Here is a 72,089-nt window from a genome sequence, read left to right on the forward strand (position 1 = left end):
AACAGTGGCCATGTTCTCCACGGAGAACTCAAATACAGTTGCAAACATCTTGGAAACATTTAACAGCAAGGTGTATGAATGGCTGTGGCCCAGACATCTCAGAATTGGATTTGCTGATACGGAAAATGGAAGCAACATAGTCAATGTCATGTCAGAAGGAGGCTATTTCTGGGTCCAGTGTTTGGCCTATTGCATCAACCTGGTGGTGCAAGAGTTTATCAAAAAGTGAGACATAGTCAGCAACATCCTGACCACCATCTCTGGTCTCTGGGCTTTGACAGCAGACCCCATACCTTAGCCGATAGATAGTAGGTCTACATCATAGGTGGTCTTCTCCCGGGAAAGGTCCCTCTTCAAGTCTGTGTTACCTATTCGTGTACCCCACTAAAACCCAAAGTACGTTGTCCAAACAACAGCTGCAGCTGTATGATTTGTCTAAGGGCTAAGGTCTGGCCAGAACAAAATAACAAGGGGCATTGTTATTCAAACTTGCACATAATGTTCAGTCAATATCCCAGGAACATGCAGAGAGTGGGCACAGCGATGAGTTCTCATGTGAAAGCAATCCTTGAAATACTGCAAAAATAAAGATGTGTAGTCAAGTGCACAAAAGCAGCAGGCAAGATGTGACATGCTCATGCTAACTTACTGAAACACGACAATGCCCCTATGGGCCACTTGATACTAACATAGTCAATGTCATGTCAGAAGGAGGCTATTTCTGGGTCCATTGTTTGGCTTATTGCATCAACCTGGTGGAGCAAGAGTTTACCAAAAAGTAAGACATAGCAACATACTGACCACCTGCAGAAGAATCTGCACTCATTTCAGCCACTCTTTTAAAGCCCAGAAGCAGTTGCGGAGTATGCAGCGTACTAATAGGGCACCAGTTAAAGTCCTGACACAGGAGGTGCCAACACATTGGAATTCAACCTATTACATGTTGCAAAGTACCTTTGAGCAGTACAAACATATCAATCACAATGTCATTCAAAGAGGAGGGGATGCAGTTGGGAAAGCTATGGCCACGGATTCAGACAAATGGGGCATAGTTAATTGCCTGACAAAGATGCTACTCCCTTTTGAGGTTTTCGGTCACAAAGGCAGCAAGGAGGATAGTAGAATGTGCCAAGTGATCCCGTTGTTGCATCTGGTACAGGACCAGGTAATGAAGGTGTCGGAGAGGTTCACCCATGCAGGTGTGAATGAAAACACAGAAGCACATGTCTTGGTTGAGAGCTCACATTTTCGCTTGGCTTGTAATGGAAGGCTGCAAAATGACAATCTCATCCAAACATTACATCTGCGCCACACTACTTGATCCACAATACCAAAAATATCTGCCACCCTTCAGTACTGGGGTATCACCTTTAAATTCCAGAGAGGGCAGTCTTGTCTCATACCAGCCAGCACACCATCAACCAGAACACCGGCAATGGAAGCAAAAATAGGACAGGACCCAACCTTACACTGTATTGGTTTCAATCATCAGGGCTTAAGTCCAGTGAAGAGGTGATGGCAAAAGACTTTGAGCAAGTGGCAATGCCAATGACCATCCACAGGATGTTTCAGGAGAATCTGGATGATCCAAAAGAGGTCTATGTAAATCAAAATCCATGCATGTATAGATATGAGAAGATTTGCCAATGACCATAGCTTACCATGTTGGCAATAAAGTACCTGGCTTGCCCTGCAGCCAGGGTGTCTGCTGAGCGTGTGTTCAATGCAGCTGGTGCAGTTGTTACAGTGAGAAAGACCGCTCTCTTACCTCAAGAGAGGTTGACTGTGATCAAAATGAACCAACATTTCATACCAGACAATTGCACTGTTCCTGAAACAACACAGCAGGAGTAGGATGATTTGTCAGAATCAAGCCTGTTAGCTGACCAACTTCTGGGTGAATCACCTGAGTTTGAGGACGGACTCTACTTCCCGGAGTAAGTATCGGTAGTAACCCCATAGAACCATATCACTTTTTATTTGTTTCTCATTGAATTTCTATCTTTCCCAAAAAATAAAGTAGCTATTAGAACATTAATTGTTACACTTATATTGCCAAATTGCAGTTGGACCAGTGTGCATTGAAGAGCCTCCACAATTCCATCATGAGATTGGAGACAATGCCTGCCCCCCTTGAATACCTATCCTTTTTTGCATCACTTAAATTCCAATGTGTTGACTGTGTCTTAGATGGATATTTAATTAATTTCTAAACTGCACGTGCTTGGACTGGAAGAGGTAACTACAACTATTTGAATTGTGAGCGATTATGTGAGTGATGATTGATGGTGGCAGACTATGAGAGAGGGTGTTGCCCTGTAATTTGGGTATTTGCTTGAGATGATTGATTTGGGGTCTTAGTGATGAGCGATAATGTTGTCCCTGATGGTGATCGTCCCTTTCACATTCATCCAGATTTACTTGCAGGTTCCTCTAATTTTTTTCTGGTTCTTCAGTGGCCAGAACAGTCACTTTAATTAACAAACAAAAACCTGTGCAAAACACTGCAATTCTGTTTTCTCTAATTGTTCTTCAACAGCAGTGCACTACACGTCTATCGTGCTCGGGTCATGATTGGTCTGTGATGGAGATACTCAGAGTCAGGAGGAGGATGGAAGATCTCAGAGCAGGAGCTGCAGGACTACCTCATCAACAGGTAAATGCAAGAAGTTATCGACTTCAAAGGTAAAACAAGAGTGTGAGGGATAGTGCTCAGTTATATGGAATGGAGAGAGGTAAGTTTATCTGTGAAATGCTGCTGTGTCTGCGGGTGTGTGTGTTGCACTGGTGGCACAAATGAGACTCTGAATCCTACTCTTGTTTTTTTGCTCTGCCTCTGAGTCTTCTTGATACACTCCTCATAAAGCTTAGCTACATTCTGAACTTTTCCTTGACTCTAAAATACAGTTTCTATTTTGCAATCTGCAGGCCTTCGAGTCTCTTGCAAGAATGAAATGTGAAAGCTGAGCTCAACATTCCTGCTTAACCTGTCCAGACATGCACCTAAGAGTGGTGGACATCCCTGAGGAGATTGCAGATCAACCACCTAATTTTGCAATACAGATTCATTTTTCATTTCACAAACATATTTGCAGAACTGGGTGGGTTGGTTCACTCCCAACATAGAATACAGAACATTTAGAGATCTGATAACTTGGGTCTCAGAGGCAGAAGGACTGTTTGCATCGCATTTAACCTAATTTTGAATTTGGTTAATTATTATTTCTATTATTTACTTATTTATTTATTTTCTTATGTAATTTTATTTGATCGTCAATTTTTATTGAAAATTATTTTTTCCCGTTAGCCACGGTTGATTCATCATCCATCTATCCATCATAGGCTAGCAGAAGCACAACAGCATTCCATTTTTAAGGAATATATTATATTGTTTCCTCCTGGTCAGCCTGGCGGCAAAGCACTATAGAGTATGACTGTGTTATACTCATTAATTTGTTTCCTTCCACCACAGATTGATGATGAATGATGTGCTGCTCATTGCCCAGATGATGTTTGTCCTTGTATAGTGTTTATATTTGTCAAACCTTTACTCAAATCCCCTTTCCCATCCATTCATAAAACCCCAACCCTCTTCTCCCAGGCTGTGTGACTTATTTAGGTGTGGCTTAATTTACACCATCAAAGGATCACACACTTGGTGGGGTGGATGTGATGAAAGCAACACCAACTCTCTGCAGGATCTTCTAAGCAATAACCCGCAGTGACCACATTTACCCACCCATGCAAAAAAAGGGATTTATATTTTAGGTATATAAGAAGAAAGATCATCAGTCATTACTCTTCAGCATCTTCATTCAGGGCTTGTTTTGCATAACTTTAAACGCTTAACCTAAGCTTGTCGACTCCGAACTTTAAGTACATTACGTTATGACTCCAGGATTTCATAAGTTACTAGTAGCTCCCCATTGCTCAAGTTACTACTATTGTGGTATTTTTTGTTATAATTTTATCACTTTCATGAATTCTTGATGTGTCATCATATAAAAGTCTGGTGACAATTCTTTCTAAAGTGTTGATATAATCCACTAAATCAGGTGCATATTTAAAAGGGGATATTGCCACACGAGCATCACTTTTAGTGACGTTCTCGTGGCGATATGCCCCTCCATATTTGCAAAGTAAAGTTAGGCTCCCTTTTGTGGATTAAAGCTGCCTTGTAAATAAGGCCCTTTTACACTCAGTACTTAGCATGAAAGGGGGTTTCAATGAGTGTTGCTGTGGGCGTTCCACTGCAAAACCTATTGTTTTTGATGCTGCCTCAGATTTACAAGGAGGCTTAAATATGAGGCCGCATCAAAATCTAAAGCCATGCAACATTAGGCGATATAATGGCAAAAACGAGGAGAAATACTTTTATTTCTCCTCATTTTTTTTAGTAATCTGTGTATTCTGCATTCTGCCGCACATGTAAAAAGAGAAAAATGCCATTAATGATTGTTTATGTGCAGGAAGGTGTTCCTTCCAGCACATACACAATTATTAAATAATGGTGATTTGCTACTTTTGTGTGTGCTGCATTCTGCAGCACACATAGAAGTAACAAATCACCCTTAGTGATTGTTTATGTGCAGGAAGAAACACTTTCCTGCACATAAATAATCATTCCCTGCAATGCAGGCATTCTTGCACTATTGTGCAAGGGTGTCTGTTTTGGGGCTAGGCAGATAACTATGATGCAAGTGCTAGGGAAAATATAGGGCTACGTTTTGAAAATGTCAGAGTGTGGTGCTCAGCGTCCTGACATTTTCTTTTAAAATGTGCCCCTCAGTGTTTTTATTTCCATTTAGTTGCCTGCAATGGATAATCCTTCTGATTAATCCTACAGTTAGAGCTCACCTGAGTGAATGCGGGACCTCGCTTGTGAAGTTATAATACCTTTCCTGTTATTGCTTCATCTATATTCAGGATAGACAACTATGGAGTGAAGCGAACTAGTTCAGTTAGTAAGTAAGTAGCTAACTGCTACTACAAGTAATCATTTATCTAGATTTTTGTTGACAATATAGGTCATGCAGTATTAATGACCATGGCCACTCTCTCGTGAACTCAACTGTTAGAGCATGAGCAGGAATAACAACAAACATACATGGTAAATATTATTTATAAAACTATCTTATTTGGTCCTGCAATCTTCACGGTAGATTGTAGAGTACCAGAAACGTTGTATTCTTACAGTACCACAAACTGTAGAGGTGAGAGGGGAAGATTACCAACAAAGCAAAAGATAAGTGAACTAGAAACTATGAAAAAGTCCGCTACCAAAAAAGACAACCATATAATACAAGAAAAAAGATGATACAGAGATAAAAGGAATGCAACAAAAATCGGATCCATTGTGGTTTGCACAAGCAGGTTCATATCCGGTCCTCCTCACCACGTTAGAAGGGAGACAGCAGGTAAGGGTGTCAGAGCAACTTTATTTCTCACCAGCAATACCAGTCTCCACACAGCAACTCCCTTCCTGGAACCCAGCACCAACATTCAAATACCCCAAGATTCTACCCTAAGCCCAGGCCAATCATAAAACCCAACATTAGGGAAATAATATGAATAAATTATAGGACTTACTAGGGTTAGCATAGCCCTCAGCAGCAGCACTGGTGGTCGCCGCCTCCTGCTGACCAGCTACTAACGGATCCTCTATAACGTCCCTCTTCTTGCCCTTGGGTGCTGATGTAGATGTAAGATAAAAAAAATGATTGTGATTCAGTTAATCTCCACAAAATTATTATGACAGGCAAATGCAGCCACATAATTGTACTTCTGTAAAACAGATCACCTATTGTGCGATTTGCTAGTCTATCAACTATTGTTGAGTTGCCCTTACTGATCCTAAAATCCCTTCTGCAAATTTCCTTAACAAAAACTACATATGGAACTAATGCATTGAGGTGAATAATCTTTGATTTTAATCTCATTTCTCAATTCTGTGATGAATCAACTGGCTCTCCCTGAAATTACTTGGAACTGTACGTGCTACATAAACAAAGTCAAAGAGAGAATGCTAACTCACGGCTAACATTGATTCACTATTGTGACAAGACGACAATCTGCAATGGTTTCTTAATTAATCAGCCAAAGCGAGTGCCACTGATGAGTATGATTAGGTAGAGCTCAGCACCTGCCCAGCAAAAAACTAAAAACAAGGTCATATAATAATAATATTCAAATGTGAACTAAACATAACTTACCTCTAAGTGTGAGCAGCATGCCATTCAAAATAAAATGTTAGCATTGTAGAACACAAACACAACAAATAATGAATGCTCAACAAGCCCCGAAATCTCGACTCGTAGCAGGTCGAGCAGGTCCTGCTCCAGGTAAAAGATATCCGCCCATCAGTATGTCAGCTGCTGGATGGTACAGCAAACCTGGCTGGTGAGCCACACACCAGCACACCCTCCCCCAGAAAAGCCAATGCTCGAGCAGCGGGTATCCACTGTCGGGCTTGCCACCTGCCGCCAGGATGGAGAGGAGACGGCGTTGCACAAAAAAACTAGTGCTGCCACTTCCTTCTCACCGGAGCTTCACACCTGGGTGGCTTTGCTGCATGCAAGGTAGACGACCTTCTGCCATGGCGCTGGGTGGGGTAAAGAAAGATGAGAAAAGAATGAAAAGGAAGGAAAGGAAGGAAAGGAAAGTAGAAATAAGAAAGTAAGGAGAAAAATAAATAAAATACAAAAAGTCATGAAAAACACAAAACTATATACAAAAAAATCGTTAAATATACAAACACAAAGAAACAGACTAATGTCATGAACAAAAATTAGGGGTTGATACGTTTGATAGGTGGATGATTAAAGAGATTAAAGAGGGCTTGAATATTAGGCCCAGCACCATAACAGAGAGTAGAAAAGCAAGATGGTCACACATATGCAAGCCATGTGGTGCCATTTGCATGTGATTTCCAATGCGAGGAGGCATATGAGAAGCACTTTGTGCCGTTCATGCGTGAATTGCAATGCAAGGATGCACTCTGTATTGCACATGACAATATGAACTGGTGCCAGCACACTGCACTCACTCACATGAAACTCCACGTAGCATGGCAGGGTTTTTTATCAACTTTGTGGAGTTCCACATAGCGCAGCTCTGCGAACTCCACCTGGGCCTATTTGGAACTGGATGAGTTAAATAAACAAAGCAGAGACAACGCTTACTCACTGCTCTCACTGATTCACTATGGTGACACTAGGAGAGTTTGCAATGGCTTCTTAATCAGCAAAAGCGAGTGCCAATGATGAATGCTATTAGGTAGCGCTGAGCACCTGCCTAGCAGAAACTAGAAACTAGATCGAATAATGATATTTTTCTTAACATAAACTAAACATAACTTACTTCTAAGTGTGAGATGCTATCTGGAAAAAAATGCTAACATTGTAGAAACACATCTAATTAATACTCACTGAGCCCCAGAATCTTGACTCCAATAAGGTCAAGCAGGTCCTTCTCCTGGTCAAGAATATCCACCCAGCAGTGTGTCAGCTTCTGGACGGTGCGACAAGCCTGGCTGGCATGCTGCACACACAGTGCACCCTGCCCCAGCACATACGATGCTGCTGCAGGGGGTATCCACTGCCAGACCTGCTGCCTCCTGCCAGCATGGAGAGGAGATGGTGCCACTGTTCTGCTTGGGTTTTCGGATCAGATAGAACCCGCTCATCAGAGCCCCTCTAACCCAGCCAGAACGTTACCCTCTCCCTAGGGCCTATTCACAACAAGTAGCCACCGATATATACCACCTAAGGACAGGGAATTCCTATTATATATATATATATATATATATCTAAACCTCTTATAATACAAGTGGCGGCCTCGCGATCCCAGACGGACCCAGGACTTCCTACCCAGACGGCAGCCTCAGCCTCGCGGTCCCAGACGGACCCAGGACTTCCTACCCAGACGGCAGCCTCAGTCTCGCGGTCCCAGACGGACCCAGGACTTCCTACCCAGACGGCAGCCTCAGCCTCGCGGTCCCAGACGGACCCAGGACTTCCTACCCAGACGGCAGCCTCAGCCTCGCGGTCCCAGACGGACCCAGGACTTCCTACCCAGACGGCAGCCTCAGCCTCGCGGTCCCAGACGGACCCAGGACTTCCTACCCAGACGGCAGCCTCAGCCTCGCGGTCCCAGACGGACCCAGGACTTCCTACCCAGGCGGCAGCCTCAGCCTCGCGGTCCCAGACGGACCCAGGACTTCCTACCCAGACGGCAGCCTCAGCACAAGTTCATCCTATGATTACCATAACATACAGCAGGGGAATCAGTTCTACTATGTACCAGATCACACAAGAACTGCCAGTTTGAGCACAACCTGTTCTCTGGTTCGAGGGGTTCCTCTCTCCCTTATTCAGTTACCACTTACCTGATCAGGGTTAACATCTGTTCATGTCAAGTCACAGCTGACTAGAAGAATAGGCTACCCTCTTATACAAGAACACGCAGCACATGTTGATTCACTACAAACTGGATACTTTATTATTTATTATATACGCAATCACACAACATTACTGTGTAACACATAACCTGCAAAGACAAGTGAAAGATTAGGTTGTACACTCTAATAAGAAAGGGGTCGACATCACCTTAGTCGTGTGTAGCCTGCACTCAATGGTCATCTAGGTTCCCTTCTCGTCTGTGCCTCGGCTCGCCTGGAGATCACACGTCCGTAGCTCCCTTCTCCGAGTCACTGGGACCTCTTCCTCATCGGCTACTCTCTCCTCTCTGACAATTCTGCTAGAAGAGTATCTGTCTCTCGGTTTTTCTCCGCCTTCAAGTTTGTCATCTGTCTTCCCTGGAATAAGTAGTAGCTTTACTGCTAACGGCTAGATGCCGCCTACGGACTGAAGTAAGTGCCTCGTAACTGCCTCAGACTTTTACTAATATAGAGGTGCATTTCCTCATGGAAAATTCCGGCCCGTAACCTGCCGCCCACCAAATTCTTGTACCTCCCCGTGCCAAGGACACTTTCCCAGCCGGCCGGCCTGATGTAGCGTTTTCGGCATGAAGAAAAATACAATCCTTCGATAAGGGCCGGTCTGAACCGGTTCTCTCCAAGCGAATAACACCTCATAACTAAAACATCCCCTTTAACCTAGAAGCATCTCAAGCTGCCGGAGCAGAAAGAAAGATGGAGTCTCTCCCGTTTGAGGCCTACCAGGCCTGAATTCAGCACGGCTCCATGAAATACCCTCACTACAGGGCAGGTTATCCCTAATACTAACGAATCTATCCCCTAGGATATGTGTGCAAGCCCTAATCTATGGGGAAGAACACAGGATCATGTTGAAGTGCCTAGTAAATAGACTTCATTCACTACTCTAACCCTTAGGCTTGAATGGTAAAGAGACTGAAGTCACCCTAATCACCCATCAACACAATAGGGCCGGGAAAATCGAGCAGTACATTTCACCCTTGACTTCAGTCTATTATACATTCATTAAACAGAACTAACATCTGTGGAAGAATAATATGAAACAAAGCTAACTGATCTATGTCTAGTACCAAATGTGCAAAATTGAAGTAGTGAAGGAATACACTGAATAAAGCAACAAATAGAAATCAAAACAGCGATGGTAATTAGAATACCTCCTAATATTCGACGTAACAGATACAAGTCAGGTAACCAATTAAAGAGCCAGTCAAACCAGCCCTGGTCAATGTGTTTTCTAACTTCCTCCGTCAAGTCATGTAGCCTGTCAATGTGAGCGCGAATAGATTGTGTATGATCAGACAAGTTAAAACAACAAAGACCCTCAAAATCGGAACAGTCGTGTCCATGTTTAAGCAAAAGATAATCAATGGCCGCTCGATTTTGCAAGATGGCTCTCCGTTCACCCTGGGCGTCTAACAGCATGTCAGACAGGACTGTAGAAGTATGATTAATGGATTTTACCATCCAGCAGGCCATTTTCTCAATAGATTTAGCATTATAAACCGCCAAAGCAGGAACACCAATAATTGAAATAGCCAGGCTAAGGTATTCAGACTTGGAATATAAATGCAAAGATGAGTCACAATCCTCCTGTAACATCACTGTATCTCGAATCACACGAGAATTGGCATTCGGATGTGACGAGAACATCAGTAAGCTGAGTCTCGTAATGGCACAGGGGCCACCAGAAATATTTGCGGGGACATATGGCCAGGAAGTATTACCACATGAGAAAAGCCATCCGGCAGGTAGCAACATCGTGCGATAATGACTAGGGGTAACTACCAAACTCTTGCAAGTCATATTGTTCTGGACCGAAGCACATGTTTTCGGTGTCCTTTGAAAGCACAAAGTTCGCTCATGAAGGGTGAGGGAAGTAGCACCTCTCAATTTCAGACGCAGACATTCAGAAATTGCACTAGGATTACACGTAAGGAAAAAACACATATCTCCTTGTGTGATATTATAGGTAACTATTTGGGACTGGATGGGGGGTATCTGGTCTGGTAGTTCAGTACATAAGGGGCAATACGCATGGGTGGCAAAATCGCCCAGAAGAACATTGGGGCGAGCCTTTGAAATGTTGAAAATATTAGTTAAAGTTTCCAGCGAAGCAGGGACAGCAACCAGACAGGTCGCTAAGATGTCGTGTACAGATCTCATCGGCGTCAAACAAAAGTGAGGGGCATCGGTCACCCTTTTCGCCAGTAGGGTCCAAAAGTTCGATGACGAATCCCACGCAGCGAGGGAACGCGACACTCGGGTGCCATATACCATTTCCATTTAATCACACTCGCCTCTTGAGCATGTTGACGGGATTCCTCCTCTCTCGTCGAACCAACCCGAAAATAGTCCGACGACGACACATCCTGCAGCAACAGTCCAAAGAATGATCTGAAAGAGAATCAAATACAGGCATTAATCATTCTCGTAAGTAACATTTGTCAGCCGGGACCGCTTCCCAGCTATCTTTCCCTGGTCTCATAACTAAAATGGTGTTATCATGACCGGTGGCAATGACCTCTGCCTGTTCAGGGGGAGTCTTAGGTGACTGCACCCAAACCCTGGCCCCAGGGTTATCTGTGGAGCCAAAACCTTTCTGGCCTCGTACAGTTAGCAAAGTTGGGGCAGTGCCTTTTACCATCCCACCACTGAAGACAGGCATTATGAGTAATTGAGCCACTCAGTCAGTTCGATGGATCAGCAAGTCAGCCTCACTGCTATTCAGCAGGAGCACCTTAATCTCTCCCTGATAATCACTGTCAATGACCCCTCCAAGTACCTGAATGCCTTTTACAGCCAGTCCCGATCTAGGGGCGATTAATCCAAAATTCCCGGGTGGTATATGAACACCAACACCGGTCGCGATGATGACCCGATCTTTACCTTTTATAACGGTGTCATCCATGGCATGCAAGTCTAAACCTGCCGACCCTGGGGTCGCTCTACATGGAGCCAAAGCTCCGGCAGTAATCTCCCAGTACATCACAGTCTCTCTGATTTCATTTGGCTGAGCATTAACATTCGGAGGGAACAAACGCATAAGTGGAGATTCAGCATTTAGAAAAGGACGATTATTCAAAATTAATAGCGCTTGGGACAAAAAGTCTCGCCAATTCTTATATTTGTCATCAGTTAATTTACGCAGCTGCCCCTTCAGCAGACCATTCAATCTCTCCACAAGACCCGAGGCCTGTGGATAGTATGGGACATGAAACACCCAGTCAATATTGTTTTCCACACAGAATTCCTGTACCAATCTTCCACGAAAATGGGATGCATTATCAGATTGAATTTGGAATGGCACACCATAATACATGATAATCAATTCCAATGTTTTAATGGTATTCAATTGGGTAGCTTGCTTACAGGGAAGGGCTACCAACAGGCCACTGTATGTATCAACAATAGTGCAAACATATTGACAATTCCTACTCATGGGATGTGGACCGATGTAATCAATTTGCCAAATTTGAGCGGGCAGTTTCCCGCGATGTAAATGACCTTTAACAATTTGGGGCACTTTGCGCTGTCTGATATGCTGACAAATGAGACAATGTAAAATAACATTCTTGATCAAATCTAGGGGAATATAAATTCCTCGATCAGCAGCCCACCTGCTAGTGGCTTTCTCTCCAAAATGTCCTGCCTTCTGGTGGGCCCATTTCGCCAATCCCGCAATATCAGAATCTTGCCTGTCCACCACTGCCTCAGCAATTTTAGATTTCTCATCTGCAATGTTATGAAAAAATTTGTCAAGAGAATCTATAGGGGTGTGAGCATCCACATGGAAGATTGTAACAGTACTCTGTGGGAGCATCTCCCAAATCTCCTGCCATAATTCTTTTCCCCACAACTGTTTTGAATGCAATTCCCAATTATGGGAATGCCAAGTCGGTAACCAAACTGCCAGTCCATTGGCAGTAGACCAAGAGTTGGTGAAAATATGACATGTGCCAGGTAATTCTTGTTTCAGGACTTGATAAACAGCATACAGTTCAGCAAATTGACTGCTCTTACCTTCACCAGTTGTGCTCAGCAGTTTTTGTGTGATCGGATTATAGGACACCGCTTTCCAGTGCCGTTTCGTCCCTATGAACCTTGCTGAACCATCCGTAAACCAGACATGGTTCCTGTCCTCCGCGGACAAATCATCAAAAGGTCTACCCCACTTGACAGGAGGCTCCTGTACTAAAGGTACGGAACATACACTCTCAGTCTCCGTCGATGGCGCTCGCGCCACCTGCTCATGTAAAGATGCAACTCCTTTTTGTCCCACACGTGCCCTGTCTTGTATATACCATTTCCATTTAATCACACTCGCCTCTTGAGCATGTCCAATTCGGTGAGTTTTCGGCGAACTCATAACCCACTGTATGATAGGAATTTCAGGTCGCAAAACTATATCATGACCCAAAGTCAGTTGCTCGGTATCCACCAGAGCCCAATAACATGCAAGTAACTGTTTCTCAAAAGGTGTATAACGCTCACCAGCATCAGGTAACTTTTTGGTCCAGAAACCCAACGGCACTCTACTCCTGCCTTGCTTCTGCCACAAACTCCAATTCGCATAAAGGCCCTGTACAGACACATTCAAATCTACCTCACCATCACGTACGGGCCATAAATCCAAAGCATGTTGAATTGCCTCTTTTGCTAGGTTGAACGCATCTTGCTGTGGTTTATCCCAATCAAATGCATTCTTTTTACGAGTGACACGGTACAAGGGGGCCAATATTTGACTCAAATGAGGAATATGCTGACGCCAAAAGCCAAATAAACCAATGAAGCTTTGGGCTTCTTTCCTATTCCTTGGAACTGCAAAATCAAGAATTTTCTGTTTAACCTGAGGGATCACTTCACGGTGCCCTTCATGCCAATTAATACCCAAAAATTTTACAGCCTGGGACGGGCCTTGTAGTTTATCCGGATTTATTTCCCAACCTTTCTCACGCAGGCACCCACTGACTCTGTCCAATTGGGTCTGAACTTCCTCTTGTGTTTCGCCTTGGATCAAAACATCATCAATATAATGACACATCTGAACTTGCGGATGAACCGGTACCTCAGCCAAATGCTCTGCCACCAGCCGGTGACATATCGTAGGGCTATGCACATAGCCCTGAGGAAGACTTCTAAACGTCATCTGACGCCCATTTCACGTAAAACTGAACTGTTCCTGACACTCAGGGGCAATCGGAATCGAAAAGAAAGCATTAGCAATATCAATGGACGCATACCATGTACCTGGATGTTTTTGGATTCTTTCAAGTAGAGTAATGACATCCGGTACTGCAACGGTCAAAGAGGGTGTGTGTTTGTTCAATTCTCGATAATCAACAGTCATACGCCAAGAATTATCACTCTTACGTACAGGCCAAACAGGATTATTCCAAGCAGAAGTAACTGGGGCTATAACACCTGCATCCACCAACTCCTGAATAGTGGTACTAATCTCCTCATGACCACCTGGAATACGATACTGCTTCTGACAAACCACTTTTGTAGCCTGAGGAACTTTTATGGGGGGCATTCGTAAACGACCAACCCGTATAGGCCTGGACGATATATAATGCGTAGTTCCAAATTGGTAACATCCATCATCTAAATGCAAAGTGATTCCTTTCAAAATATCAATTCCAATTATGAATTCCAAGAGTGGCACCACTAGTACAGAGTATTCTTTTCTAGGGATTCTACCTATTCTCATTTCAAGTAAGGTTTGAACTGCGGGAGTTTCCTTTCCACCTAATCCGGTAATTGTAAAAGGCTGACCTTTAAACTTCTTTGATTTTCCATGAATAAGAGTGGCCTCCGCTCCTGTATCTACCAATGCTCGGGCCCTTTGGATATTACGATGTCTCCAATAAATTTCAATATCTACATAGGGTCTATTATCTCTGTGAGCCCATCTGTGTACTGGAGCTTGACCTATTTCCTAGTCATGTTTACTGCATTCTGTGTACCAGGATAAATCAGGATAAAGACTCTCACGTTTCTTAGGTATCGGTACCTCCTGTTCATATCCATTCCCAGTACGAAATGGATTTGTGTCTTCTGCAGTACACTGCTGGTTTCGATCGGCCAAATTATGACGATCCTCTCTCCTCCTCAACTCAGGGGATTGATCCCTATCATCTCTACGTCTGCTGTAAATATAATCATTTTTTCCCCTCTCTCTTTCCTCTTCTCTCTCTCTGTCTCTCTCTCGACGGGGGGACATATCACGTACATAACGTCGGTCATCACGACGAACAGAGCGCCCACGGCGGTCGTCATCACCGCTACCGTCAGAACCACCACGATCACACTCAGTCATCCGAACACGCCGGGCACCCTCCTTCCGATCCAAGCCACGTTTGCGAAACAACTCCCACAAACGAGCAGTAGTCTCACCGTCAATGTCCTCCCTCCGCACACCATCGGCCAGAAGACCAGAAAAGATATCACGTCTAGTAAGTTTATTGTCACCAGGAGTACGAGTGTCAGGCCGGGACTGACGTTCAGGTTTAAACCACTCACCTAACTCACCGAGTTGGCGTACCGATTCCAGTACCGTAGATAACACGTTACCAGTTTGATTAATCAATAAAGTCATCATGACCTGCTTATAAGCAACAGGGGAAGAACGAATAATACGATTCCGCACAGAAGATGTCAACGAACCATCAAGCAACCTGTCAGCAGTACCCAGAAAAATTGCCGTTTTCATCACCTCCTCTTTGAGACGTTGTGCAGCGTCGCGCAAAGTATACCATGGTTTGTCATTCACAGGCCAATCAGACTCAGTAGGGTACTTTATATTACAACCCTCAGTCGCCAATTGAAGTAAAGAAATTTGACCACCACCATTATAGTTACGAAAATGATCCTGTACAGTAGAATCCGAACTCAAGGAACAAAACTTCAAACAATCGCCATTATCTAACATAATGCCAGCAGCGCCCAGTTCATAAAGGCGCACCATCCATGTGAGTAAGGTCTCACCAGCTCGCTGCCGAAATCGTTGCAAAATATCACTAATTTCCTGTTGAGTAAAGTCCTCTAAAGAGTCTAAAGAAACACCCTGCGGAGCAGCGGGAGACTGCTGCAATTTCCGACGAAAAACTGGATGCACCGAGACCGCGGGATGAGCATCACAAGGAGCTCGACCAGTACACGTAGAGGAACAACCAGTGGAAGAAGCATCAACCCCACTCGAAGGACGAGCGCAATCACGGGGTGCACCATCAGGGGTGCGAGAAGCAGGCTCACAATCATGGCGGGAGCGAGAGGACTCGCGCTTGACAGATTCCTCACCCGAGGAACAAGAATCACTCGAATTCCAGATATTACCATCCCATTCATCAGGATTCCAATCCAGTCCGGCTTTCGCCACGACCAGACGCACCTTTCGCGTCAAAACCCGACCGCGCCGATTCTTGTATTTATAACGGGCAATTCGCACAGCCGCCCTCTCAGCAATAGTCTGGTAAGTCTCAAGTTTGTCAGCAAGCAACTTATTTTGACACCGCAACAAAGTATGAGAATTCTGAATCTCAACAAAGTGCGCTTCCACATCCTTAAGAGATATCTGTAGCTTCAACAACCTCTCATGCAGAATCCTGTACGCAGACAGAACAATCCAACCTCTGCGCCCCAAAATGGGAATCTCCTCACCCTTCGAGATGGGTGCCTTCTGTAAACAAGTAATCACATTAGCCGGCTCCGCCAGCTCCAAAGAAGAATTCCAATTCTCACTCAAACCAGTAGAATCAGCCCACTCACGGGCTAAGGCTTCATAAGGCGTTGAATCCCATCCGGGAATATCAACGGGCAACTTAAAAGTAGATTTTGACTTTCTAGAAAACATCGTGAAAAAGAAAGAAGAAAAGAAAGAAAAAGAAAAGAAAGAAGAAGAAAAACTATACACACAATTATACCACAAATAATATACAAACAAAACCACGCACACGCCGAAAGCAAACACGAGACAACACGACGCACACAGGTTTCGAAAACGGTTCGTGACGCCAAATGTTCTGCTTGGGTTTTCGGATCAGATAGAACCCGCTCATCAGAGCCCCTCTAACCCAGCCAGAACGTTACCCTCTCCCTAGGGCCTATTCACAACAAGTAACCACCGATATATACCACCTAAGGACAGGGAATTCCTATTATATATATATATATATATATATCTAAACCTCTTATAATACAAGTGGCGGCCTCGCGATCCCAGACGGACCCAGGACTTCCTACCCAGACGGCAGCCTCAGCCTCGCGGTCCCAGACGGACCCAGGACTTCCTACCCAGACGGCAGCCTCAGCCTCGCGGTCCCAGACGGACCCAGGACTTCCTACCCAGACGGCAGCCTCAGTCTCGCGGTCCCAGACGGACCCAGGACTTCCTACCCAGACGGCAGCCTCAGCCTCGCGGTCCCAGACGGACCCAGGACTTCCTACCCAGACGGCAGCCTCAGCCTCGCGGTCCCAGACGGACCCAGGACTTCCTACCCAGACGGCAGCCTCAGCCTCGCGGTCCCAGACGGACCCAGGACTTCCTACCCAGGCGGCAGCCTCAGCCTCGCGGTCCCAGACGGACCCAGGACTTCCTACCCAGACGGCAGCCTCAGCACAAGTTCATCCTATGATTACCATAACATACAGCAGGGGAATCAGTTCTACTATTTACCAGATCACACAAGAACTGCCAGTTTGAGCACAACCTGTTCTCTGGTTCGAGGGGTTCCTCTCTCCCTTATTCAGTTACCACTTACCTGATCAGGGTTAACATCTGTTCATGTCAAGTCACAGCTGACTAGAAGAATAGGCTACCCTCTTATACAAGAACACGCAGCACATGTTGATTCACTACAAACTGGATACTTTATTATTTATTATATACGCAATCACACAACATTACTGTGTAACACATAACCTGCAAAGACAAGTGAAAGATTAGGTTGTACACTCTAATAAGAAAGGGGTCGACATCACCTTAGTCGTGTGTAGCCTGCACTCAACGGTCATCTAGGTTCCCTTCTCGTCTGTGCCTCGGCTCGCCTGGAGATCATACCTCCGTAGCTCCCTTCTCCGAGTCACTGGGACCTCTTCCTCATCGGCTACTCTCTCCTCTCTGACAATTCTGCTAGAAGAGTATCTGTCTCTCGGTTTTTCTCCGCCTTCAAGTTTGTCATCTGTCTTCCCTGGAATAAGTAGTAGCTTTACTGCTAACGGCTAGATGCCGCCTACGGACTGAAGTAAGTGCCTCGTAACTGCCTCAGACTTTTACTAATATAGAGGTGCATTTCCTCATGGAAAATTCCGGCCCGTAACCTGCCGCCCACCAAATTCTTGTACCTCCCCGTGCCAAGGACACTTTCCCAGCCGGCCGGCCTGATGTAGCGTCTTCGGCATGAAGAAAAATACAATCCTTCGATAAGGGCCGGTCTGAACCGGTTCGCTCCAAGCAAATAACACCTCATAACTAAAACATCCCCTTTAACCTAGAAGCATCTCAAGCTGCCGGAGCAGAAAGAAAGATGGAGTCTCTCCCGTTTGAGGCCTACCAGTCCTGAATTCAGCACGGCTCCATGAAATACCCTCACTACAGGGCAGGTTATCCCTAATACTAACGAATCTATCCCCTAGGATATGTGTGCAAGCCCTAATCTATGGGGAAGAACACAGGATCATGTCGAAGTGCCTAGTAAATAGACTTCATTCACTACTCTAACCCTTAGGCTTGAATGGTAAAGAGACTGAAGTCACCCTAGTCACCCATCAACACAATAGGGCCGGGAAAATCGAGCAGTACAGCCACACAGAGAAACTAGTGCTGCCACGTCCTCCTCTCTGAAGTTCGTCCGGGTCACCTAGGTTGCGGCATGGCCTGCAAAGTGGGTGACCCTCTGCCATGGCACTCGGTGAGGTAAGGAAAGATTAGAAAAGAAAGAAACAGGAAAATTAAGGAAAGGAAAGAAGAAATAAGGAAGTAAGGGGAAAAATAAAGAAAATACATAAAGTTATAAAAAAACAAATTACAACAAAAACATACAATAGACTAACACAAAGACACACAGTAATATAATAAATAAAAATGAGTGTAGATAAATCTGATGGGGGAGGATTAAAGAGATTAAAGAGGGATTGAAAATTAAGCCCAACACCATAACAAAGTAGAATAACAAGATGACCGCACACATGCAAACCGCATGGTGCTGTTCATGAGTGATTTGGAACGCGATGTCACACATGAGACCTCATTGTGCCATTCGTGTGCGATTTAGAAATCGAGGACGCACTTCGCATTGCTCATCGCAATACAAATGGGCGCGCCGGCAAACTTCACCCTCTTGTAGCATGGCTGAGTTTTTTATTCATTCTGCAGAGTTGTGAGTAGGGCAACTCTGCGAACTCCGCCCGGGCCTATTTCATTCACGAATCCCAAGTTGTCCAATACAGCTACCTAAACAGCTTCACTCCCCTATTAATATATATGTATTATTAATATGTTAAAGAGAGTACTGCAAATGAACAGATCTATTGGAAATGGGGTAAATATTACTCAAATATCTATCATGGGTATGTAACTATCATAAATTACGCTGCTGAGAAAGTGAAAGATCACTATCTTCCAGTTAATAGCTGAAGTACAAATGTGTAATATAGTGCCAGATTTGAAAGAAAAAAACTCGAGTTCCTCATCAACAACAGGAACAATCTTAAAAGACTATTGGAATGATTTACAAAACCCTTGTGCTGTCTCAAATCATGCAGTTTGGAAAAACACAGGCCCTGATTCACAAAGGTAAATTTTGACCAAAAGTCTAACTTTACCACTCTTGAGTATTCACAAAGGTAAATTACTACTGGACAATTTACTACTTGTAACCTTTGTTAATACTGAAATGTAGTAAAGTTAGATTATTGGTCTAAGTTAGACTTCCAGTCTACCTTTACCTTTGTGAATACGGAAAAGTTAAGTTAGACTTTTGGTTTTACTTTACCTTTGTGAATACCGAAAAGTAGTAAAGGTATACTTTTAGTCTAAGTTAGACTGTTGGTCTAACTCTACCTATTGTGAATAAGGCCCACAGAGTTTAAGCCAGCAAAAGGACTTTTCTTACTATACAAATGTAAAATTTCCCTTGTATGGTTTGTAAAATAATTTTTGACTCATAAAACTCCTTTTACCAACATGGGCTGACTCTTTTAAAAAAGTGTTTCCCATTTTTTAAATCAAAAGCAAATGAAGGAAGAGACAGAGGTCTGCTGTCACTTACAGGCCTTCATCCCTGCAATGGGAGCAATTCAACTCCTAAATAATATTAATCAGGTAGGTAGTTTTGCAATACCCTGTGAATAGACAGTTTGCAATGTGACCTATTATTACATAAGTGACATTGGAAAGTGCATTTGCAATCCAGTCTGTGTGTAAATTGCACATTCGTAGTTCGTAAACGGAATAACACTTAAGGCCATTAAGCCCATGTTTATCTAGGTTTTGAGTCACCCTTCAGTCACACAAGAGGGCAGAAGGTGACGCAATACCTAAGTGAGATATATCAAGCCGTGCAAGGCCACCTTGCATGTCCCTACATGGCTTGATAAATCCAGCATAACGGAAGGCAGTGAAAATCACTGCCTTGTGTTACAGGTGGAGTGTGGATGTCACCTTGTATCCACCAATGGATTTTGGTGCATTCCCTGATTTACCATCAGTGGTAGACCTGGGAATGCATCAGAATGCTACACCTCCCCAGATGAGGTAGAATGAGGAGAAATATCTTTATTTCTCTTCATTTTTCTCTTTCTATGTGTGCTGCATTCTGCTGCATTCTGCTGCAGCAAGTCCTTTTCAGCAGTCCTTGGCCAAAGGGGTTTCCGGCCCTAGGACCTCACATCGTACTGCAGTAGATTTCCGAATTCCATAAACGTATTAAGTATGAACGTAGATATCTTTACAACAACTTTGTCCAGCAACTCCCTGATGACTACGCTCCTTCCTCGGACACCGCCTGCAGCCTTGCCATGCTGAACTCTACCTTCTCAAAACTTTAACACTAGAACTTCTTCTGAGTTCAAAGATATGGGCTGACCAGGCCCAATCAACATCTTGTATCCGACACATGCTCTACCGTGGTCGGCCATATTTTTTTTATTTGACCTGGTCTCGCACGACTAGATGTCCACGGTTTACACTTCGATCTTTTAGGTGCTAGTTTTTACTAAAAAGTTTTAAAAGTCCATACATTTGGTACTACAAATTGGATTTTAGGTCATTTTGGTATCAAATCATTTATTAAAATGTACTGTATTTTTCTAGATTAGTGTGGGATTTTTCATGTTATGTTTACACATTATTACTGCTTGGGTGCTGCATAAATACTTTACAGATTGCGTCTAAATTGCGTGTGACTGCTTTGTGTGTCAATGTACCCAGGGCTAAGCACAGGTAAATGTAGTGACTTTTTGTGGTTAACCCTGTCAGGACTTGTGACTGTTGCTTGACCAGGCGTAACGCCCCAGTCAGGCAGCAATGACATTTATCACAGAAAGCCAATAAGAAAAATCTTGGGTAATGCACCACTTCCAGAAGGCATTTTCCAACAACCCTTAGAAATCTGGGGCATCTCTGTCTATCCTTTAAGAAAGAACTAGGCTCTTCTAATTTCACAACGAACATCAAAGAAAGTGCCAACACTCAAGCATAGCAAAATGGTACACAGGCGACACTGGGTCACGTTACCAAACTAACATCTAAGGGGTCTATTTACTATGAATCCACGTTTGGGTCATTTACTTTCCACGTTTTACACCGGCAAATCCCTTGAAAGCAGCGCATAGCACTGCTTCGCATTACTTAGTGCCAAGGGGCTTACCATGGGTGGTCCATGGGCATTCCCATGCAACCACCCAAGATTTCGGATGCTAAGTCCTATTTACTTATAAAAATAGAGAAGGTCTAGCGTCCGAAAATAGCATCCATTATGGATAGATGCTTTGAAGGAGAAATGCTTTTATTTCGCCTTTCATTTCTGACTTTTCATGTGTGCTTCACTGTACAGCAAATGAAGACACCCTTGCACTATGGTGCAAATGTGTGTGTGTGACGCACGGCCGCACATTTCTGCACCGGAGTTAGGGAGGGGTGGAGATAGTGCCATGTTTATTTTAAAAATTTGTGGCTGCATGACAAACTACTAAATTTGGCCCTAAATGTATAAATAAAGAGTTTAAAAAGCAAAATGCTAAAAACTATACACACAGTGAGTACAACTGACAGATAATATTACACATGCTGACATTTGCTGGCAATTGGAATTCTGCCAAATTCAAGTTGCTCATTAGATAAGAATACACAACTAATTGTCTTCAAATTTTTGATTCCCTCATATTAAAAGCACCTGCTCTTGATGTTCCTAGAAGCTGGGATTACTGCATCCCTAATTTACTGGAATTTTCCCCCTGAGACAGTTCCCATCTCAACCAAGACTTCATCGCATTCAAAATCAGGCTTACTGAGATGTGTTTACTTGTCAATTATCGATGTCCTCATAGAGTTCTGTTCATCAAACATTATTCATGCTGTTTTGACATAAATGCAATTTTTCTTCGCTGAGAAAATGGAATGCTATGGGGCTCCTGGAAAATGAGATAAACCAGGCCTCGATATTACTTAAGGTTGTTCAAATTCACTAAAAGATATTGACGTTTGTCCAAACTACTAGAACATTTTCAAATATAAGTGCGAACAAAAGAAACACATTTAGGTTTGCTTCTCTTTTTGCGTTATAATGGTTAATTGCATGTTTGTTTTCCTTCAGAACAATAGTGTTAAACGATATTATGTTTGCCAAAAATGTTTTAGTACTTCCTATACCTTCAGGGAAGGGACAGTTGGAAGAAGTACACTAGAGGTAAGGAGATCTCAGCAAAGTAGGAGGTAGGGGGCAGGTGAGGAGCATTTAATGAAGAGAAGGTGGAGTCTAATAAGTGCAAGGAAATGAAAGAGGTAAGTTTGAAGACAGGGAAGTAGAAAGGAAGGAAGCAAGGGAAGGGAATGATGTAAGAAGGAATGAGGAGAAGCGAGAGGAAGAGAGGGGATGAAGGAAATGATGGGATTCTCAGGGCATTGGGCCAGATGTATGACCTATTTTTGCATGTGCAAATGGGTTTTAGACCCGTTTGCACATGCAAAAATCATGAGGCCCAGGTACAAACCCTATTTTGCGACTCGCAAAATAGTGTTTTGCGACTCGCTGTTAGGAAGGGGCGTTCCCTTCCTAATTGTGACCCCACAAGCCATGTAAGAATGTTTTGCGACCACAATTGCGGTCGCAAAACACCCGCAGTTTACCAAAAGGACTCGCAAACAGGAACCCTTCTCCTTTGTAAATGCCGTGGAAAATATTTTTTAGGGGCAGATAGTGGTCCCAGGGACCACTACTTGCCCTTAAAAAAAGAAGCGAAAACGTTTCATTTTTCTATTTTTAATGCATTCCATTTTCCTTTAAGGAAAAAGGGCTGCATTAAAAAAATGCTTTATTTAAAAGCAGTCCCAGACGTGGAGGTCTGCCGAGTCCAGCAGGCCACCATCCCTGGGAGGGCCAGCCATTCCCAATGGGGTTGCAAATTGCGAGTGCCTCATGAATATTCATGAGGCATGAAATTTTCGACCCCATTGGGAATCGCAAATAGTGTCTCAGACACTGTTGTACATGGCATTTTGTGACTCGCAAATTGAGAATCGCATTCGGGCGCTATTTACCTGTAGCAAATTGTCATGGTCGTACATCTGCCCCTTAGTCATTAATATTTAGAATAGCAGATTCCGTGCTGCATCACTTCTGAAGCCTGACTGATAATTACACAGGGGTTGGTATAATTGATTTGTTGGCGGGTTTGTGTCGACATTCAGCTTTCCAGCACTTGTCAAAAAAAAGGTAGGTTAGAAACTGGGTGAAATTAGTTAAGATCATCTGTATCTCCTATTTTCTTCAGGAAGGGATTTGGCCGATTTTGAGGCAGTCAGGTATTTTTCCAGGCAAGCAAGAATTACTTTAAAATAGGAGTTGCAATGGGTTCCGAAAAATAGGAGGATGGTGTGTTTTTTTAGATGGTTTTCTTGATCTCTGTAAGTGGGAACTGTCTTAATATCGCCCACGAACCCACTGATGTTTTTGTCTGAATGAATCTAGTCTACTCTTCTGACACTGATGTTGCAGTGAAGAAGTTTGTGAATTCCTTCCATCTTTGCTTCAAATCTAGGACATACGGGAAGGTGTGCTTTTTCACCAACTCAAATAGTTCTCTTGGAGTACTTTTTGGCTTTGTAGATGTCCTTTCTGAATGCAATTGATTTAGCCCTTAAGATACTTTTTTGTAGTTTTTTGTAGTTTGCTTTTTATTCTCAGCTCTAGGAGATTCCTTTAAATTGGGTTTTTTCTCCATAAACACTCAGGCACTCTCAAGATTTATCTTTCAACACCGAGGACCAGATTTACTAGTTTGTCCATCAGCGCAGTGCAGCAGGTACAGATGATGTGCTGCATGCAAAGGAGGGAGCTGGAGAGCATCATATTTACAGAAATGTTGCACTCTCCTCCCCTCTCCCTAAATGTGTGGCGCTACGGACGCACCTTGGCACCATACTGCAAGGGTGTCTCTGTGAGTCTAACATGAGTTTTGTACTGGAAGAATACCCTTCCAGTACAAAATACTATGGTTAAACTAATTATACCTGTTCCCACTTTGCATGTGTGATGTAATTAAGTAGGTAAGTAAAATCTTATATAGGGTGCGATTGCCCAAGGGCTTCTGGGCTCTGGCATTCAAAGGAAGAAGACTTACCAACAGATGCCATTATTAGAAATAATTTGATAATAGCAAGGTTTTTAACAATTTCCTGGACCGCAAAAGATTTCATTGAGATCTCATATTTAGAGACAAGGAGTTCCAGAGTTTACCAGCATAGAAACTGAAAATTCTGCCGCCCCTCCTCTCTTTAATTATCCTTGGGATGGGCACTATTTTAGCTGAACCAGATATAAGCGTACGGCCAGGGACATGCCAGAAAAATGTTTTTTTTAAATCCTCCGGTCCTGTCAGATGAAGGGCTTTGTACACAATGCATAGTGCTTTAAAATTAATCCTTTCACTGACTAGTAACCAGTGTAGACTCAGCACAGACTGAAAAACTTCCAAACTGGGAAACCATATATGGGGAATTACAGTAGTCGATCTTTGCGATGACATGTTTCACAATGGCTGTCTTCTGCAAATCCAAGGGCAGTATTTTCTTTAGTATTCTGAGCAAAAAGAAACAGGAGGCGGTGAATTCATTAATTTGATCAGAAAAACATAGCTCATTATCAAATACAGCTCCTAAATTCCAAACTGTTTAACTGGAGAGGGCAGTGGCCCAAAATTGGCAAGCCACCAAGAGGTATTCCAGAAGGCAGTGTCATTTCTAAAGAGTAGTACCTCAGTTTTGTCTGAGTTCAGTTTCAATTTTTCTAGCCACCTGCTCGACCTTAGTTGATATCGACACCACAATTTGTGTGTTGTCCGCGTAGTAGATTACTGGAGAACATAGTTGCCGATTAGGTTGGCCAGAGGGGTGACATGAATGTTAAAAAGTGTAGGGTTAAGGGAAGACCCTTGGGGCACCCCACACAGGAGGGAAACGGGGTCAGAGACCAAGGGCCTCATTACGATCCGCCACCGTAACGGAAAATGGGGCCGACCGCCAGAGGTGCGGCGGTCCCATATGGCCAATTAGGATGCATTCTTGCCTTTAACATTGGGGCGGGCGGTGCTGTAAACAGCACCAGCCGCAATGTTAAAGAGGCATGTATGCACAAAGTGACAGGTACTGCACGGTGCATGCCACCTTGTGTATGGCAATGTAGAGGGGTACCATAGGTACCCCCTAAGTGCAGCCCCCCACCCCCGACCCCCCAGGGGCCTGTAACGGGCCCCCAATGCAATTTCCGCCGGCATTTAAGGCCTTGAAAAATGCACATCATAATATGGATGGCAGTGCCTGCTCAGCACCTCCACGATATTCTGCCCCAGATCCGCACGGCAGGCAATCGTAACGATTGCTTACCTGCGGAAAAGTGGCAGACGGTCTTTCTGTCCGCCGCGGTACCCCCACCATACTAATATGGCGGGGGGTAAATCAGGTACAGATGGCGGGCGGATCACCACCGTCGGGCCGGCGGTGGTGATCCGCCCGCCATCATAATAGGCCCCAAAGTCTCTAGCAGCAACCGCTTGCTCTCTTTCTTTCTGGAAAGAACTAAGAAGTGCAAGCACTGCATCCTTAAACCTGATAGTCTTGAGTCAGTTAATAAGAAGTGAGTGGTTGATCATATCGAAAGCAGTGGATAGCTCAAGAAGAATCAATGCTGCTTTACCTCCCTTGTCAACCAGTATTTTTATTTCCTCAGTGGCTGCCACTAAGACCAACTTCTGCAATGGTTAGATCTTAAGCTATATTGTGATGAATCCAAAAGATGGTTCAAGTCCAAAAAGGACAGAATTTCCTCTACTTTTACAAAATTTTGGCCAGCAAAGGGAGATATGAAATGGGCCAGTAACTCTTCACAACCTGGGGGCCAAGAGAAGGCTTCTTTATGAGTCGGAGTACCGAGGCTTTTTTATATGATTCTTGAAAATGTATATATATATATGTGTGTGTGTGCATGTGTGTGTGTGGGTGTATGTATATATATATATATATATATATATATATATATATATATATATATATATATATATATTATCTACTGGCGGTCGCCAGTAGATAGTTATAGTTAGGAGTAGGACCTATTTTCCATAGGAAATCTGCAACATTCTATTCCCAATAAGTCTGGCGCCGGTTGATGAATGTTTGCGAAATTTTCCAAACATTTGGCCAGCTCCGCTCCGCTCCTACCCTGAAAGTTTCGTAGTGATTCGTCAAGCGGGGGCCGAGAAAAAAGGGGGGTCCCAAAACACGTTTTCCCCATGCAATTTCCCATAGGATCTGTTGTCGAAGCTACAGCCCAAACCGCTGAACGGAATTACACCAAATTTGGCAAAGAGGTAGTCCTCAGTTCAGACTCATGCCTTTTGCATAAATGGTGTGAATCCGTTCAGTAGTTCCTGAGAAAATTAGAGTTAAAAGTACATATATCTATGGCCGGGGAGGATCTGCGCACCCTACCCGCACCGTAAGCGCACCCTCCCTGAACCGACCGCGCACCCTCCTGATCGCCCGCTGAATGCTAATTGGTTGTCGAGTGTCTGTCTACATTCGAAACCAGGAACTGTTGGTGGCCATTTTCTGCCTCGAGGCTGAAGAAGCAAGGGGAATAAATGTGTAAAACATATAAAGGGGGCAGAGTGGAAATACTCTGACCCTCTAGAGGTGCTTAGGGGGTCCCAGAAGGACCCCCTGGGGCTCCCTTTTTTTAAAGAAAAATGGCGAAATGCATGCAGGGTGCGCGCATCCTATCACGTTTGGTGCATGGATCCTCTCGCGTTGGGTGCGCGGATCCAAAAACATGGAAAAAAATATATAAAATAAAGTTTTGAACATAATATTTTGAAAAATATCAAAAAATATGTTTGAAAAACCCATTAAATTCAAATAATATTTTTTAATTTTTAAAAGAATTAATTGAAAAAATAGGTTTAAAAAATGGTGCTAAAAAGTATTTTTAAAAAAAACATAATTAATGAAATTGACACACTGAATTGGAAAAATATAGAAATCCAATCAAAATCATTAAACATGATATCTTTAGAGATAAGTTATAGATAGGAATTAGCATTTAAAAAACCTTTGAAATTCACTGAAAAAAACAAAGGTTTCATGCACATTATAGTTAGGAATTGGCATTTAAAAAACCTTTGAAATTCAATGAAAAAAACATAGGTTTCAGGGGCGTTATAGTTAGCTGGACATTTCCCTCATACAAAACCCTAGAAATTCCCCTGTTATAGTTAGTTCAGCTAACTATAACTCGCGCCCCCGCAATGCACTGCTGATGACGTCACATATTACATCACTCATGACATGGTCAGTGACATCACTCATGACATCACTGATGACATCTCAAATGACATCACTGATGACATCACTGATGACGTCATCCATGTGATAAATTAGTGCATCTTCTCACACCCTAATATAACCTTTGATACACCAACTCAAAATTTCAGACGGCCATTTTGAAAACCATACATACTCCAATACCAATAACTACATACCCACTCATTAACTCCTAGGTCTACATACACCTCCACTCACTCACCTGTACAATCACTCATACTTACAGTCACTCCGTACAAGACTATCATATGCATTTATACACCTATATAGACACTCACACACCGCCAATCATCCATTGAGGTACTGACACACCTAGTCAGTCGTGCAAATAATTAAACACAGTCCAATATACTCACCTATACAGTTAAACACACTCAAGTTCACTTACCCATAAAAATAGTACCACATTCTTACGCTCTTATACACTCATTGATACAAGCACACACTCATCCATACAGCCACTCTCACAATCACACACTCTCACATATACCCACTTATATACTCTTACACACATATATACTGCCTTTCACATATGTTGTTAGTCACACATGTACCACTGAGATATACATTCAATCCCTAACACACCCATACATACACTCACCTAACCATACAGTCCATCACAGATGCACTCTTAAAAAGATGCACCCATAGAATCACCCACTCACACATCTATGCATAGAGTCACACACACCCTACCCACACAAACACTCAGGCACCCATACAGATACTCAGACAACCAATCAATAACCCATATAGACACTCATATAGCTATTAACAAAACCATGCAGCCACTTATACACCAACACACAGACACATACAGACATTCACACAGTTTAGTCACTAGTCTGCAGTAAGATACATTTAATGACTCACTTATAGAGTCAGTTACGCACCTAGAAAATCATCCATTCACACACTTGTACACCCACTCATTCTTCAACAGACCTTTCCCTATATATATTAAACATATTAAAACTGTACAGAAACACATACTCACTGGATGATGTCATCAGTGATGTCACTGACCATTTCATGAGTGATGTAATATGTGATGTCATCAGCAGCGCATTGCGGGGGCGCGAGTTATAGTTAGCTGAACTAACTATAACAGGGGAATTTCTAGGGTTTTGTACAAAGGAAATGTCCAGCTAACTATAAGGTCCCTGAAACCTATGGTTTTTTCAGTGAATTTCTAAGGTTTTTTAAATGCCAATTCCTAACTATAACGCCCCTGAAACCTTTGGTTTTTTCAGTGAATTTCAAAGGTTTTTTAAATGCCAATTCCTATCTATAACGTGCATGAAACCTATGGTTTTTACAGTGTATATATATATATGTATATATGAATAACTTACTTGGACGGACTTGCTCAGAAGCAGAAACATGCCAGTTCCCAATGCCCCTCCAGGAATTCCCACCACTCAATACTGTGCTTGAGCTAGTCTTGAGTTCCTAGGGGGGAAAAGGGGATGGGGAGATAAGAAGAGACAGCTTCATAGTCTTGGTTCTTCTCCAGAAAGGTTACCTCCAGTTCTCTTCTACCTTTTCTCACTCTCAGTACCCTTCTGTGATATTTAAATTACTTTCAAAGAAGAAACAAACAATGTAATCTACTTTAGTGATTACATTATAGTATTATTATTATTATCTATTATTAGTATTAGCATACCCAAAACTACAAAGGCTATTGCTCCTCTTCTATATTTTGATGTATGTACATCTTGTTTTTAGACAATTTTCAATTGAAAAATTTGATCAAGCAGTTTGTACTTTTTCATAACAACATTAATAATTGCATTGTCTTTTTTCAGAGTTTACTTGCATGTTAGGAAGTCTGTCGACGTTTCTCTGGAAAGTTGGTTCATTCAGATAAGATGTTTGATTATTTTAGTCTTTTTGTCTGCTCTGTCAAGTTTTCTTGTAATTGCGGAAGTTCAGAAGAACTTGAAATTATATTGGGATGCTACAACGAAGTCGGGAACTCGGGAACTCGGGCGCTTACAACCCCATAGGTCGACTCGAGTTATTCATAGAATTCAATACGGCTATCTCGCAGAGAGGAAAGTAACAAAATCAATTTATCTGAATTAACTATAACGGGGGAATTTCATTGTTTTTTTACGAGTGAAATATCCACCTAACTATAACATGTGTGAAACCTATGGTGTTTTAAGTGAATATATATATATATATATCGAATTCAAAACATGTTTCGCGATATCCTCTGCCTCAACGGGATGGCGGGCTGCCGGCAAGGACGCGACCCTTATTATTCAATCGATCAATCCTTTACTCAAAAAAGATTGCGCCGAGCCCCAATTTTGTAACAGCGTTTTTTTATTCCATCAGGTTTGTGGCAAACAACTCCCAACGCGTTTCGAAACCCTCCGGTTTCTTGGTCACGGGTCGATACGATGTTGACACTCGTCACATGATATAGTGCACAAAGTATAAATAAACAAAGGACTACATTGCTGCCAGGTTCACATAGCTAGCATGAGCGCCATCTTTAAATGATAAGATGATACTGAATTTCAGCACTTGGTCCACAGCATATCATTTTAAACACATTCCATTGGACATTTGATTAATTGATATGATACAATTTCCAAATAATAATTACAAGTGTACATTCAGCCCAATGATTATATAACCTGTGTAATTAGCGATTACATCATCATAATTAAACTGGTCATGTTATATAACCCTAGTGGGTGTACTGTGGTTTCTGTTGCATTTAACCGCCCCAGTGGGCAAACACTTATCAATTGAAATCCAATTCAAGAGTCCAGTTCATTTTTCAAAATTTCAACAGATGGCTAGCGCTGCATATTTCACAACCTCTGGCAAAAGCTCCGTCTCCTATAAAAATAAATCATAAATGTACATCAATAAAAACTTTTTTTAAAAGACCTTATAAACATCATATCACAGGAGGCAACGTGACTTCATCATAATTCTATTTACATAACAATTCATAATGTTCAGAAAAGCCAGAAAAAACTGTTTCAACCAAGGTGGACTGACAGTTCCTCATCTTTATTGATGCCCACCGGATGCACAGTATCATATTTAATAATTAATCTGGATTCTAACCTGCGCAAATCCTGGATCCTATTCCCTCCCCGTTCGGAAAAAGGAATTCTATCAATGGCACAGTATTTCAATAAACTAGTGTCTTTGTTATGGCATTCCTTAAAATGCCGCGCAATTGGATACTGTTTGTCCTCGTTTGTTATTGCTCGCATATGCTCTAAAATGCGTAATTTGACCTGGTTGATAGTGCTGCCAATATAAACCCGTTCACATGGACATATTAAGGCATAGACACAAAAATCAGACTTGCAACTAAGATGTTTAGAAATGACAAATGGTTTTAAAGATTTTGATAAAACTATCTGTTTGCAGTTCAGACTATTTCTGCAAGCTTTGCAGGAAGCACATTTGTAGAATCCCCGAATTTTAAAATAGGGATCTTTCTCATCAGTCAGCATACTTTTACATAAAAGATCTTTCAATGCTGGACATCGTCGGAATGTAATACTGGGATAGTTTTCCAAACTTTTTTCAAAAGTACTATCGACACTCAGTACATTCCAAAATTTCTTCAAACACTTTCTGACGTCATTCGCTTGGTTACTAAAGGTAGTGATAAACCTTATTGGTTCTGTGTCAGTATTACATTCCGATGATGTCCAGCATTGAAAGATCATTTATGTAAAAGTATGCTGACTGATGAGAAAGATCCCTACAAATGTGCTTCCTGCAAAGCTTGCATCCGGTGGGCATCAATAAAGATGAGGAACTGTCAGTCCACCTTGGTTGAAACAGTTTTTTCTGGCTTTTCTGAACATTATGAATTGTTATGTAAATAGAATTATGATGAAGTCACGTTGCCTCCTGTGATATGATGTTTATAAGGTCTTTTAAAAAAAGTTTTTATTGATGTACATTTATGATTTATTTTTATAGGAGACGGAGCTTTTGCCAGAGGTTGTGAAATATGCAGCGTTAGCCATCTGTTGAAATTTTGAAAAATGAACTGAACTCTTGAATTGGATTTCAATTGATAAGTGTTTGCCCACTGGGGCGGTTAAATGCAACATAAACCACAGTACACCCACTAGGGTTATAGAACATGACCAGTTTAATTATGATGATGTAATCGCTAATTACACAGGTTATATAATCATTGGACTGAATGTACACTTGTAATTATTATTTGGAAATTGTATCATATCAATTAATCAAATGTCCAATGGAATGTGTTTAAAATGATATGCTGTGGACCAAGTGCTGAAATTCAGTATCATCTTATCATTTAAAGATGGCGCTCCTGCTAGCTATGTGAACCTGGCAGCAATGTAGTCCTTTGTTTATTTATACTTTGTGCACTATATCATGTGACGAGTGTCAACATCGTATCGACCCGTGACCAAGAAACCGAAGGGTTTCGAAATGCGTCGGGAGTTGTTTGCCACAAACCTGATGGAATAAAAAAACGCTGTTACAAAATTGGGCCTCGGCGCAATCTTTCTTGAGTAAAGGATCGATCGATTGAATATATATATATATATTCACTTAAAAAACCATAGGTTTCACACATGTTATAGTTAGCTGTACATTTCACTCATAAAAAACCAATGAAATTCCACGTTATAGTTAGATCAGGTAACTATAACTTGCGCGCCCACAATAAACTGCTGATGACGTCACATTTTACATCACTCATGACATGGTCAGTGACATCACTCATGACATCAATGATGACATCTGAAATTACACATTGTGGATTGCGGTCGCGCAAGTTATAGTTACCTGATCTAACTATAACGTGGAATTTTATTGGTTTTTTACGAGTGAAATGTACAGCTAACTATAACATGTGTGAAACCTATGGTTTTTTAAGTGAATTTGCAAGGTTTTGTAAATGATAATTCCTAACTATAACATGTGTGAAACCTATGGTTTTTTCAGTGAATTTGTACATTTTTTTAAATGCTAAGTTATGTATTTATTTTTTATTTTTTTTTTCTGGTTTTTCACTGTGCGTACACCCTGCATGCACGGTGCGCTTCGCGCACGGTGCGCGCGCTGTGGGCGCTCGGTGCGCTTCGCGCTCCGAGCGCCCACGTTGCACAGTCCATGCCGGGCGCGCCTCGCCTTTTTTATAAATGTGATTGTTACTTCTTTATTTTTTTTTTTATTTTTTTTGCCGTGCGCGTACGGTAAGCTTACCGTACGCGCACTCCGCAAACTTTTTTTAAAATTATTAAATGTATTTTTCGTACTTTTGGGTCTTTCTTGGACCCCCTGACAAACACTAGGGGGTCTGCAACTCTCTTCGTTGCCCCCTTTTCACGTTCCCCACCTTTGTTTCTCAGTGCGAGAGACAGAAAATGGCGGCCGACACTTCCTGATTTTGACCAATTCGAATGTTTACAGTCATGTAACCACCAATCAGAATTGAGTTTGCGCACGGCACCGTACGCGTACGGTAAGCTTACGGTAAGCGCGCGGAGCGCGCTTACAGATATATATTGATTTAAATGCTATTTTCTCAGGACCTACTGAACAGATTTACACCAGACCTACAAAAGGCACATCCTTGACCTGAGGACTACCTCTCTGCCAAATTTCAAGTAATTCTGTTCAGCCGTTCGGGCTGTAGCTCGGACTAAAGGTCCTATCGGAAAATGCATGGGGAAAACGCGTTTTGGGACCCCCCTTTTTTCTCAGCCCCCGCTTGACGAATCCCCCCAAGACTTTCAGGGTAGGAGCGGAGCGTAGCGCAGCGCCCCATTAGTTTTAAAAATTTTGCGAGGATTCGTCGACAGGCGCCAAAGTTATTCCAAATAGAATGTTGCGGATTTCCTATGGAAACACGGTCCTAACTATAACTATCTACTGGCGACCGCCAGTAGATAATATATATATATATATATATATATATATATATATATATATATACATATATATTATATATACACACATAAATAGTGGTAGGTCGGTTGGGTCCTGTAGGGGTCAAGTCCAGGCCATCTTCAGGAGCAAGAGCCCTCACACACCCCAAGGGGTGTCATGCTTCATCATTGGGCAGCTCCTCGTTGGGCCAGCACTGCAATGCCCAACGGGCGCCGCAGGGGTGCTCTTTGACGGAGGTCTTTTTATCTGCCATCTGGGAAGTGTGGGTGTTATGGTGAGGGTCTGGTGTGTTAATATTTGGGTGAAAAAGTGTTTAAAACTAACTCTAAAGATACATCAAGGGAAATTTTAGTGTGAGCTGCAGTGGTTACAATGGACCACGTCGGCTCTAGTTGTGAGTGCAGGTCAACATGTTTCTTGCTGCTAAGACTAAAAAGATCGGGGCAATTCTTCAGGACCATGAAATAACCTAAAAACGACTCCAAAATTAACAGTAATGTGTACCAGTGTAGCTTGGTACCTGGCTGTCCCAGACGCTGATAGGCTGTTGTGTACCTTAAAGTACCGACCTAGAAGAGGGGAGAAAGGAGGGAAGGGAAGAGACAAAAAGGGGAACGGGGAAGGTTTTAAAAAAGTGGAGTACACTTTCTCTAAAGCAATAACTGTGCTCATGGGTGTGCATGCCCAATGATTGCATGCATTAAGTAGTGCTCAATATCTGGTCAACAAACTGGGACCTCTACCGCAGTATACTGGTGACGTTGGCCATTGCAGATTAATAAAGATCGAGATCACCGTGTTTGGGAATAACAGAGATGCATCTGGAATGCATCCAGTGACATGCGTGGCTTAAATCAGTGTCATTCATATTCGTTGGTAGAAGGTCATTCAGCCTAATCTGCTCCAAATCATCCCCTTTGAGGGACAGCAGAGATATACAGTAGCATAAGGTGACAATCATTGCCTACATAAGTTCTATTGTACTTGTTAGCAATGGTTCATGCGGCCTATTATCTATATCATGAACCTGTTTCTAATCCAAAAAAGTGTGGAGCGTGTCACTGTATACTAAATTGTGAGGCTCGACTTTAGAGACATACATAGCCCATATAAGTGCCAATCATATTAGTTTAGTAAGGCTCATGTATTCTATTTACACCATATATCACACTTATCAAAATCACAAAACAGGAGCGTATCGCTGTATGCTATGGTTAGAAGCGTGGCTTCTGTGATAGTTAGTCAGTAACTTACCGCTACATGCGGCGTATGGGGCTCCAATGAGCCGATGCGGAGTTGCGCTGATGCGTCCTCCCACCGAGAACAAGGGAGAGATCAAGGAAACACAGGAACAATAAACAGGGTCCCAGTTACAGATCGAGAGAAATAGTCAAAACACACCCAGGGTTGTACTTACGATAAAGGATAAAGGATCGTTGCAGGTACGTGCGACCTACCCATTGCTCAGCTCGGCTCGAGTGGCAGCATTCCCGCAGCACATTGTATTAGAAGTGCCGAGCAATCAGGGCTGCTAGACCGTGTGATGTTCAGTTAGGTGGGTGAAAACGGGTGCCATCTTGAATTCCCATAACTCTTGCGGCCATTTGTAAATGGCACAGTCACTTATCTACAGGCTATGGATATTACAGGGGCAATATTGGAATGATTTGAAAAAAACACCAAAAAAAACATAAGGATCAACATGGATCAAGAGATCATACTCAATGTTTGCGGTCCCATAGGGCATAAAGCTGCTGGAACCGAACAAGGGGACACACGAGGCTGTGTGCTATTTGTAGGGTGGAACCCAATGAGCGCCCTCTACAGTTTGTAGTGATCAAAGTGGCCATATAGTGACGGCCTGATTACCCAACAAAAGACTGTATGTCAGTGGAAGGGTGTATAGATTTTAAAGAAAGTCATGTAGATATGGTAATCTGTCTAAGTGTCCTAACCACACAAGATACACATAAAACACAGAATCCCTCCATCCAACAAGCTGATAGGGCACACAGAGGGGTTTCAAGATTCCATTTATTTTTTTTAACTTCATAATGCGTTTCAGCAAGTGTGCCTTTCTCAAATGCCTTTGACTCCGAGGCTCAATTATACATCTTCTTTATGCGTGCTACCTCACTCTGATTGGAGGAAGCACAACGTGGACTACATATCCCAGCATACCACTGTTTCTCCTGCAAATGCTGTTCTTCATTTAGTGTCTTTCTTTTAGCCCTTAAATAGTGTCCTGTTAAATCCTCATAGTGAGTGTGGGCTCATGTCGTAGTCATCTTCAAAATTCTATAAAAGTCATTCATGTGTTGCCCCTTAAATCATTTAAAAAAATACAATGAATTTCTCAGACCCCTTCATCCATCCACAAGTCGACATCTCGAAACACACCTGGAGGCACTGTTTGAGTAAACTGCTTCTCACCATGTAATTACGGACTGTGGATAACAGCAGGTTTCCGTTTCATTCGGCTACGGCAGTTCAGAGGATTTCAATACCTTGAAACAACACCCATCACGATGCCACTGATGCCTTTGAACAAATTAAGACGGGTTCCTTACGTGTTTGTGACCACACGTATATATTAAGCACAGAGTCCCTCCTTCCAAGAAGCAGATAGGGCACACAGCGGGGTTCCAAGATTTCATTTATTTTTTAAAAAACGGCATAACGCATTTCAGTGAGTGTGCCTTTCTCAAATGCCTTTGACTCCGGATCTCAATTACATGCACACTACCTCACTCTGATTGGAGGAAGCACAATATATATATTTTTTATATATGAGTTGTTTTGCCAATAAGTTTAGTGCTGTTTGATGAATCCTCTCAACATTTTCCCTACTAGTTTGCAACTCACTTTAGCTTCTGTGTTGAAAGTTTCGGGGTGATCCATCAAGCAGGGGCCAACAAAAAAAGGGGGTCCAAAAACATGTTTTTCCCATGCAGTTTCCCATAAGGATTTTGAACATGACTACAGCCCGAACTAATGGACGGAATTACACTAAATCTTTTAGAAAGCTAGCTCTTAGTCTAGAAAGTGTGCTTTTTGTGATTTGGTGTAATCTGATCAGTAGTTTTAGAGATATTAACTGAAAACTAAATGTGTATATCTAGGAACACAGACCCTCCGTGGATCAACCCTCCATGAATTTGTGGCTCCAGGCACCACAGCAGGCCCTGTTTGACTGGCTGCAACCTGAGGGGAAAGTAGTGGCTGCCATTTTATTTACCAGGAAACGGTCCTCGATGCAGAAGATTTCAGGTAAACTAAATAAAGGGTTCAGGTGAGAGCTTTCCTGAACCCTTGTGTGTGATATAAATGTGGCAAAACATGTTTAATGGCAGTAAAATGCCAGAAAACTATTTTTTTTCATTGACAAGGTCCACGGTGCCATCACGGGGCTTAGAATGGCCCAACTATGGTAATCCGTGAATCTCGCCGTGGATCTTTAGATTCATGAAAAATCCAAACAAATTGGGCTTCTTCGCAGGAAATATGTAAATAGTGACCATTTCAAAGTGGTATAACAAACAAGCAAGATAAAAGAAAGCCTATGATTTGTTAACTAGAACATCATACGTAAGAGCACATGGTAAGGGGTAGCCATTTTGACTGATTTCCTACAGAGAGAAGAGATGGTTTGTACGAGGTGTGACTCGAGATTTTGGACTGAAAACAGATGTCACAAGACAGAAATAAAACTGAGAGAACAGTAAACAGGTGTTATTGGTATGGTATTAGGTTCTAGTATATAAAAGCATATCTGAAGGAAAAACTAGTGAGTGTATGTTAGGTAAAAGAAAATTAGTAGCTTCTTAAAGGTATATTAGAAGAAAAATAGTAGGTTGCTTAGATGAGAATATTAACTAGAAATACAGTGAGCAGGAAAGGAGAAAGAGGAATATGTTTGAAGTTGGAAGTGGGTGATTTCTTATATCATGTACTTTAATAGTACAGGTGAGCGGTGAGCTCTGCTGGAGACTTTTGTGGGGTTTTGCCCACTCTGCTCTCCACTAGAAACATGGAGTCTGGAAAAAACTCAATCAGCTGGCACGTGGCGGAGCAGAGTTTACTGGTACCTGACCCTCTTTAGCTGGTGTCTTTGTTCTGGGGTGTAGACCACTTAATATAGGTGAACTGATTCAGTAGACACACATCTGTCTCCCTCCTGTGAGACATCTGGCTGCAGTTTCTTCCTTCTGCAAAGGCATATGACACTTTCTGGGGTAAATGTGAGTAAAGAATAGAACAAGTAGCTGAATTCTGAAGTAAAAAGGAAACCCGATTCTGTGCTGGAAACTTTAAAACATGAACTTCTCACAGCGCCTCTCTTAGGACACTACAGAGACTGCAGCAGGTGCAGCAGTGAGCTTCCACTGGACCTTTATCCCCGACACTGTCCTCTCTCTCAGCAGCGCGACAGTGAGTTTACACTGAACCCTGCAAATTGCTGTATTCCACAGTTCATAAAGTAGACAAGGAGGCCATTTCTTCCTTCCTTGCAATATGACCCTGACACACTGGCCACAACACTGCAGAGCAAAGTCATGCTCCATGGTTGTCTACAACATGCATTAGGCAGAAAAGGTCAATGTTATTGTTATTGAAAGGAAATGATTTCTTTAGGAGACTTTTCTTGTGAAGAGGATTGAGAGTTCTCAGAGTAAACCATGAGCTGCTTGTCATCCATACAGAACAGAGAATACTTTTGACCTTTTCTTTGATTTTAGGTTGAGAAGGCGAAGGTATTCCTGTTTTCATTCATTCGAGCAAAGCAAGTCTCTCTAGTACTACAGATGATCTTGCCATTACTTAACAGGTTCTCTTAGTTGGCTTGACAGCATTCCTGTTTCTCAGCCATATTCACACCCATACAGGTGTTGTTTTCACCCTTGCAATAAGGCACTCGGGCACTGATTGATTTACTTTTGCACAAAGGCTCATGGTGGATAAACGCCTCAAGCGAGTCATTTCAAAACACCAGAAACAATTATGGGCCCTGATTACGGGGTGGTGGGTTAATTCCAACCTGTGAGTAATCCCTGTTTGCGCATGGATCGGAAATATTAGTTAAAAGGTATTGCATGCATCTGATTATTATCTAATGCCTTAAATACATCATGCTTCGTTAAATTTCAGCGGCTCAAACCTGCTGAAATTTAACAGGGCAAATGTGTACAGTATTTACCATACAACAAAAGACCTGATTATGGGGGAACACTATAATTTTAGGGTACCAAGGGCACTCTGAATCTATCTCTGCCTAGAGCCTGGCTTCACCAAAATGCCAGTCAAGCTTAGTTCCCAGTGTTCAAATTTTGGCAATCCACCAAATATCGTCTCATTTAATGAGCAAAACCAGAAAAAAAAGGTGTGAGAGGTCAGAAAGTACCTCACGTAAGCATCATCAAGGGAACTGCTGCTTGGCACTCACCAGTTTGCTCACGCTATCATCATGGGTAGCTTTCATGACTGTGAAGAAAGAAAAAAGGTAGTGCCCTAGTTTTTAAGAGGTGAAGAAAAGAAAGTGGGAAAGAATGCAGTGTCAATGCTTATGTCATTCTTAGCCAATCAGACCCCGTGATAAGAAAGAGGCTTCTCCAAACTAAAATGAGTTGTGATTCACTTGCAGTTATACACACTTTATTGATCGCAGTGATCACATTCAGGTTAAAAGAACGGCATGAGTTAGACCATTTCACTTAGAAAGGCCGACATGTTTCATTGCCACTTATTTTTGACAATTTGATCAGGGCTTGGGGACCGAACTCCACCTCACCGATACTTCAAGCACAATCTTTGGTGATTGACAAACAATAAAAGAAAGTTGGTGGCAAACATTTAAACACATATTAAAATTGTGATTTACTGGCAATATTGCCAAGACATTAATGCATACAAATGTACAAGGTAATGCCATAATTACCCAGTGGCTGCTAAAAGAGCTTGTACCAGCAACACACCATTAGGGGGGCCACACACATTTTTAGCCACACATTCCCTGCAGAAAGTTGGAGTCACCGATCGTCAACCTGTGGATATATGTCTATACATCAACTCTCATATTCATTGATGTACTCTGACTGTGTCTCCTAAGGAAGACCCATAAACACCTCATAATCAGTAAATGTCCACCACACACCCATTGGCATATGCTGAAAGGGAATGGTCCAAAGCCTTCATCAAATGATGAAATCATCACTAACTGTACTGTGTAAGAATCAAGTCTAAGGTGAACTGCCAATTAAGTAGCCCTAGCGCTCCACCATACTTTGCCGTGACTGGTGGTCTCACGCTTCTAAGTGGTGATTACCGGACAGCCCTACTCCCCACATCCGTGGTACCCTACCCTTAACGCATAAATGGTCGTCATTGCCGTGCAATCGTCCCGGATGCTGAGGGTGCTCATGCACTCCTTAATGAGCAAAAAGGGCATCAACGAAGGGACATGCGGAAACCCACCCCCTGACCTCAATCCGCATTCGCACACACAAGGCCCCTCACTCCCACGGCACCAAATGGCTATTGAAAAAAGATCTCCGCCAAAGTGCCCCTCATTGGGTGGCCATTGGGTATTGCAGCGCTGACCCGACGAGGAGCAACCCGATGATGAAGCATGACACCCAGCTGGGTGTGTGAGGGCTCTACATTCAAATAAAATAAATTCCCACCTCTGAATCATTCACAGTCGAGCACATCCAGATCCCTTTTACTGACTCAATTTTTAACTATTAGGAACAGCATAGAAATTGTTTTTCCCAGTTATATGAGTGCCTGATGTCATATAAAGGCATTGAAAACCTGTACTTATTATTCTATCGAGTTGTGTGTATCAGGTGTTAACTACGAAGGATTAGATTGTCCACCACCCCCTGATACCCATGTAAGTCCCTAGGTGACCTCTGTGGGGTGCCTCAAAACGAGTAATCAGGAACCAGGGTGACGTTGGAAGTACTGCTTGCTCCTGTACAGGGCATTTCAAGTTTTTATTTTACAGAAACTCATTGATCAAACAGAGAGACCAGTATAGATAAGGTAGTGACTCTACGCACACGTTGGGTCTATGATTAGAGCACAATCTAAAAGAAACAAACACTTGATTGACATTTTTTGAAGCATTCTTGTTGCCGCAATTGCTGCCGTGCTGATACCGGGAGGTCCAGGGGGACTGCATCGCCCAGCCTGCCTTGCCCCGCATCACGTCACATGAAAGCACATGGAGGTGCTTCAAAATCTGCCGCTGGCTCCTGCAGCGCGGGACCCACTTCTTGAAGCATTCTTGTTGCCGCATTTGCTGCCATGCTGATACCGGGAGGTTCAGGGGGACTGCATCGCCCAGCCAGAGGCGCTCCTGCAGCGCGGGATGCACGCGGGCTCGCACGGGCGAAGACCGGGCCCGTCTGAACCCGTCAGAGGTAGTTTGAGGATGGGCTCGGCCCTCTCTCTTTGCACCCCAACGTTTGTTTGTCTCTGACCCGGGAACTCATAAACCGAGAGGCTGAGATGTACTGTAACTGAAATAGACATTGACTGAACCAAGTTAAGTACATGGTATCTAATAACTTTTAGACCATATCCCATTGCGCTATTTTAGGTATATTTTGCTAGGCTCATCACTACATGCTCTAAGTGCCTCACGCTGTCAAGATGGGGAAAAGGAAATTATTAACCAGTCAGGCCCCACCCATGAAAAAGGCCATTGGAGACCCCCAACAAACATTACTTTCATATCTGACAGGGGCAATGGGAGCAATTGAAAGGCAAATATCCTCTGTAGAGGAGTCGTTAGAGGTAAATCCGCAATCCGCCGGTGAAGGAAATAAAACGCGGAATATGAGAAGACAAATAAAGAGGTTGCTAGCTCTATCCCCCGAGAGAATGGCTCTATACAGCACACGATAGACACGATAGACCAAATATTATCAAGTGACCAGGATTCCTTTAGCCAGCCCCCACAAAAACGGTCAAAAACTCATAATAGCAGAGAAAACCACTTATTACACCAACCAAATCAATCAGGCCAAAAACAACACAAGTAAACTATTCCAGGTGGTCAGTTACTTATCCAACCCCCTCGCACCTCGCCCAGAAGGATCACAAGCTCTTTCTGATGCCTTGGCCAAATTCTTCGAAGATAAAGTCAGAGATATTTTCACTACTTTCTCCCCGGACTCGTCACTCACCTCCACTCCGCAACCTACCGCCGAAATTGTCTCAGTTTTTCCAATTTTTGAAGCCACCACGCAAGATCTCATCCAACCTTTAATAGCCCAAACCAAATCAGGTTCACCTTTTGATCCTTGCCCTCCAGGCATTCTTAATCTCATTTCTGAAGCTATTGCCCCGTCACTATCTACCATCTGTAATGCAATGTTTACAACGGGCATCTACCCTTCTGTCTGGAAGGAATCGACCAATAAACCTCTTTTAAAAAAAAACACCCTAGACCCCCGCCTCCCTGCCAGCTACAGGCCCATCGCATGTCTCCCGTTCCCTGCTAAGATTTTTGAAAAAATCATGAACATCCAGTTGTCAACTTACATACATAACAACAACCTGCTGGACGACACCCAGTTTGGGTTTCGACAGGGCCACGGAACAGAGACTGCGCTCCTAAAAGCAGCGGATGAGATAAGGTCCATTATGGACAACGGAGGCTCAGCGATCCTGATACTCCTAGATCTCTCCGCGGCATTCGACACGGTTGATCATGTCACCTTGATCAACCGTGTCACGGCCATGGGAATAAAAGACAAAGCCAAAGATCTACTTGCGTCATTTTTGTCTAACCGCCCACAAACAGTGAAGATAGGCAACTATATCTCTCAGACTTTCTCTTTGCCTTGTGGAGTACCGCAGGGATCCTCGCTAAGCCCGACACTCTTCAATATATATGTGTCGGACTTGGCGAGGGTCATAAAATCCTATGGAATCTCACTCACTACATACGCTGACGACACCCAATTGGTGTTGTCTGTGTACAATGACGGCACCTCTGTGGCAGCCAATTTCCAAAATGGAATGAGGGCAATAAGCTCCTGGATGTCATCCAATTGTCTAAAATTGAATTCTGATAAAACAGAAGTGATGACATTCGGGAGACTGCAACCTACTTGGTCCCCGCAATGGTGGCCATCTCAGATGGGACAACCTCCTGAACCAGTGACCAAGGTACGAAACCTGGGTGCCATCTTCGATAACAAGATGTCCTTCCAGCAACACGCTAATTCGGTGGTCTCCTCATCTTTCCACATCCTAAAAAGGATTAAAAAACTAATCCCATACCTTCCTCCATCTGCAGGCAAAACCTTAGTCAGCTCACTAGTCTTCTCCAAAGTAGACTATTGCAATGCCCTCCTACTAAATGCACAACAAAAGGTCCTCAATAAATTGCAGACAGTGCAAAATGCGGCAGCTAGGACACTGCTATCCATCCCCAAGTTTGCATCCATCTCCCCTTATATCAAACAGTTACATTGGCTGCCGGTGAGAAGCCTGATCAAATTTAAGGCTTTATGCATAGCATTCAAAGCTATCCACAACCAAGGCCCTCTATTCCTAAGACAAGCCTTCCGCCCGCTTGAACACCTTAGAACATTACGCTCATCCACAGCTCATTTACTAAGGGTCCCTCGAACAAGAAGAGCTAATTGGGGAGACAAGCGCTTCTCTGTCGCTACAGCCAAGTTGTGGAACACGCTCCCCCTCTACATTAAATCTGCGCCAACACTGCTCAATTTCAGGAAAAAACTAAAAACTTGGTTGTTCCCAGCCTAAATACTCCCCAATTCATTGGAAGTTCTACAATTACAGTGCCGAGACACCCTTGGGTATTTGAGCGCTCTAAAAATCGCTCAAATAAATAAATAAATAAATAAATAAAGATGCCACTAAAAAGAACTAAGAGTATAGAGATAACAGACTCTGCAAACCCCACTAAAATTAATACCCCCAAGAGAGCAAAATCAATCCAAAAAGCAGTATCAGGGAAAAGAATGGCATCGAAGGTGTCCATTGAAAAATCTCAGGCAGAGAAAAACACTAAGGCTAAATTAAATTAAAAGAGGCCGAAATTAGGAATTTAACTACCCTGGTACATAACTTAGACCTCTTTCTTAGGGACTCAATCTCAAAGATTGAGGGAAGAGTAAATACGATAGAGCACATCTTAGTGGGTCTTTCAGATAGAGTACCACCCAAACATCTACCAAATACGCAGGATGAAAGATTAGCTGGCAAAGATGATACAGGGGGGGCAGTATGACAAAGAACAAGCAAGGTCAGACCTCCCAAATTGTAGATCGGGTAATTTTGAGTAGGACTCAAGGTAATGAGGAGGACCACCAATGGAGTGTTATCTGCAGAAAAGTTAACACGAAAGTAGAAACGGAAATTCAGCACTCTAGGCTGACTCCCTCTTATAAACAAAGGGACACCGCATACATAAAAGAGACATCTATAGATAATTCATATTTAGACCTACCACCAGCTTGCACCCCGTATACAATAATATTAGCAAACGCCCCCAAGTTGCGACCAGAAGAAAGTGAAACCTGGGAAAGCCTAAGAAACAAAGCGCTCCACTGGCTAAGCAGAAGAGTGGGTTTGACCCACCAACTCTTCAGGGAGTTTAAAATGGCTAGGAGGATAAATTGGGTAGGGAGAGAGTAAAAAACTCTTTCTGGGGACTGAATAGTGTTAACTTTTAAAACACCCGACCTAGTAAAAAGAATTTTATGGAAAGGGGAAAATGGGTGCCTAAGTATAGCTGATATAAACATCCTCCCCTTAGGCTATTTTTGTAAGCCTGCAAATATAACAGGGAGGGATGGCACAGGCCGGACAATCGGAAAAAGCACAGACTATCCCTATAATATCATGCTGCAAAATCGTTACGCACCACTGACCTCCTTAGAGGAGATAGATTGAAATGCCCTGTTGACCATTCTGACATCTCTGTACACGCTTTTCCCCAAAGCCATCAGGCACTTGACAGGACCAATGTAATAGTAAATAGTCTATCTTTATTACAGGGAGTTACTACAAATAGCCCCTGCCCTGAGATCATTTTAGTAACAGACAGAACTCCCGGAATAACATTAATCCTGACGTATTTGTACGAAAAAGCTGTCAGTACCAGAGTGATATGCATAGAGTAAATAACACAAATAGTGGAGAAGAGCTATTTCTTCCACAAAATATAGCACACATCAGGACGCCATCTACTAATTTACATGCACCCTTGTATATTGATAATCAAACCCAGGGAACAGATACCACAAACAGTATCACAGTACTCTTTTGGAATGTTGCAGGACTCCAGTCCAAACTACGGAATCAGCCCTGGCTAAACTTTGTGAGTACATGTGACATATTATGCCTTCAGGAAACATGGTCCTGGGAAGAAATGCACATTGAAGGTTAAAAGACTTTTAACACACTAGCTCTACCATCAGCAAATGGGAGGCCAAAAGATGATTTGTGCATATATGTGTCTAATTTGTTAAGAATAAACAACGTATTTTTGGCCATCTCAGAGCCCAATTACCAAGTACTGGTCATGAAAACAGAAGATCGAGACACTGTTATTTTGGTAAACTTTTATAATAATGCACAGAGGGAATGTGTAATAGATATGTTAAAACAGCTTAGGAACGCAATGTTTAATATTTTGAAAGACCACAGGGAAAATGTATCATTAGTTTGGGGGGCGATTTTAACACTGCTTTGTGTCCACATAGCGATGAGGTACTATGTGGACTAGTAGATGAAAGAGAATGCTTTTCATAGCCCACAGGGAGATGCCCTAAATGAGATCTTATTTTTTCTAGATATGGGCTTCGCCAATGTTTTGACCTCGCCACCTATCCCGTTCAAGCAGATGTTTCATGGAAGGGGGTCGAACACAATCATAGATTTTATAATAACCCCGAATAGGTCTGCCTTTAGGGTCCTAGGCTTTCAAACCCACAACAATGTCCTAAGCGATCACTTTCCCCAAAGCTTGGTGATATCAGTTCCAGCAAAAATACGGACAGCATATCCCAAAAGGATCCTACAATTATAGGGTCTAGCAATAAATAAAATAAACGGGTACTCATTAAAATGGGACCAGGTAGAACCATCCGTAATTATGAAAGTAGTGGTGGAAAATAGTATGGATGATATTCTGAAGTGTCTTGAGGAGACTACATCATATGAAGACATACTAGGGTCCTATACATGTATAACAGACACTTTTAGGAATACATTGAAAAGGGAAGTGAAAAATGGGAAGGGTAAGAAAGATGGATGGTTCGACAAAAATTGTACGAGAGCATATACTAACCTAAAGAACGCTTTACATAAAAAGGAATGGGACAGAGTAGAAATAACGCAATGCAGGCATGCATATAATCAAGCTTTAAAAACAAGAAAGAGGGAAATAAAAATGAACTGTTGGCCCGACTTACATAAGGCAAGCATAGATGGGGACAGTATTGCATTTTGGCGCGTGGTCAACTCTCCTTTTTTGAGGCCTGAGATGACTCCAAGACTAGAAATAGCTATTAACGAAGGGCAATGGGTAGACCACTTCTCTAAAATGTATGCCAAGAAAAAGGAAGTTAGTTACCGAAATGACTGTCCCGCATCTTCTGCTCCCTCAAATGAGCCCTTCCCAATAAATATAGAATTCTCCCTAGATGAAGTTCAACTTGCCTTAAAGATAGTAAGGGTGGAAAGGCACCGGGACCAGAGGGGGTACCCGTAGACATATTCAAACGAAATCTGGAGCTATGGGGCCCATTAATAAAACAAGTCCTTGCAGCAGGCTGCAAAGTAGGACTCATAGGATCGTGGTCCAAGTCATTAATGGTCCCAATTTTTAAGAAAGGCGATCGAGAAAATCCTACATGCTATCGGCCAATTTCCTTACTAGATTCGGTGGGAAAGGTGCTGGGCCGCATTATTTTAAACCGTCTCCAGGAATGGGCCGAAGATAATAATATATTAACTGACCTACAATTTGGATTTAGGGAAGGCTTAGGAACAATAGAACAGGGCCTCAATCTAACAATTTTGACAGAAAAATATACTAAAGTAAAAAAAGGGAAATTGTACCTAGCAATTATGGAAGATCCTCGAAGCGATGGGAGTCGAACTACCCCTAATTCAAGTTGTAAGAGAATGATATTCCGATGCCAGAGCCAGGGTACAGTTTGGACCAAATGGAGAACATACAGCTCCATTCGCAGTAGATAGGGGGGTTAGACAGGGCTGTGTTCTGGCACCCTTCTTGTTTACCCTGTATACAAATGGCCTTGAGCAGGTGATGCTCGAGGGGTGTCAGGACCTACCACAAGTGCACAATCCACCTATACCCACCATACTCTACGCCGATGATGCAGTGATAATGGCCCAAATACCGCTAGAGCTACAGCGGGCTTTACACAAATATAATTACTATATGGAAAGTCTTGATTTAAAAGTAAATGTTACAAAAACTTATATAATGAACTGTGGGAAGGTTAGTAGGAAGGAGAAAACTATTTTCATTGGAAATAACAAACTGGAAAACACAAAAACGTACCCACATTTAGGTATCCTCATGGACAATTAGGGTACTTGGCAATAGGCCATAAGGGCAAAAAAACTGCTATTTATGAGAACTACAACAGCTCTTGTAAATTTTGCACAGAAATTAGGTAAAAGGTCACCATTGGAACTGATCAAGATCTACCAAGCCAAGTGCGTCAGTACAGTATTATATGGGGCAGGGTTCTGGGGATACTATAATGTACCAGAGATACAGAAAGTTGAAAATGCTTTTATCCGCTATATATTGGCGGTTCCTCGCTCTACCTCAACTTTCGTTTGTCAAACAGAGCTGGGGCTACAATATATTACGGACAAAATAAGGGTCCAGCCAGTTTTATTGCGACATCGAATTTGGACCTCAACAAAAACAACATTTAATCAAAGTGTCATAAAAGATTCCCTTAAATTGAGGCAAGCCCTAGCTATAAGATGGCTGAAGTACATCAAAGATTTTATGACAGACTTAGGACAGCCTGTATTTTTTCACAATCCATCAAAGATCAATAATACTTCCACGAAAGATTTCAAAAACAATGTATGTCATACCTGGAAGAACTTAGATACGGCAGTGAAGCCCATAAGCCAACAGTTTGCCTAAATGAGATGATTCTTTATTAAACTGAAATGCAACCGTATTTGACCTATCATGGAACTGGGTACGACAGATTCGTACTTATACGATTCAGACTAGATTCTTTTTATCGTTTAGTATCTTTCCCTACAACAAATGATTGGTCAAAAAAGCTTGCCCTTGCGATGGTGCTGCGTCCCAATAGACAATTCATATTGTTTTATTTTGTAAATAGTATCGGGAACACAGAAAAAGATGGACCCTTCCAATTTAAAAAATTTGGGGTTTGAGGCAATGTCGCCCTGCCTACCTTGCACTCCAACTGTTGGAAAATGAATGTTATGCTAGAAATATTGCATTGTTTTTAAAAGCAGTAATCAAGTCTAGGAAATATATTTGAATTTCGATATACTATATGACTTATATAAATTGTTTTTAGGAATTGAGTCTCATATGGAGAAATGTATTTATTGGATAAATGTGAAAAAAGAAGTACTAATATAAAGTGGTGGTTGGTACTTTTTAAATAAGGAATTTAAATATTTGAAATGTGTATTTTGTATTTTGTCTTTGTGTAACATGCTTTTATGGTTATTTATCTCAATATGAAAATCGAATAAAGCGAATTTGAATTTGAATTTGATTGACATTTTTATGGGTAAACATCTGTTGTAATGGGCACCCCCCTCAGTAACCCGTTTATCAGGCGACAAGAGCCAATATACATGACAAACCTTGTAGATGAAACAACTCATTACTGCTTATTTTAGCCAAATCATAAGACATCTGCAGACTGATCAACGTTTATGTTCAAGTAATTGACATGATATGAATCACCAGTACATTTGATTGAAGGAGTGAAAAGACAAAATCTTGGCTCATAAGGATACTTGTTAACGTCAGATTTTTATAAACACAGGTGAGTAACTCTATGTAGGGTGTGTTTGAAATCATCCTCTCTCTATTTTCAAATATTTGTTTGACGAAAATCCCTGAATAAAAAAATTCTGGTTTCCACAGGCACATGGCACAAACTACAGGGTGAAGATGTATTATGTCACTGTGAAATGGTGCCAATTGAAACTCAAAAACATTTGCCACTTATCTGCTCATTCTACCTTGACCTAAGTTAATTTTTACTTTATTAGCTCTTCTTAAAGCCTAAGAGTGCATATTTTCAATTGTTGTGCATGTTTTTAAAGTTGAAATAGAACCTACTGCTAATGAGTCTGCATCAACCTTGGGGTCATTTCCCTCCCATGCAACTTGAATGCAAGGTTGACGACGACTCGTCAGCAACACAGACACTTTTTCCTCATGGACACTCTTCAGCAGACTGCTTCAACTGACGGTGATAAAGGACTACTCTTGTGTATTCAGTGCATCTGCTGATGCACTGCTCTTTCAACTCAGCCCAATTGTGATGGGTGCGCAGGATGCCTTCCAGCACCCTGCTTCCCTCTGGGCCAATGTTTGGACTTGGGCCCTTTTTTCTGAGAAGGTGAGGGTTCCTTTGACTGTCTCAACACTTATATCGTCAAGCACTAGAGGCACTTACTTCCAGAATTTCTGGTCTTTTACTGTTCTGAAGAGGCACCTACTTGAAAGGACAGAAACGCATCGTCACTTCTTGTTGGAGGAATCTTCTAAAAACGGAAATTTTGGAAAGTAGTCTTTGGGACACACATGAAAGGAACAGAGGACAAGCTTGTCCTCAATGTATGTACTATTCTAAGGACTGACTCCTGATGTGGACTGTCGATTCAACTAAAGAGACAGCTATACTACTCCTAAATAGCTGGAGGATGGAATACTAGCTACTAAACACCATGGGGCATATTCACAAGAAACTATCACTGAGTCAACGGCACTTTATCACAGCCAAAGTTGCCATAAATCTATTGCCCTATTCACAAGCTGGTGTTACCAGCCCACAGCACCAGTTTACCCACAATAGCAGCTACAAAAAACATCGCCACAAAGGACCCCCGCAACTATCGCTAATGAGATGCAGAGTGGGCGTTCCCGTGCCAGAAGCTACGACAACATCACACCTCAACATTCTCAACGACCAGACAAAACTGCGATAAAAACACAAAACAGGTGATAAGGCACGTTAGCACCAGGAAATCTACACCTGCTCTGACTTGGTGTAAAGTCAGACGGCAGCCTGCACAACAAAAGGGAGACCAGCCCAGGGCCACATCGGAGGGGCAACAGATGCCATGGAGCCACCCATCATGTGGCCCGGACCCCCAAGAGGGCCACAACACCCACCGACACCACCCCCAGGACCACCCCTCCCTGGCACCCCCTGACCAAAGACATGCCACATCAGCTACACTTAAACATGTACAAAATAATCCGCCTGACGTCGCACAATCACAACTGGTGACATGCATGTGTTGACACAGAAAATAGCAGCACACATTCACTTTCGAATCAACAAATGAGACTTTATTAAAATGAACACAGAAATAAAATGAAGACACATGGCTGCTCCCCTCGGGACAATCCGTAGATCCCAGCCTGCAAAACAAAAATCATGATGAGAAGGTGTGTCCTCCGCACTTCAAAGGATAGAGAGAGAGTGAAGGGGAGAGAGAGAGAGCGAAGGGGAGAGAGAGTAAGAGAGGGAGAGAGAAGAAGAGAAGGGGAGAGAGAGCGAAGAGATGGGAGGAGAGAGAAGAAGAGAGGGGGAGAGAGAGAGAGTGTCGTCCCTGCGCACCCAGGCCACACTGGTCACCTGCTGCCACCGATGTGTTTCCAACCACGTGCAGGTATGTATCGCAGTTCACCAGGTCACACATCTGAGTAAGAGCCGCCAGCTGAAACAGAGTCCAAATACATGACTGGCACAGTACACACACCTGCACAAGACAACATCATCTGCCTGCCCATGCACACTCAGACAGAGGCACTCCAACCCCTCCTGCCACCCATGTGAGCATGCCCGCCCATGCACACTCAGGCAGAGGCACCCCAACCCCTGCCGCTGCCCATCTGAGCATGCCCACCCATGCACACCCAGGCAGAGGCACCCCAACCCCTCCCACTGTCCATCTGAGCATGCCCGCCCATGCACACCCAGGCCTCACTGCTCACCTTCCGCCACCAGCATGTAGACGGGAGGTCCCAACACGTGCCGCTGCAAGCCACAAGCCCGGGGCCCTCGGACATGGCACCCTCCACACCATGCAGCCACGCTCCGCAGGCCAACAAGTCTCACGTTAGGTGCTGGGTCTTGATTACTTCATGGCAGAGGGCATACCAGTGAACCCGGCACCATCTCAGGCTGCACACCCGCTCAGCCCAATGGATGCCACTAACTCTGGGATCCCAGAAGTGACGCCCTGTGGTGGTAGGCCCATGCTGGCCGCTGGCTCTGGCCTAAACTGCGGTCCAGCAGGGCACACAAAACCTGAGCTGTCCGGACCACCGAGATGGGGCATCATCGCAGGCTGCACACCCACTCAGCAGCTTACGGTGCCACTGACTCAGTGCACCCAAAGTCACAGTCCCGTGGCGGGGTGCCTGTACCGGCCGTAATGCTCCGATTGCCACTAACCCTGTGCAACCCCAGTCAGCGCCACGTGGTGGCAGGCCCATGCCTTCCGCAAGGCCTCGGATGCCACCAACCCTGTACGCAACAACTCATGGCCCTTTATGAATGAGAAGCGTGGAGTGGCCATCATCCAGTCACCACCGGAAGAGGGGAATGTGACATCGTCGGCCCCTTATGTTGGCAGAGTCACATGGCCAGTGATGCCTGTGCTGGATGGGTGTGGTGTGTGTGCAAACCTGCCCTCAGGGTGTGGCTGTGACGTGCTGACGACTAGACCAGTGACCTGCACACCACCAGCGACTACGCCTGCAATGGGTGGCAATGAAGGCCCCCCTCGGAGCATAAGTGGAGTGGTCTGGCCTGCCGTACGCCGGACCAGCGCAGGGCTTGCCACAATGACTCGTGGGCCGAATAGCAGGGACTTTTGGGGAATCATTAACGATCTAAACAAAGGAGCAAGCCTTCAGCAAGAAGCAGGGGTAGGAGAGGAATCCTGGTCTCGACATGTGCAATCATTGTATGGAAACACAGATTCAAGCAGTACTAATAGTCAATGGGGGAGAGAGTTGGCTAATGGGAAAAACATAAGAAACGAGACTCCGGAGAATAAAGAAAAAGAGGACATGGAAGAAGTAAATGGGTTCACGGAAACTCCTCTAACCACCCAAAAAAAACTGAGGGGTATAATAACAAGATTGAAGACAGAAGGAGCGGCAGGTCCGAATGGGCTGCCAAATATGCTCTTTAGAACAGATCCGGACTTCTGGTCAGAGTCCCTAACTCCCCTATTCAACTACATATACACACAAAACAAAGTCCCAGAGTCATGGCAAGGGAATATCATTCATCCCATTTTCAAACAGGGGGACCGTCGTAACCCCGCTAATTACAGGCTGATATCCCTAATAGATGTTGAAGCTAAGCTTTACGCGTCCTGCATCCTAACACAGCTACAAGATTGGATAGAAGAGACCAATATTATCCCGAAGTTCCAAACAGGGTTTAGGCAAGGAATGGGTACCATTACAAACTTGGCCAGTCTGTCGCTCTTAATGGAAAAAGCATTAACTGAGGGCTCCAGACTATATGCTTGCTTTATTGATATAAGGTCAGCTTTCGACCGGGTATGCAGAGAGCGCCTATGGGCAAAGTTGATCACCTGGGGATTCCCAAAACCCATGTTAAATGCCATAGCCACCCTGTATAATAACACATGGGTAAGAGTCAATTTAGGCAACGGCGGCAGTATAACCTCGAGGATTTTGACGCACCAAGGTTTAAAGCAAGGCTGAGTGTTGGCCCCAAGCCTTTTTAACCTTTTCCTCTCGGACATCAGTAAAGTTTTGGTTGCAGCAGAATGTCATCCGCTGAGACTGGCTTACAATCCAATCAACTTTTTACAATACGCGGACGACATAGTAGTATTGAGCAAATCACCAATCGGCCTACAAAGAGCAATCAATAAATTAGCGGACTATTTAAAACAGGAAAAGCTGGAATTAAATAAAGGTATAACCAAGGTTGTCCGACTAGTGGAATCAAGCAAACTCAGCTATAAATGGATGGCAAACGGGGATACGGTAGAAGAACAACCATCATATAAATATCTGGGAATTTCAATTGAGCAAGGACTGAAACACAAGGAGCAAAAAGTAGTAATAAAAGCAAAAGCCCAGTCATTAATCTTTGCATACCGGCTACTGAAATCCAAATTGGACTGTCCCAAATACAATCATCTACTGAAGGTTATGGCCGCGCAAATCCTGCCCACCTTGTCTTACGGGCTGGTTACTTGGCGTGGTAAGGAGGCTGACTTATTAAATGCAATGCAGACAAGGATTTATAAAGCCGTCTTTAACCTGCCAAAATCTGCTTCTCCTTCGCAGATACGGCTAGAATTTGGCCTACAAAATCAAAACTTCCGGAGCATGAGCGGCTTCTTGAAGCTTTGTAACAAATTTCGTTCTGCAAATCAGGAGACCTTGGACCATCCATGCTGGGAAGAAATTATGTATCAGGCGGACAATAAACCCTTGAGCACTTGGGGAAAGCATCTGAAAACTTGCTTGATAGATCTTGATCTAGAATCATCATGGGAAACTAGGATGGACAAAGCTGGTTTAAGTAGTTTAATTAACAAGGCAGCCAAAATGAAATCCTTCTTGGAAGACAAAAATGTAGTAGCCAGACGCCGGCATGGGTGGACAGTTATTGCGTCCTATAAATCATTAAAACCACAAGCATACCTATCCTCTCATTTCAGCGGGTTGCTAAAGAAATCTTACATGGACTATCGGATGGGCCAGCACGTGTCAAAAGATCTACTCCCCTCCTGGAAACAGAGCTACCAATCAGAAAAATGCCGTCTATGCGGATACAAAATAGAATCTCTAGCCCATATTCTTTGTGTATGTCCAGCAGTAATGGCTCAGAGACGATGGTACTTAAAGCAAATTTTTAATGTCCTAAAAGTTCGAACTTGTAGACAAGCAGTAATTAGTTGGCTGGGAGGATCCTCCATAATCCTGGCATGCAGGGGAATCAAATTTTTGGGGGCGGTAAGGTTTCGCTTGAAGCAATTAGAGCAGGAAGATCGTGACATCGGAACCCTTAAAAAAAACTAAAAAAAAAAAAACTGTGTAAATAAATGATTTAGATTTCATAGAGATAGAATGTCCCGAGCTTGAATCTAACTTTTTACAATTGTATTTACCAAGTTTTATGGGACTTTGGTGACAATGATTAGATGTTTTTATGGTTTTTTACAATTTTATATATATTTATTCATACATGTGGGTATTGTGATCATTTTAACAAATTATACAATAAAACTTTTTGACTTTGACTTTTGACTCGTGGGCTCAGGGCGTGGTCCAGTCCATGTCCAGACAAGGAAGTGACTGATGCATGTGTCCCTGTTGTAGTGTTCACGGGACCAGGTACACAAAATGCAATGTCACACCCTCTGACTCGCATCCCACAGGATGAACATCATTGACGCAAGGGACGGCACTGTACCCACATTCAGCCACACATTCATACCTGAATGATGTAAGACATGACACAGCAGTGCGTCACTGGATGTTTATTTGCACATCCAGTGCAGTTATGCAGCTGGAGTGGTACAGGGCAATGCCGAGCACACTACACAATATGGGCCCATGGAGAGCCAGCCAGAGTCCATCAGGTGATGACATGTACAGTGGAAGAGGAAGGGTACAGTCTGCAGTCTGTCCTCTGTGTCATTGGTCGTTGAACAGGATGTGGTAGTCCATGTCGCTGTCCAAGGCGAGTGCATCGGAGTGTATCGGGGGTCAGTGGAAGGTCATGAGGCAATGTGCGGCACCAAGCAGAAACAGCCCAGGTGACGGAAATGAATGCTAGTCCCTCCTGATCACAAACCCATCTATGTCCTCGTCCCCAGATGTGTGCTCTGCCCCTCCTGTGGGTGTTGCAGTCCTGGCTGCGGCACTGTGTGCCACTGACACATCAGGGGCCTAGGTGGATATGTCTGTCGCACTGTGAGGCACTGTCACACCAGGGGGCGGTGATGTGGATGGTGTGGGGGCAGCAGCATTCATCAGTGCCACGCCTTGTGGTGGCAATGCCAGGATGGAGGTCTGCAGGGCATGTTAGATCCCAGATACATTCCGATGATGTGCAGCAGTGGCTGCCATCCTTTCCGCCTCAATAAGCACCATGTCCTCCATGAGCCTCCGCATATGTGCCAGCTAACGGCCGGTATCGCTGGAGCCACCATGAGTGGACAGCTGTTCTACTCTCTGCATCATGACTCTAGCGATATCGGTCAGGGCTCGTTGGAGACCATGGGCCAGACAAAGACACCCAAGGATGGCGTCCAGTTTGGCAGCCATGATTTCGAACCCCAACCGCACCTGCTCAGCCGTCTCCCTCTTGCACGCCAGCACACGGCATTGGAAGGCCATTTGTTGTTCCTGGGGGACATGGGATGGTGACGGGGCTGAGAGTGCCTCCTGCTGGGTGGTTTGGGTGGTGGGTGGGGTCTCCTTGATGTATCTGGGCTGCCCTGCTCCTGGAGGTGAGTTGCGGATAAGGTCAATGAAGTCTAGGAGGGCTTAAGCGTCGCTGCTGGTGTTGTCCTCCTCGTTATCAGTGAAGAGTGTCTGGGACTGCTCTGCAGGAGATGTTGAATATGCCCCTGCGATGTGAAGGCGAGATGGTGTATTACAATGTGTTGGGGGATTATCGCATGGTACCGCCTTGTTGTGAATTCCACGTTGACACTGGGTTATTTTCCCGTGATGGGCTGCGATATTGGAAGTTGCGTTACACTACTCTTGCGGTAGTTATCACACGTTCTTGTGAATATATCCCTATGTATTTTTATTTAATGTTGTGTATGTTCATATTTGTGTATGGATGAAGTTATAGTGAAATTGAGTTAGGCTTGTTTTGTTTTTTGGTTATAATTCTGTCACACTTTCCTTATTATGTATGTGTATTGCTGTGAGCCCTGTGATTTGTTCAGGTTATTTTTGGGTATAAGTACAGAGAACAAGGACTATTTAGTTTGTATATAAGCCAATGAATAAATTAAATTTTGTGCTGAATAAATAAGCATACCGCTGACTAACTTAAGTATTCACTCTGTCAACGTTTCTCTGGATAATTGGTCCCCACAATGTACCAAAGATTCCTGTTCCATATTTGTCTATGCCCCGGTATAGTGGGGATAATCTGCCTGACCCCTATAGCTTGTCTTAGGCTTACTTAGGGCCTACCATAGGAGTGACCTATAGGTAATAAAAGGAGAGTTTAAGGCCTGGCAAATAGTTTTAAATGCCAAGTCAAAGTGACAGTAAACTGCACACACACGCAGTGGCAGGCCTGAGACAAGTTTGAAGGGCTGTTTCTGTGGGTGGCACAATCAGTGCTGCAGCCCACTAGTAGCATTTGAAGTACAGGCCCTGAATATATGGTATACACCTTTTTTAAGGGACTTAACAGTACAACAAATATGACAATTAGGTGTACACCAATTGTCATCATGTTTTAGGGGAGAAGCACACACTTTAGCACTGGTTAGCAGTGGTAGAGTGCTCAGAGTCCTAAGGCCAACAAAGGAATCAGGAAAAATGTGAGGCAAAAGACAAAAAGTCTGGGGAAAGACCACCCTAAGGATGACAGCTCTAACACATGTCCCTCTCGGCTGAAAGTGGGGCAATCTACCTAACCACTAGGGAGTTCTCATCACTAAGGTGGAAAAACCTAGATAGACCATACGCATTAGTGTTGCCTACCCCAAGTCCGTGTTCTAGTAGGGAAATTGACCACCTCAACAGTTTTGGATTCTCATCCATTATTTGCATGAGCAACCTGAGGGGCCTGTGGTCAGTCTGAATCAGGAAGTGAGTGCCAAACAGGTATGGCCTCAACATTTTTAGTGCCCAGGCCACAACAAAAGCTTCTCCCTCAATAGCACTCCACCTCTGTTCCCTGCGGAGTAACCTCCTGGAGATGAAGGCTATAGGTTGGTCTAGGCCCTCCTCATTAAGTTGGGATAGTACTGTCCCTATGCTGTGATCTAAGGCCTCTGCCTGAATGATGAACTTCTGAGAGAAATCAGTAACCTTGAGCGCAGGAGCTGAGCACATGGCTTCAGGGAAAAATGCAATTTGGCATGCCTCTGTCCAAATCACATTTCTGGGTTGCTTCTTGCTCAGTCAAGGGGGCAATAATGGTGCCCTACCCCTTGACAAACCTCCTATAGTTCCCAGTGAGGCCCAAAAATACTCAGTCTGCGTTTTGGGGCAATGATGGTTTCTATCTTGGCCTGTAGGTGTTGCGCGTTCCACCTGCCCACAGGTGTCCCAAGTATACCACAGACCCCTGCCTACTCATACTTGCCTTGATAGTCAGGCTTGCCTGTTGAAAGCCTGAACACTTCCTGGATGTGAAAAGGGTGGTCCTTTCAGCTTCTACTGATGACAGCTATGTCATCCAGATACATAGTAGAGAAGGCCTCCATACCAGCAAAGACCTGGTTTACCAGCCTCTGGAAGGTGGTAGGGGCATTCTTTAATCTAAAGGGGATCACCCTAAACTGCTAGTGGCCCTCTGGGCTGGAGAAGGCTGACCTCTCCTTTGCGCCTTCTGTTAAGGCAATCTGCCAGTACCCTGAGGTAAGATCACAGGTACTGAGATAGTGGGCAGCCCTTAATCTGTTGATCAGATCATCAGCCCTGGGGATGGGGGTCAGCATCTATCTTGGCTACTGAACATAGCCCTCTGTAATCCACACAGAACCTCAGTTCAGGTGTAGTGCCCAGTGGGGCAGCCTTTGTTACCAGAACCACAGGACTGGACCAGTTGCTACTTGATAGTTCCATCACCCCCGACTACAGTATTTTGGATACTTCAGCCTTAAAGCTGAACCTTACTTTATCTGACAACCTGTAAGGTGTATTCTTAATAGGGAGGTTGTCCCATGTGTTCAAATGATGGATACACAGGTGGGTAGTCCCGTGGATAAGGGAAAACAGAGAAGAGTATTGCCCCAACACTTAATAGCAGTCTCTCTGTTGTTCAGGAGCTAAAGTGGGTCAAAGGATTACTTCCACAGACCCATCCTTCTTCTTGGAGTCCAAGAGGTCTGGATGAGATTCACTCTACCCTTCCTCTTCCCCATCACTCACCAACAGCATGGTGAGCTCAGAACTCTGAACCTTTGGTTTGCCTAGGGGTCTTGAGGTCCACCACGTATGTGGCCTTACACTTTCTTTCAGTCACCTCATATGGTCCACACTTTCTGACCAGGTAAAAACTCTACAGTGGTAGAGGTAGAATTTTAGTCATACTACTACTTCATCACAACTTCCTGGCTTGCTTCAATGTTATTGGAAGCTTGCTTCCATAACTTATCTATCTAACTTGTGAAGGCCAGCATGTAGCTTACTACATCCTGGGTGCCTATCTGGAAGTTTGCTCCCACCCTTCTTTCACCAGACTCAGAGGTCTTCTGATGGGGAGACCATACAACAGTTCAAAGGAACTGAAAGCTACTCCTTTCTGTGGCACCTATCTGTAAGCAAACAACAGGCATGGTAAGAGGATCTCCCACTTTTTCCTCAGGGCCTCAGGCAGGCCTCCAATCAGGTCTTTCAGGGTCTTGTTGAACCTCTCAACAAACCCACTGGTTTGTGGATGGTAAAGGGTGGATAACTTGTACATTACCCCACACTCCTTCCACATTTGCTACATATACACATACATAAAGTTTGTTCCCCTGTCATACACATCTTGGGGAAATCAAGGCAGGTACAAATCCCCATCAGGGCTTTTGAATGATGGATTAAACCCAGATCCTTGTGACTGGGGGTGAATGTTTGCATTATCAAGCATTCCATTCATCAATTGTTTCTTTTGCATATGTCCCTTTAAGTGAGAAGGGTATGCCCAGACATGGGTCCTGTGCTCACTACACCACTGGATTCAAGCTAGCCTGGCTGATGAAGGGTGATGCCCTGAAACCGGTCCCAGGATGCTTGTTTCCGGTCCAGAGAGGACCCGGCTTGGCAGTTCGGGCTGGACTGTTCCCACAAGGACCAAGGTCAAGACTGATTTACATAGGGCTGGGTCTAAACTGGGGTGGTGTGGTGAGCAAAAGAAGTATGGATTAAACCCATATCCTTGTGTCTGGGTGTGAATGTTTGCATTGTCCAGCATTCGATCCATCAATTGTTTCTTTTGCATATGTCACTTTAAGTGGGAAGGGTATGCCCAGACATGGGTCCTCTGCTCACTACACCACTGGATTCAAGCTAGCCTAGCTGATGAAGGGTGATGCCCTGAAACCGGTCCCAGGATGCTTGTTTTATGTCCTGGGAGGACTTGGCTTGGCAGTTTGGGCTGAACTGTTTCCACAAGGACCAGGGTCAAGACTGATTTACATATGGCTGGGTCTAAACTGGGGTGGTGTGGTGAGCAAAAGAATTATGGATTAAACCCAGATCCTTGTGACTGGGGGTGAATGCTTGCATTGTCCAGCATTCTGTCCATCAATTGTTTCTTTTGCATATGTCGCCCTAATTGGGAAGAGTATGCCCAGACGTGGGTCTCATGCTCACTACACCACTGGATTCAATCTAGCCTGGCTGATGAAGGGTGATGCCCTGAAAATAGGGCCCGGGATGCTTGTTTCCGGTCCAGAGAGGACCTGGCTTGGCAGTTCGGGCTGGACTGTTCCCACAAGGACCAGGGTCAAAACTGATTTACATACGGCTGGGTCTAAACTGGGGTGGTGTGGTGAGCAAAAGAATTATGGATTAAACCCAGATCCTTGTGTCTGGGTGTGAATGTTTGCATTGTCCAGCATTCCATCCATCAATTGTTTCTTTTGCATCTGGGTACCTAGTAGCATGAACCACCAGAATATGTTGCATGATACAGACTGCTGATCCAGAGGCACTACAATGTAAATGCCCACCCTCTCAAAGGGGACACTAATGACAGGCAAGGGATTAAGGGGAAGAACATTGAAGAGGTATTGTGTTGGCCTAGGTGCCCTGCCAGGGGACTTTTATGAGCCAACTCCGGTAGGAAGTCTCTGTAGCATTAGGGAACCACCAGGGCCCTTGATGTTCCATGCCCAGGAGCTTTAGGATCACTGTACAGGAGGTTGTTCTCCCAGTAAATGTGGTGACAATTTGAGGCATCACCTGCTGCTTGGGCTTTAGCCTGTTGCCTCATGCCTAAAAGGGTGGGTTCTCCACCTTTGTGCCCTACAGATCTCCTCTTTGGTGAGTCCTTGTTAGACCTGCCATCATTGGCTTGGGTTTCCCCTGCATTTTTGACTTTGCCTCCTGTGTTTTTACTATGGGTTGGACTTTGATTTTGCTGGTCTAGATGCTTTGGTCACTTTGCCACTGCTTTCAGTGCCAAAGTGTCAGTGCTCCCTCTGTAAATTGATGTTAGGGATTAGTGAATCCATTATTGGCATATTTGATTTGTGGGTAAATCCCTAGTATAGTGCACTGTGTGTGCCCAGGGCCTGTAAATCAAATGCTGCGAATGGGCCTGCAGCACTGATGTTGTCACCCACATGAGCAGCCTGTAGATGTAACTAAGACCTGCCATTGCAGTATCTATGGATAGTCTGGTACTGCCATATCGACTGACAAGTGCACCTACTTGCCAGGACCTAACCGTCCCTTTTCTTATATGTGAGTCACCCCTAAGGTAGGCCCAAGGTACCCCTGTGGGCAGGCTGCAGTATCTGTGAAAGGTGGGACATGTTGAGATGTGAACTGGTAATGAACTACAGGGAATTTTGTTTTTCACTATCTGTACCATAGAATAGAATGGGAGTTTATTTATAACATTTTATAAATATAGGAAGATAAAGTTTGGTATGCCTGAACTCAGAATATAAAGATGCATCTCTTAGTAATTCTGTGTTTGAAAATACCCCTTTTTAAAAGTAGGTATTTTCTTGCTTAGCCATCCTGTGTGCCTCTGCAAGGTTTATGTATTGACTGCTTGGCTTTGGATTGACAGGGGCTGGGAATGTGCATTCTCTTCAGAAAGCCACTTGGGGGGGGGGGGGTGAGATGTGTCCTGCCTTTCCAGGGTGAGTCAGGGCTGGGCGGAATAGACCTGGGCTACATTCAGAGTAGGGGGAGGAGATTTATTTCCCACTTGAATTGGTCTGGTCTGCCTTGGACTATGCTGTCTCCACCTCCTGCCAGGAAGCTGCACCAGAGAGGATAGAACTGGTTTTGGCTGGGCAAAGAGCTTCTCTGCCACCAGGGAACAAAGTAATTTGTGCTATAAAAAGTGGGGCCCAGGCCCCAGACTTTTAGACTAGTTCTGGAATTCAAGAGGAACCTCTGCCAAGGAAAAGAGATGGGAAAAGCTGAAGGAGAAGTATTTCCCCTTTGCTGTGGGCTGTCTGGGGTTGGCCTGCAGTGGCTGTTTTCTGTCAAGAAGAAGACTGTGTGTGTACCCTGCTCGTAAAGTGTCCCGAAGGGCTTGAAGGTGAGCTTGCCCCCTGTTCAAGAGTTCTCAGGAACAGCAAAGATCTTACCATCCTTCTGGGCACCGTCTGTAGAACTGCTGGTCTGTCGCCTCAGAAGAAAGGAGCAGCCGACTCTGTCACTGAGTCTGTCACAGGTTCTGTGTTGTGAAGGTATCGCAGATGGCCCTGCCGCAGTTCGCATCGCATCCTCGGTCTCACCAACGCCGTCTGGATGATTGTCACCAAGTCATTGCTTGCATCGCTTCCTGTGGGCACTGTACTCTGCATCGCCTCGCTTAATCCTGCCTGGATTTTACTGACACCGTCTCTGCATGACCCGAACATCGACTGGCTCCGTCACCTGCACTGCAACCTGCCAGCACCGCATCGAGCACCACCTCACCCCGCACCGTAAGCCTTGGTCTCACTGCACTGTCTGGACTGTCGTCAAATTTCTATACAATAAATGTAAAAAAACACACAACTGTCTAAACACATGTCTTGCTTATAAGCACAAACAACTTGTTTTGATTTAAATATATCCCAAAAATGTTTATGAAGAAATCATGTATAGTTTGAGTACAGAACATATACACAAGGTCAAAGTGATATAGGGGAAGTAGGGCGTGAGATACATATATCACAACAAATTACAGTTAGGGACAAAACAATATTTACAACAATACATTCAAAGAGAGAGTGAAAACATATATTAAATCTCAATGTGACCTAGAATTGCATTCTTTTTGTTTTGGTCATGTTGGATTGTAATGCTTCTAGTTATGAGTCTACATTCTTTCACTGTGTTACTGTATGCATGCATAAATGCTTTACCCACTGCCTCTGAGATAAGCCTGCCTGCTCCGTGCCAAGCTATCAAGGGGGTGAGCAGGAGTTATTTTAGAAGTAAATTCCCCTTACCATGTCTAGGTCGAAGGGTCCCTACTTTAACAAAGGTGGAAACCATTGCACACTAGAGACCCTCATTTCTAACAGTCCTCCTTCCACTTGCCATCCAGCAAGCTCAGGCAGGTCGCGAAGGGAAGCAATGTTCTCACTAGTGGACTCAGTGGTGGCCATTGCAGGTGCCCCATCCACGTCACTGTAGGTACATTCAGGGGCTGGATTACCACGCCCTCTGCCTTTCCCCTTCTTTACAGCTGGCTATGTCATTGCTCCAGGCTCCAGGCTCCAGCCCTTCTTGACTCCCTTCACGGGCAGCCGTGGACCTTGTTGTGGCACAGATCCATGCAGGTAACCCTAACATCTCCACATAAGCCTTGAGCTCCACTTCCTTCCAGGTAGTGTGCTCCAGAAAACTTCCTAACAAACAGTCCACAGGCATTGAAGGGCTCACTGCAATTTTCAGAAGACCTGCAATGCCCCCCCACTCAAATGAAACATGGGCCATAGGTTAGTGACCCTCTCTGTTGTCAGCCAGCAAAACCTGATGGAATGCATATGTAATCACCTGCTCTGAGGAAACCAGCTGACTCCTTAACATAGTCATACTGGCTACTGCATCCCTCAGAACCTCACACCTTGTCCATTGATAGTGACCCATTGCCAATACCTTGTAGTTTTTGAGGGCACATAGATATTAGGAACCATCTCACTGTCATCCATGGACACTGGGGTAACACCTGTAAACTCACCCCATTAACTGGGACAAACTCCTCCCCCAGCACTACGCTAGCCATCCCTCGATGCTTTCCTGAAGTTGGAGGAAGTGCTCGTTTTGTACACTTGTGATCCCCCTTGTAGTGTCCTTACTCTTTGCACTCTTAGCACTTGATGGGTTTGGTCTGCTGACCTTCGTCACAGTAAGTTTTCTCCTGGTAACCAGTGTCCTCAGCCTCTACATTAATCCCAGATACTTTCAATGGTGTGGTGACGCTAGTTCCTGAATCCTCCTGAAAAATGCCCTCGGTTTATAGGAGGAGAGACTGTTCTGGTGGCAAAGCCCAGGGGGTTGGGATAGAGAGGACATGTAGAGTCAAAGATGCTGTGGCTCGTTGACTCAACAACAACACTGCAGCAGGCATTTACACCAGTCTGATGAATGGTATCTACAGATATGGTCTGTATACATACAAATAATAAGGCTTTAGTCTAGTATTATCTCTTATGGTATCACCTCAGGAAAGCTTTTCAAATCTCAACCATCCTTTAGTTTTATTGTTGTTTTGCTTTCATTTGGATTGTCCTTAGAGGCTCTTTAATCAAACATTTCAAAACTATAGTGAGTAAGATTTCAGCATCAAACCCACAAGCAAATTATGATGGGGTTAGCTTCTCCCAACTCCTCTTTGGCAGAACTCTGCCAACAGTAAGCATAAGCTAAACAAAACACAGGTTACCTTTGCATGCAGCACAATGTTGCAACTGAGCTCAGTGCGTAGTAAAATCAAGTCTGTTAATGTGTCTCTGCTGTTCTTCTTGTTCTTTTTCTCCATCCAGATGTGAGACTAATGCAGGATGTTCTTTGCGGTGAGATCAAAGTGGGAGGATCAAGGGAGTAGGCAAGACAGAGTCCTGGAAGCCCGGTAGCAGATCAGTGGCAGGCGAAGAGGCCAAGCGAAGAGGAGGAGAGTGGACGGTCTTTAAATAAGACTGGTTTAGAATGTTCATAAAGCTCCCATTCTAGTTGTTTGTAACAAGGAACAGTGTGTCCTCTAAAATTTAGATGGGAACTGAACATCGCAATCTGAGATGATTTTAGTCGGTAGACCATGCAGTCTTATAATATGATTAATGAATATTTGACTAAATTCTGTTCATGATAGTATAGTTAGCTGTTATGATGCATTCTTATGCCTTTAGTCTTTTATATGCCTCATATAAGGCTGCCATAAAAGTGTCACCCTCATTGACTGTGACTATCTTTTCCGGTGTAATTATTGAAGGAGACTCTGATGTGGAATGGGAAGGGTGAGCATACCCCAGTCTAGAAAGAACATCAGACTATAACTGTTTGGTCCCTGGGCTGTAGGTGATGATGAAATCGAACCCCCTAAAGAAATGCAGCCATCGTATTTGACGGGAGGTAAGAGCCATGATGGAACTAAAGAATTTATATGATCTGAGAGTAGTGTTTTTTTGCCCCCTGTGGGTGATGCCTCCGTTCAGTAAATACCAGTTTCATGGCCAGAAGTTTTCTTTCAGCCACTGTATACTTTTTCTCTTCTGGTAGAAGTTTTAGGGAATAAAAGGATATGGGATGCATGTGGTCAGTTCTTGGGTTCTTTTGTGATAAAGTTCCTCCATGGCTACCTGCGAAGCATCAGCTTTGACGTAATAAGGCTGGTCTGGTTTGTGATGCTGAAGAATGGGTTCAGTGGTAAATTTAATTTTCAACAGTTGCAATGCCTGATTGGCTTCTAGAGACCACACAAATGATTGTGCCTCATCTCTCTTTTGCCATCTTGAATTGGGTTTAGAGCTAGCAGCAGACTGAGTAGGTCTTGCCCCTTTATTGCTATGGGCCAAGATCTAGAAAACGCCTGAAATGGATTTTACTAAATCCATAACAATGGACTGTCTATCTAAAGAAAATGCTCAATTATCATAAGAATTTGTTTGAGAAACTGGGTTTGAGGGAATTTTTTAACAATACCATAAACATGCCTTGACAAGCCAAAACGATAATAAAAAATGCTTTCACAAGTCAGGTGAATTCCCTTCACTGTCAGGCAGTGGAGTAGTTTAAATCAGTGAATAGTATAGGTGTAACTATTTCATCTTACTTTTTTTTACATGATTCATCTCAAGAACTCTCAACACAGGTTTTATTTGACTAGATTTTGTCTTTCTTTGATCCATTTTTTGGTGTATTATCCCCAGCAATGCAGTTGGTCTAATATCTTATGCCCTTCTCCTTGTGATAATTTTACAACACAGAGCACCTTGCACTTTATTCTCTTTTGCCCGCTGTATAAGTCTCCCAGAGCTAGATATTTGCTTCCAATTTTAAAACCCTCACATCCTTTTTCTTACTTAGAATGTTATAGGTTTTTACTGTCTTTGGATTCAATGGGTATCTGCTGTGCTGTTTTAAACTTTATAAAAAGATCAATTGCAATCAGAAAATAATATGGGGAGGAGGGACTGGCATGTATCTATAATGAATTGTTTTTATAGAATTTAACTAATGAGGGTGGTTGTTGCAATGTTTATTACTAAGAGCATTGTGTAGATGTTAATGTTTTCTAGAATGGTTTATGACAGGAATATGTACTCTGTGCTTTTATGAATCGAATGAAGAATATTTGATTGAGATTGATTGACTGCCCCGTTTTTGCAGCTGTGTTATGGGCGCCACCATCTCTAAAAAGTATAGGATGCAACAACAATAAAAATTAGCGAAGCCAAGTATCTGTGAATTTACTTGACATTTATTGGAGTTGGCTAATTGAAAATGACTTCTACCTTTTTGGGGTCCAGAGTGATGCCTGTCAGAGATAAGTGATACCCCAGAAACTTTACTGAATGTACATGGAAGGAACACTTGTTTAATTTAGCAAAGAGAGCGTTTTCCGAAAGGTGCTGCAAGATGGCAGGTGCATGCTGTGCATGTACTTGTTCTGAGTTTGAGTAAATCAGAATGTCATCTATGTAGACAATTGCACAAACATCCTAAAAACATGACTTTAGTAATGGAATATTGAAATGATGCAGGAGCATTACATAACAAGAAAGACATAACAGTATACTCAAACAGCCGGAACTCAGTCCTAAAGGCAGTTTTCCATTCATCACTTTCTCGTACACAGATCAGGGTGCCGATTCCGATCCTGTAAAACCCGGGTACGAATGGTCGTACGGAGCGTATTCTCCATACGACTCGTACCCGGGAAATCCTCCTTACAAACCAGCAAGCACGATTTGTACAGAAATACCATTTACGTACGAATCTTAAAAAACTACGTGCGGCGAACAAATACCCACAATTCCGATCCGGGACATCGCGTACGTGATGTCCGGATGGAGTCAGGCAGCGTTTTACGGACCAGCAAGTACGATTCGTGCCTACGTCACTTCGCACGGCTCATATTTTACGGCAGCGAAAAACTCCCGGGAAATTGAGGACAACGCGAAGAACGAGCACCGGTCCCCATCCTATGTGTCATCCCGGCGTGGTACGGACGGTACCCACGCTCTGAGGGCGTGGGTACGGTCCGTACCACGCGTACCCCTACATCACCACTACAATGGTGGAATGGACCGTACCCACGCCCTCAGAGTGTGGGTACGGTCCGTACCACCATTGTAGTGGTGATGTAGGGGTACGCGTGGTACAGACCGTACCCACGCCCTCTGCACGTGGGTACGGTCCGTATCACCATTGTAGTGGTGATGTAGGGGTACGCGTAGTACGGAATGTACCCAAACTATGAATGCGGGAGTACGGACCGCATCACCCGTACCCCTAGGGCACCAGTATATTTGTGATACAAGGCATACACACGCCACAAATGTTGGCTTAGGGCCTGGTGCAGCATATAACCAGTATATTGGGGGGGTGTATGCCCAGGACAGCAGTGTACTACACCAAGGGTGCGGGTGGGTGGGTGGGTAGCTGCCTAGGATTCCTGAACATCGCAATCTGAGATGATTTTAGTCGGTAGACCATGCAGTCTTATAATATGATTAATGAATATTTGACTAAATTCTGTTCATGATAGTATAGTTAGCTGTTATGATGCATTCTTATGCCTTTAGTCTTTTATATGCCTCATATAAGGCTGCCATAAAAGTGTCACCCTCATTGACTGTGACTATCTTTTCCGGTGTAATTATTGAAGGAGACTCTGATGTGGAATGGGAAGGGTGAGCATACCCCAGTCTAGAAAGAACATCAGACTATAACTGTTTGGTCCCTGGGCTGTAGGTGATGATGAAATCGAACCCCCTAAAGAAATGCAGCCATCGTATTTGACGGGAGGTAAGAGCCATGATGGAACTAAAGAATTTATATGATCTGAGAGTAGTGTTTTTTTGCCCCCTGTGGGTGATGCCTCCGTTCAGTAAATACCAGTTTCATGGCCAGAAGTTTTCTTTCAGCCACTGTATACTTTTTCTCTTCTGGTAGAAGTTTTAGGGAATAAAAGGATATGGGATGCATGTGGTCAGTTCTTGGGTTCTTTTGTGATAAAGTTCCTCCATGGCTACCTGCGAAGCATCGGCTTTGACGTAATAAGGCTGGTCTGGTTTGTGATGCTGAAGAATGGGTTCAGTGGTAAATTTAATTTTCAACAGTTGCAATGCCTGATTGGCTTCTAGAGACCACACAAATGATTGTGCCTCATCTCTCTTTTGCCATCTTGAATTGGGTTTAGAGCTAGCAGCAGACTGAGTAGGTCTTGCCCCTTTATTGCTATGGGCCAAGATCTAGAAAACGCCTGAAATGGATTTTACTAAATCCATAACAATGGACTGTCTATCTAAAGAAAATGCTCAATTATCATAAGAATTTGTTTGAGAAACTGGGTTTGAGGGAATTTTTTAACAATACCATAAACATGCCTTGACAAGCCAAAACGATAATAAAAAATGCTTTCACAAGTCAGGTGAATTCCCTTCACTGTCAGGCAGTGGAGTAGTTTAAATCAGTGAATAGTATAGGTGTAACTATTTCATCTTACTTTTTTTTACATGATTCATCTCAAGAACTCTCAACACAGGTTTTATTTGACTAGATTTTGTCTTTCTTTGATCCATTTTTTGGTGTATTATCCCCAGCAATGCAGTTGGTCTAATATCTTATGCCCTTCTCCTTGTGATAATTTTACAACACAGAGCACCTTGCACTTTATTCTCTTTTGCCCGCTGTATAAGTCTCCCAGAGCTAGATATTTGCTTCCAATTTTAAAACCCTCACATCCTTTTTCTTACTTAGAATGTTATAGGTTTTTACTGTCTTTGGATTCAATGGGTATCTGCTGTGCTGTTTTAAACTTTATAAAAAGATCAATTGCAATCAGAAAATAATATGGGGAGGAGGGACTGGCATGTATCTATAATGAATTGTTTTTATAGAATTTAACTAATGAGGGTGGTTGTTGCAATGTTTATTACTAAGAGCATTGTGTAGATGTTAATGTTTTCTAGAATGGTTTATGACAGGAATATGTACTCTGTGCTTTTATGAATCGAATGAAGAATATTTGATTGAGATTGATTGACTGCCCCGTTTTTGCAGCTGTGTTATGGGCGCCACCATCTCTAAAAAGTATAGGATGCAACAACAATAAAAATTAGCGAAGCCAAGTATCTGTGAATTTACTTGACATTTATTGGAGTTGGCTAATTGAAAATGACTTCTACCTTTTTGGGGTCCAGAGTGATGCCTGTCAGAGATAAGTGATACCCCAGAAACTTTACTGAATGTACATGGAAGGAACACTTGTTTAATTTAGCAAAGAGAGCGTTTTCCGAAAGGTGCTGCAAGATGGCAGGTGCATGCTGTGCATGTACTTGTTCTGAGTTTGAGTAAATCAGAATGTCATCTATGTAGACAATTGCACAAACATCCTAAAAACATGACTTTAGTAATGGAATATTGAAATGATGCAGGAGCATTACATAACAAGAAAGACATAACAGTATACTCAAACAGCCGGAACTCAGTCCTAAAGGCAGTTTTCCATTCATCACTTTCTCGAACACAGATCAGGGTGCCGATTCCGATCCTGTAAAACCCGGGTACGAATGGTCGTACAGAGCGTATTCTCCATACGACTCGTACCCGGGAAATCCTCCTTACAAACCAGCAAGCACGATTTGTACAGAAATACCATTTACGTACGAATCTTAAAAAACTACGTGCGGCGAACAAATACCCACAATTCCGATCCGGGACATCGCGTACGTGATGTCCGGATGGAGTCAGGCAGCGTTTTACGGACCAGCAAGTACGATTCGTGCCTACGTCACTTCGCACGGCTCATATTTTACGGCAGCGAAAAACTCCCAGGAAATTGAGGACAACGCGAAGAACGAGCACCGGTCCCCATCCTATGTGTCATCCCGGCGTGGTACGGACCGTACCCACGCTCTGAGGGCGTGGGTACGGTCCGTACCACGCGTACCCCTACATCACCACTGCAATGGTGGAACGGACCGTACCCACGCCCTCAGAGTGTGGGTACGGTCCGTACCACCATTGTAGTGGTGATGTAGGGGTACGCGTGGTACAGACCGTACCCACGCCCTCTGCACGTGGGTACGGTCCGTACCACCATTGTAGTGGTGATGTAGGGGTACGCGTAGTACGGAATGTACCCAAACTATGAATGCGGGAGTACGGACCGCATCACCCGTACCCCTAGGGCACCAGTATATTTGTGATACAAGGCATACACACGCCACAAATGTTGGCTTAGGGCCTGGTGCAGCATATAACCAGTATATTGGGGGGGTGTATGCCCAGGACAGCAGTGTACTACACCAAGGGTGCGGGTGGGTGGGTGGGTAGCTGCCTAGGATTCCCAGCAGTGGACAAAGACATGTGAGGTGTGGTTGCAGAGGAATACCAGCAGTGGACAGAGACATGTGAGGGGTGGGTGCCTATCACTCCCAGCAGTGGACAGAGACATGGGGGTGGGAGCCTATCACTCCCAGCAGTGGACAGAGACATGTGAGGGGTGGGTGCCTATCACTCCCAGCAGTGGACAGAGACATGTGAGGGGTGGGTGCCTATCACTCCCAGCAGTGGTCAGAGACATGTGAGGGGTGGGTGCAGAGGAATACCAGCAGTGGACAGAGACATGGGGGTGGGTGCAGAGGACTCCCAGCAGTGGACAGAGACATGGGGTGGGTGCAGAGGACTCCCAGCAGTGGACAGAGACATGGGGGTGGGTGCCCATCACTCCCAGCAGTGGACAGAGACATGGGGGTGGGTGCCTATCACTCCCAGCAGTGGACAGAGACATGTGAGGGGTGGGTGCCTATCACTCCCAGCAGTGGACAGAGACATGTGAGGGGTGGGTGCAGAGGAATACCAGCAATGGATAGAGACATGGGGGTGGGTGCAGAGGACTCCCAGCAGTGGACAGAGACATGTGAGGGGTGGGTGCAGAGGAATACCAGCAGTGGACAGAGACATGGGGGTGGGTGCAGAGGACTCCCAGCAGTGGACAGAGACATGGGGGTGGGTGCCCATGACTCCCAGCAGTGGACAGAGACATGGGGGTGGGTGCCTATCACTCCCAGCAGTGGACAGAGACATGGGGGTGGGTGCTTATCACTCCCAGCAGTGGACAGAGACATGGGGGTGTGTACATCATTATCAGAGGACCACAACTCCATGGGTGTATGTACGCATCCCTAATTTTCGACTATGTTGATAGTGCCATAACAACGCATCACTGATAGCAGTGTCCCACTCCCATGAGGATGGATGTCTTTTCCCCACTGCATGACACACCACATGTGGGTGTGAGGACAAATGACACATGCATACCCAACCCTGGCGGATGCAGCACAATACACACACAGAGATCATGCCACAAGACTGTATAGTCATGTCAATGCCTACTAAACTAAGAGAGCCAAAGGGAACACACACTGTCACGCACATCCCAGGACTGATAGCAATGTACAGGTGCTGGGACAGCCACCAAGATGTTGTCTCTCATGGAAGGAATAGGGTGGAGTTCCCACAGATACAATGCCCACAATTGTCAGTCAGGTGCCCAAATACCCTGCAGAACAAGTACCATATGTGTGCTAGGCTGGGATTCCACACATGCATAGTGCGGAAAAGGGAGAATTTCTCCCTGAAGGCATGGCAACATACTCAATACACAAGTACAGTGATTAGCAAGGATGGCACAGACGATGCAGCCGGAGACATTGCTGAGCAGGCATGGCCATAGTTGAAGGGATCCGTCACCAACATAGGGAATGTTTACACAGGTCAGCACAACAATTGTGCAACTCCCTGCAGGGAAGATGTCAGGTGCCATGGAGGAAGGGACACTCCTTGGTACAATGTCTCAAAAAACAAATAACACACACGACCAAAGATCCTTTGCAGAGACCTTGTGATGGCATGCAGATCCCATGGGCCACCTCATGACCATCAGACTCGAGCCTTTGCCCGAAACATAACACATTACCACAACCCCAAATCCAGGAGCATCAGCACCAACATCAATACCTGAACTGCAATAGTGTTCAAAGTCAAAAGAAAATGCTTTAATCAGCATAAGATAATATATATTTCAACAACACTATATACAAAGGCCAATGGTCAGTCCAGAATAGAAGTCCTTGGGGGGACACATGGGCACGTGTCTCCCCTAGCTTGCCTGCACATTAGAACCCTCAGGTTCGTCGACTGGGGGGGGGGCATCATGTGGGGAAGGACCAGGCACCACTGGGAGAGGAGGTGTAAGGGTAGGTGTGGTGGGTGCAAGGCTGGACGCCTCCACCACAGGGGGTGGGGCAGCGCCAAAGGTGGAGGTGAGCACGGTGCTGCCCACTTCTGCCAGGGCATCCAGAGTATCCCCTGCACCGGAAGAAACCACAGGCACAAAGGAGGGGGGGGTCGGAGGGATGGGGGCAGCGCTTCTGGGGGAGGGGGTGGACAGGGAGGGAATCAACTCCCCTACCCGGGGAGTGACTTGCCCGTTTGCGGGCTGGTGACCCAGTGGGGCTGAGGCCCAGCACAGCCAAGTAGCTCTCCTTGTATGACTGTGTGGCAGGGGAGCCAAGGGGAGTGCCTTTGGAGGGACTGGGTGTTGAGGCATGCGGACTCAGACTGTGGCTGCGTGTATGCATGTGTACCCCAGACCCAGTGGGTGTGCCTTTATCCCCCTGAGTGTGCGAGCCAGGAGGTGTGTGCTTGCCCTTACGTGTTTGTGTGCTGCCTGTGTCTGGTGGGGTGCGTGCTTG

Source organism: Triturus cristatus, chromosome 2_2 (assembly GCF_964204655.1).
Source record: "Triturus cristatus chromosome 2_2, aTriCri1.1, whole genome shotgun sequence".
NCBI classification, from domain to species: Eukaryota; Metazoa; Chordata; class Amphibia; order Caudata; family Salamandridae; genus Triturus; species Triturus cristatus.